The sequence below is a fragment of the Cynara cardunculus genome (genome assembly GCF_001531365.2).
Source record: "Cynara cardunculus var. scolymus isolate 2C chromosome LG 3, CcrdV1, whole genome shotgun sequence".
NCBI classification, from domain to species: Eukaryota; Viridiplantae; Streptophyta; class Magnoliopsida; order Asterales; family Asteraceae; genus Cynara; species Cynara cardunculus.
The window spans coordinates 3,702,088-3,764,630 of record NC_037530.1 but is presented as its reverse complement, the minus strand read 5'-3'; the positions used below and the strand labels follow the sequence as shown (position 1 = coordinate 3,764,630).

Here is a 62,543-nt window from a genome sequence, read left to right as displayed (position 1 = left end):
TTAAACTTAAATTAAATTATAATAAATCTTTTTAAAGAAATTACATAAAAAAACGAGAACTTTTAAATAGTTGATTTGATATTAACATTGATATATTTTTTATAAATTTTTTTATGATATCTACAAATTTATATTTTATTCGAAAATAAAATCATTATTGTTTTCTTAAAAACACATAAAATCGTATTATAACATCGACAAAGACAAATAATAAAATAGAACATTAAAATCGAGATGTGTCTTGCTGCATTACGCAAGTACTCTTCTAGTGTATATATATATGTGTGTGTGTGTATGTGTATGTGTATCACAATTAATTTTAGAGCAAATTACACTTTTGGTCCATGTAATTGTCTAAAGACTAATTTGTCTTTCCTGCTAACTGATGGTGTTAACTTCAGGGATCATGAGTGTTATGAAATTAAAAAGTTAAAAACCATCAGTATAGAAATTTGTTTTAAGAACCAAATCGAAAATTTAAGCATACCACGGGAATGCCTGTATAGTTCACTCAAAATAATATGTTTAATACATATGTAAATCAATAAATTAAAAAACCCGTAAAAAATTAGAAATCATATTTTATCATTTTTTGGTAAAAAATGATAATTACATTCCGTAATCATCGTTCAATAACGGTTTATAACTTGACTTTATAACAAATCAACTAATTTTTTACATTCAACTATTTATTTGCTATAATAAACAATTATAGTATTTGAATATTTTTTTATTATTATTCTGAATATCCGATCCATTATGCGAGCGGACTAATCCCAATGTGACCACCTGTTTTGTAGGTAGTCCGAAGTCATCGCATTTGAACCTTCGTATCCACAAGGACATTTTTTTTATTTATCTTTGGATTCAAACCTGAGACCTCTAGACATTTTTAACCTTTAGAACTCAAGTTTAAACCAATCGGACACCACCCTTCTAATTGTATTTAAATATTTTTGTCAGTCAAAAGTGGGGGTGAATCACTTTGCCTTTATAAGTCATAAATTGCGCATCTTAAGGAAGGTGTTTTTGTAGTAATTATCAAACAAATTGAATGTTGATTGACGTTAAAGCAAAGTTGTGGTAGGGAATACCTTTCCAATCAACTTTTAATCATCACAAATTAGACCTATAATTCATATGCCAAAACCTATTAATTTTTATCTGTTCGGTATTACCACGTAAATGATAAATATATAACGTCCATTAATTATTATATTAGAGTTATGATTTGATGATGTGAGATGATAACATTACATGTTAGAGTGTCATATAATCTAGACACTTTATATCTGATTTTTGTGTATATTGAAACTTTCATTTTTTTTCTATTAACCTGGATATCCAACCCGTTATACGAGCCGGCTAATCCCAAGGCGACCACCCGCTTCGTGGGTAGCCCAGAGTCACCGCATTTGAACATCCGTGACCACAAAGGGATTTCTATTCCTTATTGGATTCGAATCTGAGACCTCCAGATACTTTTGATCTTTGGAGTCCAAGCTCAAACCAATTAGTCTAGCCCAAGCTCGAACCTGGGACCTCCTTTAGGAACTTTCATCTTTCTAAACTAGTCTAGCATATCCAGGGGTCTGACACATTCAATCGAGTCTCTGTTTAAGAGAGCGTATTGGAATTCTATATCGTTTAGATGCAGTTTAATCATCTATTTATATAGTTCTTCTAAATAGAGAACAAAAAAGATTAGGGGTGTGTATCAAGATTCAAGGGGCAAGAAATGAAAATGATGATGAAAAATGTGGTTTGTCGCCGTCGCCCCCGGAATCAATAAGAAAACGAGTGCGAATCCTTCGAATCCTTCTATCGAAACTTCATAACAGATGATGGATAAACCTGTATACATAATATAGAAGAATAATTGTGAATCGATTCCATGTTGAAGAAAGAATCGAATATTCATTGATCAGAGATTTTCTGCAATTAGGGCTACTGAACGATAGCGGCTTAAAGCTAAGAGCAGCATCTCAAGCCAATTTAGCTCTTAATACATGATCATTCAAGTCAGGTTTTTTGTTTTGATGTTAATATAATGGGTCCATCACCCCAAACCCATTAATATTCATACGCGGACTGAATTAGGAGGGGGAGGGGGTGGAAATTTTATTTCTGCTCAATCCTCTTTTCCATACGTCGCTCCATCTCTCGATGTTGAACGAAACATCTTTTGTATTTTCAAGTCAGATGGAACTTATTTATATTAAAAATATTATATAAAACAATTTTTCATTGATTATATTAATTTAACCAAACAACATCAATCCCAGATTCAAATCCAAGGAGGAATAAAAACCCCTTGTGGCCATGGAGGTTCAATGCGGTGACTCTGGGCTATCTGCAAAGCAGGTGGTCCCCCTGTAATTAGTCGACTCGCATAGCGGATTGTCTCTTACATTTTCCATTTTCATTTTCATTGTGATTTTCATAAAATGAAACAAAATTCCCCAAACAATTAAGATATATTTTGTAGACAAAATATTTTGCACATAATGATGCATGGTATATATTGTCTACATGTTTTGTCCCCTTTTAAGTAGATTTGTTTTCTTTTTATCATGATAAATGTATTTTTTTTAAATAAAGAGATAAATTTTTATCATAGAACGAAAACATATATATCGTACGGATGGAATCGAAAATACGACTACAAGAAAGGAAAGAAAACGAAAACAACAATGGCTTGGAAGTATACACATGTAAATCTCGATTTCCATGCTTGTAAGAATTAATTTAGGGGTTGTTTGTTTAACTTTAATTAGTTCTATTAAGAGGCAGCCTCTGAATCGTTAAGAGGTGAATCTTGTTTGCCAGAACAAAAGTCTGCCTCTTAATGGTTCTAAAACCTTCTGAATGATTTTGTATCACGAGTCTCCCTTAACCATTCAACGCCCTAATTTCTTTGCAAACAATTACCAAACAATTATATTTCATTTGGCACTATATCATGTGAATCTTTTAATCATTCTGCACCAAATCATTCAATAACTATCAAATAGCCCCTTAATTTACAAAGAAAGGAATTCGAACCCATAATCTTAAAGGATGTTTGGTTCAAAGAATTCCATAATTCTATTTGACCAAATTTGATTCCCATGTGTGATTAAAGTGAACGTGAACCTTGGAAGAAATCTTTTGGATCCAAATAATTCCTAAAAGTAGAGTAACATCAATCATCAATGTTGAAACTTTATACAACAAAAAGTCAAACGTTTCTTTTTCAGATAAATCTAAAATAAAAATGATTAAAAATAAACAGACTTGAGATCATTTGACATTAAGTTGTTTTCATGAGACTTGTAAGACCACATAAATAAAAGTAAACTTTCACCGAAAAAATGTTTTTGCGGTAAAAGTTTGATGTTTGTTAAACCTTCACAATGTTTTGCTATGAAATTTCAATGTTATTTGTTGGTCTCAATGTGACTAAAACTTACCGGAACCCAACCCTATTTTTAAAATGAAAAGATTAACAACTGTCCTTTTAATCGTTCAAAATGCACCAAAAACACCCTCAAGTTTTGGTATAATATATATAAGAAGCCATTAATTATAACAGACTTTGTTCCCTTCCCATGACATTTGTAACGATATGTAAATACAATAAACAAATAAAAAACTGGTGATGGAAAAATTGAAAGACAAGAGGCCACTGAAATTGGGATGTTTCACAGGAATGCTGTTTCTTCAGTTGAGCTTTCCAATCTCCATCTTCTTCCTGATAGCTTTTTGACCATGATATATAAACGAATCTAGTATTCCTGAAACCGTGAAAACACCTGCATCCATCGTCATAACAAATTATAACTACCAATTGATCAAACTCAGTATTTGTGAGAATATATGGAACCCCCGTATTTACTCTCCAAAAGAGCCTTTAAGGAGAAAAAAGAGGTTTCAAACATATATATATATATATAATATATATATATATATATATATATATATATATATATATATATACATGTGTGTGTGTGTGTATATATATAAATAGGGTTGAGTTCACATGAGACCAAGGGTTTTTCGTGAGACCCGTAAGACCAATTTATATTCATTGATCAACTTTATAAACTAATAATCTAATGGTCTAGATGTGCACGGTGGCAATTTTGTGATTATTGAGAAGTCTCGTGGCAATTTTGTGATTATGAATGTTCAGATTGTAGATCTAATCCAAGGGTTGAAAATTGGTCTTACGGGTCACATGATCCCAAGTCTGTATATATATACATGTATAGGAGAATTGGTCCAAAAGAGGCTAGACAAACACTTATGGTCCCATAGTGTCAAGAGGGGGCAAGACGAATAAAGATTACCCGAGAGTGTCAAGTCCTTAGAGTGGTAGACTTTTGGCTTTGATACAATGCGAGAATACGTGGGACCTCCAAATTTCTCTCCAAAAGAGCTATGAAGGAGAGAATATAGGTTCCAATATATACCGAGGAGAATTGGAACAAGTCTAACCGATGTGGGACTCTTAACAATATTAAATTCTGATATCTTAATTCTCACTTATACTTTTACCATACATATACATGCAAAAGAATGAATTTTTTTACCTCCAACAATAGCGCAGACATTAGTCAGAAAGTGAAAAAATGAAACATGCTCCTCTCTGAAAGTAACCTGCACAAGAATTCTTGGAATTTAGAATAATTCCTGTAGAAAATTATAAATTAAAAAAGAGAAAGGCTGAATCAGACCTTGATAGGTGAAAGTTCATAAAAGAAGAAAACTCCAGGAAGGGTCTGAAGCCGGCCAACTTCTGCACCTTTGAAATGTTCGGTTACTGAGAACTGCATGCGTAGGATTTATAAAAAACGGACCTTGTGTGTTATTTAAGTATAAAAGCAAAAAGAGCAGTTAAATATATGTGATTATTAATAGATGATGAAACCTGGTTTGATTGAATTCTGTGTTCGCTAACATCAGTATAAACGGTTGGTACAACCTGACAGACGAAAGATTTCTGTTATTCCACAGAAACGATAAAAAGCTAACATGGATTCTAATACAGGGTTTCATTTGTTTATACCATTTTGGGAAATTAACGTAAATAGCCGTGTTGACCAATTAAATTCACTCCTAGTCAACTCTCTCCCATTTTTACCAATTTATCAACACCTCTGCAAGTGCCCTTGCCACAACTTGCGGAGGGCTATTTAAGAAAAAAGCAAGTTGCAAATATACATTCACACGTATAGAAACAATAAAATTCAAGGTATCCTTTGGTGAAGGGCACTTGCGGATAGTATACATTCACACCTGTATTTTCTCAATATATTTATGGTACGTGGTTTGCGGAGGGGGAACTGGTGGAAGAGACGAGATTTCTAAGGGATGTTTTGCAATGAGATGTCATGTCGATGTCAACAGGTGTGTAAGGCTACGGTCTCTGAAAGCACATGTGTAACCTTATGCCAGTTACAAAAGCATAAAGCTACAGCTTCTATAACACAGTTGACATAGGAAGCATCCAAACATGTTATATGTTCATAAATCATAAAATCAATTTATAAATTTATTGAGGTCAAGGAGCTATGATCTCGAGTTTGAGCCTGTAAACAAGTAACGAGCTTGAGCTTTGAAACTGTGTGAAAGTTATTTGAGCTCGAACAACCTGCAACTCGACTCGACTCGACTCAGCTCGTTAACACCCATATTTTTGACCATATAGCCTAGGGTGAAATCTTGTATGATGAGAAGGGTCTTTATGACCATGTAGCCAGTGGTGAAATATTGTATAGGTGATAAGTATTTTATAGCCATCTAGATAAAGAAGGAATGTCTCATGGTGACAAGGGTCTTTGACACCAAAATAAGTAAGCTAAATGTCCTCATCTCATGGTCCAACTATGCTGCTCTATAACTAGAACGCTTCTGTAATCCGACAAACTTGGTTGCTAACTCTCTCCAAACATGTTCTAGCCCCTAAAGACATATAGAGATACTACACTTCAAATTCACAGATAAAAAATCAAATAAATATCTCCAACTTATCTTAATTGTGTTCTCCTACAAATCAGTGTTGATCAAAGTTCCAAGGGAATATTATTTTAGTGCTTAGGTAGAAAATGTGCAAAACCAATAGATGGTAACGAAGGATGCAAAATACGTAAACAACGAAAATATATGAAGTGTCATGCGTTGAGCATTTACCTTGAGAAAATACTGATACATCCCACTTGGGGTTTGCTGTGTCCATCGTACACTACAAATCAACATAATTGAAATGAACGAGGACACATCAACATGGAAGGTGTTTCTAAGAAGACTTGAAAAAAGCACAATTAGCAAATATGGACCAGAAAATGAGAACAGTCACATACCCGTCAAGGGGATTCACCACACCCGGAAAATAGTCTCCATATGCTAACCTGTTAATTCTATGACTTACCTGTGCTAAAAAGAAGTCATTTATTATTACAGGATCATCAGTGACCAGGTGCATGGCAGCTTATGAGTGGAAAACATAAATATATTCGCTATCTGTAACAACAAAATAAAAATCATGATTATATCTTACATTAAAACTCTCTTTCTGAAAAGCAAGCAGATCATGAACATGCATATTTGCTTGTTGAAAGCTTTTCCCTGGTGCAAAATGAAAATTTCCAGCCACCTTATTAACATCCAAGAATCCATATATATTACATCCTTCACCTTCTTCATCTTTAATCCTTTGTAGAAATCCTTCCCTTTTGCACTGGCAGAACAATGGAAAGCAAGAGAGCATTCAGTTCTAGGAAAAACAATACACATTACACACGACTAGAAATGAGAGAAACCAACTTTTAAGAAAGAAAATGACTCTCATCCACGAAAAAAGGTATCCATATGTTCTAGGAAAAGGTTGTGGTGGAACCAAATAGGGGAAATTGATGCAATGCTGTTTGAGATAGTTTGGTTATTCTCGAAAATAGGCCTTTCAATGAACCAGTTAGAATAGGAGTGTGTTAGAAGAGGTCAGGAAAGGCCAGATTATCATGGAGGAAGGAAGTAATAAGGGAATTATCGGATGAATGAGATCTCGGAGTTGGCCTGGCATAAGAAATAGGATGTTGTGGCGAAAAACTCGTTTATCACAAGATACACCAAAGTACCATGTATGAAATGATGTATAAACCCACAACCTCCGTCAACGGAATACGAATAGGATCCCAATGTGTTCAGAACCCCCAAACGAAGATAATAACAACACTACCACAATATAACACATGTAATGTAAAGCAAATAAATGACACAATAGTTTAACGTGGTTTCACTATAAGTGTGGTAGTGTATATCCCAGGGAGAGACAGATGTTTGTATATTGATAACAATTTGAGGATTACGATGAGAGCTCTTATCTTACGAAGATACCACCAAATGCTCTCCAAAAATCGTCTATGTTTTTAACAAGAAGGTAAGATATGAAGTGAACAAAATTTGACCTATAAATCATATTAGATCGGCCGATCCCCATAGGCAACTTGTACGTGACTTCACAAGTCGCGTACATGTTGCCAGGTTCTTCCATATCACAGTAAACGAGTAGCATGCATGCTGCACGGTCCAAACTACACAACTTCCATGCAACTTCCCAGTTTTGTGCAAATCTCTTTCACTGTTCCATAGCTATCCCAACTTATGCACGAGTTCATCACGACTTCCCAAATAGCCTAGAAGTAGCCCATGCCTGATGTGGAAAAATGTTTATCAAGTCTCCTAGACCTAAGAGGGGTTCCATTCTTTAAAATTTATGTGGGTTTCATTGTTAGTGTATCTCACCTACTTTGAGATAAAAGGATTTCTCAAAAAGAGGGGGGGGGGGGGTTGGTAATTTAAATCAATAGACTAGAACAACAAAAACTCCTCCATATGCACAGTACATTGGTACACCTCCGTTGAGGTTCACGTACAAAAGAAGAAACAAATGAGTTGGGTTTTGTTATTCTAGTGGGTGCTGTTTAGAATAAGGCCAAGGGGCTGTTTTGGGTTTTTACTTTTTCAATAATGAGCGGGAATCCCTTTTGTTGGGTGGGGATGAGCTTTCTATTGGGAATTCTGTTTTTCGTGTCAATTGTGATTTGACCTTTGCTCTGGGAGAGACCATGGCCTCTCGAATGCCATTGGAGTGATTTTGCTTTCATTCCTTTAATTCAATTCCATCAGTTCGTATTAGTGTACACCAAATTGGTATCAAAGCATCAACGATTCTGAGATGGCCACCCGTAGTGTGGCGACAAGGGTGGAGGATCTGGAGAGCAGCGTCAGATCAATAGAAAGGGGGATGCAGACGATTATCGAGCAACCGATCGCTTATTTCAGCCAAGCTTTGAGACCTCGAGCCAAGCAAAAGTCCGTTTACGAAAAGGAATCGATGGCGATTGTATTCACCGTTCAAAAGTGGAGACGTACTTGCTCGGTAGACACTTAACCGTTTGTAGTGATCAGCGAAGTCTCCGATTCTTGTTGGAACAATGAGTAGTCAAACTAGAGTATCAGAAATGGGTTAGTAAACTTTTGGGTTACGATTTTTCAATAGCGTATAAACCGGGTAGTGCTAATCAGGCAGCTGATGCTCTGTCTCGAAAGAAAGGGGTGGTCGAGTGTTCAAGCATGGGTGGCCCTCAATGGAGACAATGGGATATCTTGAAACAAGAGATTGACGAGGATGATCTTTTAAAAAGAAATCAAATCTGATTTGTTAATTGATGCAACTGCCCATAAGGGATTCGAACTTACGCAAGATTTATTGCTATACAAAGGGCGATTGGTTCTACCGAGAAAATCAAAGTTGATCCCACTGTTGTTTGAGGAATTCCATAGCTCACCGATAGGCGGTCATGGTGGAGAGGATCGCATTTATCAACGTATCGCGACTGAAGTTTTCTGGGTGGGAATGAGGAAAGACATTGTTGACTCGGTAAAGAAATGCGAGGTTTGTCAAAGGAACAAGAACGTCAGTGGGTCTCCAGCGGGTTTGTTACAACCATTGGCTCTTCCTACTATGGTATAGGAAGAGATATCGATGGATTTCATCGAAGGGCTACCACGGTCTGAAGGAACGAGTATGATTCTGGTAGTGGTCGATCATTTTAGTAGATATGCCCATTTCATCGGTCTCAAATATCCTTTCAACACTAAATCGGTAGCCGACGTTTTTGTTAAAGAGATCATTTGACTACATGGTATTCCACAATCCATAGTTTTTGATCGAGATAAAGTATTTCTCAGTGGGTTTTGGAGAGAGCTTTTTAAGTTGTAAGGTTCTAAGCTGAATTACAACACTGCTTATTATCCACAGTCCGAAGTGGTCAACAAATGCTTGGAACAATACTTACGGTGTTAGGTCTCAGACAGACCAAAACAGTGGAGTCAGTGGTTAGCATGGGCCGAATTGTCCTATAATACATCCCTAAAATGTTCCCCTTTTAAAGTGCTTTATGGAAGGGACCCTCCTCCGTTATTACATTATTGATCAGCAGCTTTGAACTTACAATCAATGGAATAAGAACTGATGACCAGGGATGAGATTTGGGATGAAGTTAGAATGCATCTCTTGACAACCCAATGTAGAATGAAACAACAAAAAGATTTACAACACAAAGAAATTGAGTTTGCTGTGGGAGATTGGGTTTTTCTAAAATTGTGCCCTTATCGTCAAAAGTCGTTGATTAAGGGGAATAACCCAAAGCTGTTAGCAAGATTTTAAGGCCCTTACAGAATCTCGGAGAAGATAGGCTAGGTGGCCTACAGATTAGTACTACCGGATGGAGTAAAAATCCACCCAGTTTTTCACGTATCGCAACTGAGCCAAGCTATAGGAGGTTGCGTGTCTGTTAAAGACATTCCCTCGCAAATTTCGGATGACCTGGTGTTACAAGCAGAACCGGAGGACTTGATGGATGTGCGTTTAGTGCCAAATGGGGATCCAGGGAAATTGGAAGTCTTAGTAAAATGGAAGGGTTTATCAGATTTTGAATCTTCTTGGGAACTATTTGACCCCCGCTACATCGGTTTCCTGATAAGCACCTTGAGGACAAGGTGCTTTCTTTGGGGGGAAGTATTGGTACACCTCCATTAAGGTTTAAGTACAAAAGAAGAAACAAATAAGTTGGGTTTTTTATTCTAGTGGGTGCTGTTTAGAATAAGGCCCAGGGGCTGTTTTGGGTTTTTACTTTTTCAATAATGAGCGGGAATCCCTTTTGTTAGGTGGGGTGCGCTTTCTGTTCGACATTCTGTTTTTCGTGTCAATTGTGATCTCACATTTGCTCTGGGAGAGACCATGGCCTCTCGAATGCCATTGGAGTGATTTTGCTTTCATTCCTTTAATTCAATTCCATTAGTTCGTATTAGTGTACACCGGCTAGCTACAATAATGAGCCATGCCAAAGATTGATAGGATCATAGGAACCACCCATTTCTCTCCAAATCAGTTGTTTGAGCATTCAATCAAAAGTTATGTTCAAACCATTAAGAGTCACCCCATCCTCTACTCAGATTTCACAATGTTATAGTTCCAATATTTTTATCAAGACCACACTAAGTTATCTTCTATCTTTAACATGGTTAAGATACTTCTTACTTGATGACCAAATAAATTATAGACCGCACTAGGTTACCTTCTATCTTTAACATGGTTAAGATACTTCAATTATAACGATTCCTACCGAACTAAGCACTAGATGAATAGAAGAAAACCAACTAAGATAACTTAATTGATATCTTTTGTTGCCAACCTTGTGGTCTTTGTAAAAATCATCAGATATTTATTTTTGAAATTTAGACCAAGGGGCAGAATACTAGGCCAACCATACATTATTACATTGACAAAAAGGAATCATGACACGCATGCTGCACTCCAGATGAACCTTCATGAGCTTTGAGTTAAGGTGGACGTTGAAAATTGTAGGCAATATTCAAACTTACAAGGCTAATACCATGATTCTGCTTTTCAGAATCACCTCATTATGGTTGAAAGATCATAATATTAATGCAGTTGGAGATGACATAGAAGAAGAACTTCAAGGAGAGTTTCACAAGTACTAGGAGTAGACAGTTCCTTACAGCTATACTCACAATTCTGTGTGCTATTATACTTCATTACACATCACTTAAATATTTTATGCTTGGCTTCACATCAACATCAGGCAACAAACTGTCAAACAAGTAGGTAAAGAAAGAAAGGGGTTATCTCTAGCTGCTCTACAATGCTGATTTAGACCATATGAAAACATAGGCACACATGCATGCATGAGAGAGAGAGAGATGACCTGATCTATCGAATCTGGATCTGACATTGACCAACCTTTCTTCTTATATGCTTCCCGAACATCTTCACAGGAGTTGCAACATTCCTCGTCTGACTACAAAAATCAGGCATAATTGGCAGAGTTTATGCATAACAATTGGTTAATAGCCACTTATTTTCTTCTAGCACACAATTTGATGGAAACAACATAATCAAATAAAGATGATAAGAACTCAATGACTGATTGGCTGTTTATTTACACAAAAAACCATCAACTAGTAAACAGATTGGAATGACTGATTGGTTGTTTATTTAGTATTTACACAAATAAAAAAACAATTCCTGTCAAGGCAAGATCAAGTAAATACTTGATCTCACAGAAGTTTAGTTCTGAACCTCTTATTTCTCTTGTTTGGAAGTTAAAAGTATTGCATATCTCCATTGATGAAGTTTATTGTGTTAAAGGAACCACAATGCTGAATCTGTGAAGTAGATATATAATTATCTTTTACTAACGCTTCTGATAAGCATATGCAATTTGACTGTCTTTGGCTTTGCATGTAAATATATCGGTCCCCCTAAATGTATATTCAAGTAATTAGAATATCTTGCGTTGGGTTTATAAAAAAATCTTGCCTTGGGTTGTTTGTGACATTCATGTAGATAACTTGTATGTGCTTAGATTAATAGATAGCTATGTTTCAAGGATACAAGCGCAAGGTCTGCGATACAAGTCTGTGCATAAATACCGGGATTCGTCAATCCTAAGCACTCAAGGATTCAGGGGTGCATAAATGCATGTGTATACAAGTCCAAGTCAAACTAATTGGAGAAAGAAAATAATTCATAATTCTTGCATTAAATATATAAAGTGAAACTCAAACTTGAGCTTGAGTCTTGTGTTGTTTCACTTGTTTGTACTTCCACTTAAGTCTTCACATAATAGAATAATCGATTAAGAACAAAGATTTGTTGTGTCGCCCTTCCTCTTAATTCTCTTTTAGATGTGTAGTTTTATTATATGCTTTTAGCTTGATTTCTAAATCATAATCTGTGAATTTTATCTCTAGTTTTCCGAGAAGACTAAATTTGCTCCTCTTCTGTGCATGCACATTCAATATTCATATCCCCTCATTTGTGGAACGTTCAACGCTGCAGGGGATGTGGCGATGTGCACCCCTGGACCACACAATGCAAGGGTTTCACAAGGGGTATAAGCTCTTAGATTGTTAGTTACTACTTGAGAATGAATCAGAAGTCTAAAGAGGTTTCAATTGAGGTTTTGATCTCCGCTGTTCACATGCAGGCCATCATTCTTTATCTTGGATGAACCAAGTTTCTAACACTATTTGTCACATTGAGAGAAACCAATACCAAATACCAGAACATAGTTAGAAAGCATACCGCTTCTGCACCATAACATGAACCACAGTATGTCTCGTTGTGTTCAAGCTTGCCACCATGTCTTTGCAAAGGCGTATCAAGCTGTTCCTCTCAATCAACAACAAAGTATGACAGGACCGTAAGATAAATACGGTACAATTTATCTTATATTCTATGATATTCTGTAAATGAACAACTATTACAGTGATAAAAACAATCGACTTTCTGGGCATATGGAATCTGATGATTAAAAAAACCTGAACGATTGATGCTTAAGGACAAGATTGTCACCAACCTTGGGAGCTCCAATACGATCTCGTCTTGATTCTATGACATTACCATTAAAGTCCATTCGCTTTTTATAAATATCATGTTTCTGCAAGTATGCATGAGATAATAAGTCACTACACGAAGAACAGACAGATGGCACAATGGTATAAAATTTGATCTGTTGTGCATCAATACATTCTAGAACTTCTATATCTACAGTTACATAACATTTCAATGAGCATTATTACTACCGTGTTTGTGGTTTGATACTTTGATTTAAAGTAAATAGCCATAAAAAATATGTCAATACACATAACTTAACCAACACAGCACGGTCTAACATACTAAAGTATATACATATATGCACACACTGACGTATCCTTGTGAAGTTAAATCAACCAAATGCAATAGAGCAGAACTCAGACCTTCACACTTGTTGTGAGACCCAACAAACTCAATTGTTTTACACTAGAGTTTAACTTTATATATGTACATATATATGTGATGTCTCATGGTTGACAATGTTATTCCTTAAAATCAAACAAAATCAAAAAAGTACATTTCTAAATGGAATAAAATAGTGCCGGGGACTAGTAGTCACGAGGGGGTACATTCAGCAATTAGTCACATACAGTTAAAGGACTTATGCAGATATATAAACACAAGATAACTCACTTTGTTTTAAGACAAAATGATAGAACAAGGATAATCTATTCCCTAATATTACTAAAATAAAGTGAAGTTGCACATAAGCCAAACAATTAAACATAGAGAATCCACTTCCTCGTAATATTGAAGTAAAATGAACCACATAATTTACTAATAGATTTTTGTTATTTGTGTTTAATCTTTTGCTTAGTGTGTGGTGGTGGATGGAGTGGGGATGGTTGTCTGCATGGCCAATGTTTGCACTTTAAGTGGAAGATACAAACTCAGACGCATACACTTGGTGCATATTTGAGTACCAATTACATAAACCTCATAAAGATCCATGTAAAAAGTTTCAAGATTGTATAGTTTAATGGTAAAGTTTGATTACACAAACATATAGAATAGAAGGATGCTGTCAAAGGAAAGAGGAAAGCAAAAAGGGATGACCGAAAAAGTAACTGATAGAACAACAATCTCCCTGAATACATACAATATCAAGATGTTGCTCCCCACTGATATCCATAGCATCAAGACTGAGTATTGAACATGGAAGTGCTGGAAAAATGATGTCGAACTGCATTTTCAGATAAAAATAGAGGGAATCATGATTAGTACAAAAATTATAAATGAACCGATTCTAGAAGTTGAAATACCATATAACCATAATTGAGAAGCTATACAGAAAAGAAAATGCAACAACATTGATTCGTAGTCGTTCTCCTCTCGAGGTATCTACTATTAGCTTTGTTTCAGTTACAGAATGAAGATATAATCCTGCAAGCGAGCAGAAGTACATAAGATATTGAATGTCAAACAAGTTGGTACTAGATTAGTAGCAGCATGCGTTTCAGATAGATACTTCAGAGAAACAGAGTGGAATGCAGAAAAAAAAGACAGCAATATTTAGTCTCATTAGTCTAAAGGAGCAAACACGGCTAAACTGCCAATGGATATATACCAAGTATTTAGCATTACCATATGAAAAAGCTTATGCCTTTAACATTTGAGTTCAAAGGTCTGATAAAACTGATCAGAAGTGATTCCATCAATTGAAAATAATCTTTCACTTGCCGACGAATAGCTTCCCCATGTTCACACACGAAAGTTTCATAAACTTGTGAATCCACACAACAGAGATAGAACCCGTTCTTATAATAATCTGCCCCGCTTCCTATCATTACATAAAAAACAAATATGTTCTAGGTTGTATGTTTACGCACACTAGTTAAGCATTCCTTTTGAATATCATCAGACAAGTCAGCAGATATGATACAATTGTTGGAGTAGGTTACTAATTAACATATAGTAAAGGATTCCAGGCAACCAAAGGCACACACATTTAATGAGAATGTTGCAATGGTTGTGGACTAATTAAGCTATTAAGTATCAATTCACAATTGCTACATCTTATGAATCAAACTCTCAATATATGAATGAACAGATCAAACTCGAAATCAAGTATAGACCCGCATACATCACTGCATTTCCACTTGACACCTATCATAATGACATAAATGGCTTGTCTCTCCATGACCTTCTCTTGAATTCTCAAAATTTCTGTAGCTCCATCCCACAGAGGCAGAGAACCCATCGCTAAAGCAATGAGATGCTTAAATGGGATTTTTTTAGTTCCAATAAATCATGAGCAGTTCAATCAGGAGATGTTTCGGCTTATAGTCCTCCTAATGTAATTTCGATTACTGATGGACAAATACTACTTGATGCATTCTTAAGCAAGCCTCTAATGACCATGTTAAACAACTTGGATCCATTCCTTTGGCACACAACACTTTTTCTTGGTGCTTGGGTGCAACATACATACAAAAAATTAGTCACGATATTTTTAGTTCTTCATGGACACTTTTTGGGATCTTCTGGGCTTATCAATATGAGAACTAGTTGAAGTCAATCTCCATCTTTCAGTTTGATATAGGAACAAGCAGTTCCCCTCATTCTTGGAAAATAAATCCATTTTTAAAGTTCAATTTAGTACTTTTGAATGCAAAATGGGATGGGTTTTGTTGAGACTGTGATAATAACATCATTTTATTTGTAGTATATGTGAAAAAGCTCAATGATGTTGACATATTTGTTCTCTTAGAGACCAAACTGTACATCAATTTTGAGTTAACCGACAACTCAAAATGCGCCTTCTTTTTTCCAAATCCGTCGAAGCAACTTTATAATAATCAGAAATACACTTTAAAAACCTAACTTTTTAATACAGTATCAATCATGTGTATCACACTATCAGTCATAAATCAGATAATAACACAACATTACTAAACACAATAACATACACACCCCTGTCATTTGAGAGAGAAAGAACTCACTGAGCTCGGAGAAGAAGAGCATAAGCATGAAGATGGAAGATACAAGGGTGATGACACCCCCGGAGATCGTTCTACTGTAGAAATCCTCATTGACCTTAGGATATGCATCCAAATTCCGCATCTTGTTCATTATATTTTCCATATTCTGAAATCTATAGAAAAATCCACTATCCCAAAAAACACGTCAATCAATTTCCCGAATTATGATTTCAACTTTCAAATTGAATTGAACAAACTCAAGATGCAAAGTACGCTGTCGGTCGGTCTCCAGTACAAGTTTTTCACTTATTATTTGAATTCAATTCACTAATCTTACAGATTACAAAAATATACTCTTTTGTAAATTGAATCCTTCGATTCTGATTTGAAAATTTGGAATCGCCGGTGAACGGAGTCGTCAGATCTTCCCACTAGCGGGAATCGGGATCAACCACGAACGACCTGTGAGGTTACAAAGCAACATCATGAGACTGGGCTTGATTTATAAAATAATAAGCCCAATTTTGTGGGCTTAAAAACCCGTATACTAGCGGGTGTGCAGGGGATGTTTACTTGTAATATAGTTTAATTTAATGGACTTAATGGTCTAGACAGTATATTTGTTCGGTTATACAAGAGCGTTTTTCACGGCTTAATTGTTAAGCTAAAATGGTATATGGAATAAGTCAAGACCCCATTAGTTAAATGACATTAAGGGGCCGTTTACTAAACGTTTATCCGGGTAAGCGCTTATCAAGTAACATTACCTCATCGGATGAATATAGTAAGGATCAAGAATCTTACCTGATAAGAGCAAGACAAGGATCAAAAGTCTTACCCGGTAAGTGAGGACGACGACTCTTACCACGATAAGCGCTTACCGGGTAAATTGTTGTATACTATGTCGTTTTGTTTGACTAAAATCTTACCCGGTAAGTACATAATAGTGTTAAATTTTACCGGTATGCACTTACCGGATAAATGTTTGATAAACGACCCCTTATTCACTTCAGAGAATGTTCCAGAAAACCTATCAGGAGAAAAAAACGATGTATAAAATCTGGCTAAACTCAATAACATTAAGATAACTTGTTATTGATGTTTACACCTTGTCTGGCCTATTAAACATTATTAGAAGGGTACTCGCGCAATACAGTGAGATACATTTTCATTATAATATTTCGTTTTATATTTTTGGATCTATCGATGTTATAATGCGACTCTATGTTGTTTTCAAAAAAAAAATCTTTTTATTTTTTAATGAAATATAAATATGAAGATATTATAAAATTTTGATAAAAATAAACGACATTAATATTAAATTAACTATTTAAAAGTTTTCGTTTTTGTGTAATTTCTTTAATCAAATTTTTGTTCTAATTTAATTGAAGTTTAAAAACGAACTAATTTATTTTTAGTTTAATAAAACAATATTTTAAGATAATAATTAAGTATTATGTTATAACTTAATGATTATTTTAATTATATTTTAAATTTTTATATTTAAAATAATGTTTATCATGTACTTGATTATGTTTACTAGCAGTTATTCAAACATGAAGTTTTAATAAGATGTACTCATGCACATTCTACTTGTAATCTTGAATTTTAAGTAATATGCATCAATAAACAATACCATATATGCATAAAAATTTGTTTTTAAGAGTTTTTGTCAAATACTTTATGATATAATATAGATATCTTAAAAAAATATTTAACAAATGAACTAATTTAGAGCATCTCTGTATAAAAACCTTTTTTCTTATTTTTTATTGTCACCTCATTTTCAATTCATCAAATTAAAAAACTTACATAAAAGTTCATAACGATAGTTCTTGTATAAGAACCTTCTTTTTGTAGGTACCATGTATTTTTCAACATCAATAATTATTAATATAAAATCAATAAAATATAATTAAAAAAATTGTCTTTTCACCCAAATTTTTATATCAAAAATCAATGTTCTTGTACAAAAACTTTAAAAGGTGGTGAGGTTTTTTTTACGAGACTCTCACAATAATAGTTCCTACAAGACCCCTCATTTTTTGCCAGTATTCCAAAAAGCTCGTCACAATAGCCGTCATGGCGCGATGTGACTCAAGACTTGTGTCTCATGTCATGTTATGCCTAAGGCATGTTATGGCGTAATGCACGATTTTTGTTACACAATATTTGATTTTACTTATATTTTTTGTTTTATTTGTTAGTTTTTAAATATATAACTTAATTTAAATTATTTAAATATATAACTTAATTTAAATTACTTGGTATTATTGATTCATTGAGTACATCTTCAATTTACGAGAATGCGAGAACACCTTTTAATTATAGACAATCACATGTGATACTATTAATTTTATCACAAATGATACACATGTAATACTAAATTAGAGACGCAGACGATCTTCAATGCGATCTTGGTTGCGGGCCAACTCGCCCTTACACCACTAATCTCCCTCATATATATATTATCAAATGTGATAAATGTGTATTTGATATGATACTATAATCTATCAAGACCATCACATGTGATGCTAAATTATATATAGATGCAGACAACCTTTGGCGTGACCTAAGTCGTAGAACACGCCGTCCGCACATCACAGTCCTCTCACGCGTATCATCACACGTGATAAAAATGTTCTCACGTTTTCATCAAACGGAGATGTTCTCGTTTGAACCTCCACCTATATATATATATAATTTTATATTGACATAAAGATTTGCCGCCATAAATCAAGCCTTAAAAATGTCGCGACCTCGTCGTGACTTCTAAGACTTGAGGCTTGACGCTATTTAAAACCTTGTTTATACCCTAATATAGAGTATAAACAATGCAATCTAGTTTGGATCTTAGATTGACCAGAAAAATAATGCCTAATAATAGGCTTAAATTCTTGGGAAAAAATATACGATCCCACTCTATGTGCTCAACCTCCCAAATTGTTGATCCCAAAGAAACTCTCCTTGCCCCACCATCACGTTCCACCATTATTGCCCCTACCACCACCACCATCCACCATTGCTCATGGAGGAGAGGGGCCCTCCCTCCACTTCCATTCAAGTCTCCGGCGACTATCCCAACCACCACTTCCATCAAAATCTCCAAGACGTCCGTCCGGGGACTTACGTTGTCCAAGTCCCAAAAGACAGAATTTACAGAACCCCACCACCGGAAAATGCCTTGATCGCCGAACGCCACCGTAATGCTCCTTCTAAGAAACCATCTGGGTTTCCTCTTAAGTGTGTCTTGATCTCCATCATCATCTTTGTGCTCTTCTTGGGCCTCATTGGTGGGATCATTTTAGCTGTGATCAAGAAAGACGACCCTCGGTTTCGGGTCAAACGTGTTCGGGTGACCACGAAAGGCAAAACCCGACAACAGAAACACGAGTTCGATATCACATTGGCATCAAGAAACCCTAATGCTTACACCATCATTGCCTTTGATGATCATGGGAAAACTTCTTTATCTTTTAAAGATAAGAAATTTGCAAATGGGAACTTTCCATCATCCCAACAAGACCCTAAAAACTCCAAGGATGTCAAGTTAACCCTAACGAGTTCCTCAAAAACGAAGTTACCTACAGAAATTCAAAAAAGCATGAATGAAACAGTAAAATCCAAAAAACATGTAGATATATTACTCGAGTTTAGGGTTCCGGTGAAAATGAAGGTCGGGACATTGGAAATGAAGAGCAAGACGATTTCGATGTTGTGCCATTTCAAGGTAAATACGTTGGCCAAGAATTCAAGAGTGTTATCTCAAGATTGTGATTATTCCACAAGAGTTAATTAACTAATCTAGGTAACCAATTAACCCGCCAGCCATGGCTGCAGCCACTTGATGGTGGTTCGGTGGCCATTGCTGCAGTCACTTGATGGTGCTCGATCGACGCATGGCCATGGTTGCAGTCACTTGATGGTGGTTCGATGGTGGTACTTTTGCCCTCGAGATTTTTCATTACTTTTGAAGTTGCTAGGGTTTACAACTTTCTTCTTTATCTTTATTATGCTTTTTGTTTATTAGCATAAGAAAAAACTGTTTGATTATTAGTTTCTAATTAGATGTATATGATTGTTCGAATATTAATGCCTTACAGTTGGAATAATGTTCAATATCTTGAATTTTGAATTAGGTTTCGGTACGAATTTAATTAAAATCGTGTATTCTTGTAAATAGTAAAAAGGTAAACTTTCAACCATAAAGTGGTGTCTGATTGGTTTGAGCTTGACTCCAAAGGTCAAAAGTACCAAGAGGTCTCAGGTTTAAATCCAATAAGAAATAAAACTCCTCTTGTTGTCACAGAGGTTCAAATGCGGTGACTCCGGACTATCTGCAAAACAGATGATCGTTCTGGGATTAGTCGGCTCATATAGCAGGTTGGATATCCAGGTTAATAAAAATAATAATTCAGTATTGTTGTATTATTAATCAAATGATGAGTGTACACTTACCTCAATGAACAAAGCATGTTGTTATTCTTTCAAAATCCTAATACAATGTACTAATGATTTGTTAATTGCTATATCTTGACATGGGTTTGCATTACATTTCCAAGATCACCCAAATCTATGATTCTATAAATAGAAACTTCTCCTTTTTTCTTTCTAGAAAAAGTTGTAGATTTGGATGGTATTAATCTATTTTTGTTCATTTAACTTTTAAAAGCATCTTGAATTACATAAAAATATATATTACTGACAAAAAGGTTCATGAAAATGTGTAGATACATTGTACCTATATAATGTCTTGTAGACTATTGAAACAGTTATACAATCGGAGCTAGATACAGATGATTGAATCGCACGTAAAAAAAGAAAATACCGAAAAGGGTAAGATTGGGGATCATAAAGTGCTTGTTTTTATAGACATGATTAGAGACAACTTGTCTGTTGACTATCTGATCATGTTCTTAATTACTTTTACTTAAGTAAAAGTTGAATTAACGAGGAATTTATGATGTTAAAAGTTTTTACAGTGTTTGTGAATATACAATATAACCGATTAGCTCAAGGACAAAAAAAATTAAAGAAGGTATATAAGGGGCCGTTTACGAAACACTTACTCACGTAAGCACTTACCAAGTCACATTACCTCACCGGATGAATATGGTAAGAACTAAGAATCTTACCCGGTAAGAGCGAGACAAGGACCATTAGTCTTACCTGGTAAGTGAGGGGACTACTCTTAAAAAGCCTAAAAACGTTCTATAAATCTATTGTAACACACTTGGATAGAAAGTTTTATAATTTATTTCTATCACTACAACAAAATCGGGTTTATAGAACACTCTCAAATTCTAAGTGTCCTAATAGACTTCTTTATAGGACTTAGTTTATAAAACCAAAAAAATAAAGTGTCCTATCTAAAAGTGTTGCAATAAGTTCATATGACGTTTTTTGACGTCGTTATAAGTTTTTTATGACGCTTTTAATATAAAGTGTCTCATCAATTTTATAAGACACTATTTGAAAATTTGTCCTATAAAAACAAGTGTCCTATAAAAAAAATGAGTTTATAGGACATTTTCTCAAAAGTGTCCTATAAAGTTGCTAATGCGACACTTTGTATTAAAAATGTTCTAAAAAACTTGTTAAGACGCCCAAAAGCGTCATATAAACTTATTACAACACCTTTAGATAGGACATTTTATATTTTGGTCCTTAAATTAAGTCTTATAAAGAGGTCTATTGAGACACTTAGAGATTGGAGGTGGGAATAAACTCAATTTTGTTGTAGTGTATATATAAACTTAAGCCCTATACAGTATGCTTATTAAGACGCTTAAACATTTTAAGCATCCTATAAACTCAAATTTGTTGTAAAGACATGTAGAAGTGATAAGAGTACTCTTGCTCGATCGATAAGGTTTTAGGTAGGAGATTTCCATTTAACCAATTTTATGATTTAAAACCGAGCTATTACTTAACATGTCCCTGATCAATCAATCACTTAATTAATTTTGGTGCTTAATTAGAAGATTACAAAAGTTGATTGAAACGTTTGAAAAAACCAAATGATGTTTTGATGATGTTGATATATGGTCAAAATTGATAATTCAGACAAGTAGTAGAGTGGGGATAAGCTATCTATAGCTTTACAGGGTGTTCAGCTAAGCATCTCCAAGCATTCATAGGTTGAAGTTGAACCATATATATATATATATATATATATATATATATATATATATATATATATATATATATATATATAGGTTGCAAATGAAATCTTTATTTTTATACTGATTTATCAATCTATATACAATATTATAAAATATTTGATAAAAACTTTTAAAAACCATTTTTTATACATGAAATATTGTTTATTGATGCATATTACTTAAAATTCAAGATTACAAGTAAATAATGCGTAAGTACAAGTTATTAAAACGTCATGCATACTTGAATTTGTATAATTAACTACAGATAAACATAATCAAATACTGGATAAATATTTCATTTTAAATATAAAAAATCTAAAATATAATTAGGATAATCATTATCTTCTAACAGAATATTTGATTATTATTTTTATAAAAATTATATTATTAAATAAAAAATAAATTACTTTCTTATTAAACATAAATTAAATTATAATTATAAAAAAAAGTTGAATTAAAGAAATTGCACAACAAAACAAGATTTTTTAAATAGTTAATTTGATACTAATATCGATATGTTTTTAAAAAAAATTAAGATATCTTCAAATTTATATTTAATTCAAAAATAAAAACATTATCGTTTTTCTCAAAACCACATAAAACCATATTATAACATTGACAGGAGGACAGGATAAAACGAAATATTAAAATCGAGACGTATCTCGCTGCATTGCACGAATACCCTTCTAGCATATATAAATTGAAATACTAATTGTTTGATTGGCTATTAACATATCTTCAAAATAAAAATCAAATACCCTAAAAATTACATATCTTTCGAATTCCAAGATTTCTTTAAGAAAATCATATTATAGGACGACTAAAGTGTTTAAGTCTTCTAATAAAGCGTCTTACATGACCTAAGTTTATAGAATAAAAAATAAAGTGTCATATATATCAAAAAAAAAAGTTACAATAAGCTTAGGACGCTTTTGAATGTCGTAACTAGAACTTGTTTTTAAAATAAAATGTCGTATTAACTATTTAACTGAATACTATTTGAAAAGACGTCCCATAAAAAGATGGGATTATAAGACACTTCAAAAAAACTGTCCTATAATTAAAATAACTAATATAACACTTCATTTTAAAAAAAAAAGCCTACAAAACTTATTAAAACGCCAAAAAAACCATAAAGATTGAAAGAAGTCTAACTTTTAAAGCAAAGATATGAAGTGGGCAGAGGGACCTATCAACCATGCTCTCAATTGTCTTCCCTTCCCTTCCCTTCCCTTCCCTTCATAATTACTTGTGGCCACTTTCTCTAATCACACATTTATGCTACTTTCAAACCTTTAATTAATGTTCATATTCATTATAGAAGACAAATTTACCCTAAATTGCCTCACCATTTATGTTTTTCTTTTTTATTAACCTGAATATCCAACCCGTTATGCGAGCCGACTAATCAGATAGCAACCATTTGCTTTGTAGATAGCATTGAGTCACCGCATTTGAACCTTCGTGGCCACAAGAGGATTTTTATTCTTTCTTGGATTTGAATCTGGGATCTCCAGATAATTTTGACCTTTGGAGCCAAGCTCAAACCAATCAGGCATCACCCTTGTGTTTATCACCATTTATGTCGTATCCAAGAAAAATAACCATGGTAGGCCCCGGTGCATAAAGAAAGTTCTTGTTACATTTTCTACGCTAGGTTCAATAAAAGAAATTGAATCAAACAGATTCAAATATTCTATAATTAGATGATGTATTTTGAACGAAAATCAAAATCAACTTAGTGGAGAAAGTGTGGTTATTAATTATATATATATATATATATATATATATATAAATATATAAATTTAATATGTTGGTTTTAGCAACAACTTTTGTCGTCGCTAAAGTCAATTTATCATTACAACGGTTTTAAAGACGACATGTCGTTGCAATAGTTTCTTACTGAAACATATCATCGTTAAAACTCATTTTTCTAGTACGTTTTAGTTTCTTGTTCTTTTATTTGGTTATTGTATGTTTTCGCATAAATGTGACTCTATGGGATTGTTTGACATTTGATGAATGGTTTGGTACAAAATGATTAAGAGGCTTTCATGATATAGTGTAAAATGAAATATAATTGTTTACAATGAAATCAGAGCGCTTAATGGTTAAGGAAGACTCATGATACAGAATCATTCAGAGGGTTTTTGAACCATTAAAAGGCATACTTTTTTTCCCCAAACAAGATTCACCTCTTAATGATTTAGATATTGCATCTTAATGAAACTATCAAAAGGTAAACAAACAATATCAATATCAATATCAATATCAATATCATGTATCTATCGAGAAATGGTGGCCAGGTTGATAGCATCATTAGATCATAAAACAAAGGTCGTGGCCATCATTACACCTTTCCCCTTTTATCTAACTTTCTTTCCTTTTTCCCCTTTGTGCTATTGTTTAAAGCTTTGAGTTGGCCAAAGATAATACAAAATAAAAGTTGAAGGGGTGAGATATAAAGCAGTACACTTGTGAAGTGTGAAAACCCCATTCCAAGATATATCCAAAGCCATTCTTTTACTCAAGTAAAAAGTGCTTATTGATTCAGCAAAGTAAAGATTGTATTTCTGAACAAAATAATGAGATGAGATGATAGCCAAAAGGGCCGGTGGTTGCTTCATTTATTAAATGGTTTCTTTAGCATCCCTTTTTCTTTTACAAATAGCCTCTCAAACCACTTGCATAATATCGACCATCAACCAACAAGAAGCTGGTGTAAATTAAAGCAAAGAAATACACAAGTTTTAGAGAGAGATGAGTAGAAGAGAAGGAAAAGGACCTCCTTCAAGGGATCTTTTGGTATGTTTTCCGACAAGAGCACATCTTACATTGATGCCAAAGGCGGTTTCTAGTCCCCGGAGACACCACCAGAACCACCTTAGAAAGTCCATGAGAGGTGGCGGAGGAGGCCATGCAAGTCCATATCTAAAGCAGATGAGTTCTGAAAACTTGTCTGAACCGACTTCTCCTAAAGTAACGTGTGCTGGGCAGATCAAGGTGAGACCAAGGGCAGGAGCGTGCAAGAATTGGCAGACGGTTATGGAAGAGATAGAAAGGCTTCATATTAATAGAAAGACGAAAAAGCCTAATTGGGTGGAGGCATTAGGGTTCAAGAAAGAAGTCATGCAGTTCTTGGCTTGCTTAAGGAGGATTAAGTTCGATTTTCGTTGTATGAGGTCGTTTTCGCATGTAGATGTCACTTCAGACGATGAAGAAGGCGATAACGATAAAGAAATCGATCAAAATCAAGATATTCAAGATCACTATGACCATGAAGAAGTTTCATCACGAACTGTGTTCTCGAAATGGTTTATGGTGCTACAAGAGAATAATCAAGATTGTGGGGTGTTTTCAAAAGACGAAAAAAGTTTGACATCGGAAGAAACTGATCAAGATCCTCGTCCATGTCTGCCGCCTGCGAATGCGCTTCTGCTCATGCGCTGTCGTTCTGCTCCTGCTAAAAGCTGGATGGAAGAGAAACAAGAAGAAGAAGAACAAGAAAAAGAGGATGATGATGATGATGGTCATGATGAGAAAGTTGAAGAAGAAGAACATGCCGATGATGATGATGGTGATGATGATGAGAAGATGGAAAAGAAAGAGAAGAAAAGGAAGAGTTTGATGGAATTGATGAAGATCAATGATCAAAGTGATTTCTACAAATTATCGAGTGATGTTGTTAAGGAAACATGGGTGATTGGTGGAATTCAGAAAGATCCATTCTCAAGAAGTAGAAGTTGGAAAAGATGATGGATGGATGCATCAAACCCTTAATTGTTTCTTAATTACTTTTCTATTTCTTGATTATAACTTTGTAAGTATTTTGTTGATAACCTACCAAAAACAATGTTGTATCAAGTTTACAAGAAATTAATAATTGTTTTGATGGTTAATTAATCCTTGTATTATATAATTAATTTAATCATATATATATATATATATATAGAGAGAGAGAGAGAGAGAGAGGAGGGAGGTGAGTTATTATGCAACCCTTTATATTTGTACAATCAACACAATTCAATCTCAACCGTTCATTTAATTTGATGAATATGTGATTTCATAGAAGTTTTGATTGTTTTCTAATATAAAGTATTGATCATAATTAATGAACCTTATTCATTTTTCATAAATATCTAAATCATAATAAATGAACTCTTATCATTTACATAAATATTTCAATTTATTGGGTTTTATTGGTTGTACAAATGTGATAGGTTGCATTTGAAACAAACTATATATATACAACTATGTCTATTTGTACAACTAATGCAACTCAATCAATTGAGATATTTATAAAAATGATGATAGTTCATTTATTATAATTGAAATATTTATGGAAGATGACTAAAGTTTATTAATTATGATCAATAATTTATATTAGGAAACAATCAAAACTTTTATGAAATCACATATTTATCAAACTAAATGGATGGTTGAGATTGAATTTATTGGTTGTACAAATATAAAAAGTTGTATAATAACTCACATCTCTCTCTCTCTCTCTCTATATATATATATATATAGAGAGAGAGAGAGAGGTTGGTTATTATACAACCTATGACATTTGTGCAACCAATACAACTCAATCTCAACCGTCCATTTTATTTTATTAATACGTGATTTCATAGAAGTTTTGATTGTTTCCTAATATAAAGTATTGATCATAATTAATGAATCATATTCATCTTCCATAAATATTCAAATCATAATATAAATGAACACTTATCATTTCCATAAATATCTCAATTTATTGGGTTGCATTGGTTGTACAAATAAACAGATTGTATTTGAAACAAACCATATATATATAAACATGAGTTATAGTTATCTTGAATTGTTAAGAGGTACAACCAATTAAGAATATTGTATAAGTTTTTAAAGCTTACACTCTCATATTATCTTCCATCAAATGATTTTCAATTTCAAAATTATATTTCATACTCTTATAATTAATGATTTGATTTACTTTGCATCTATTAACTTTTCATATTTCATTTTATACATTTATCATATTAACATAAATAATCGTATATGAAATCTAATGAATTTAAAAAGTACGTTTCTTTTCTTAAAAAATTATACCATTATAATCGTCTCGTTAATACTCTCAAATTGAACTCAATATTGAATATTTTTTGATTTAGTAATACTAATAAATATTATGAATACCTACGAATTATTTGTATTATATCCATACATTTTTATTTTACACCTTTATAACTTAAAAAGTATAATCATATACTAACTAAAATACATTAAAAAGTTGTGTTTTCTTTATTTATTACACATTACAATTATTAATTGTTCATAATTGGTTATAAATCTTGAATTGTTAAGAAGTACAGTCAATTAAAGATATTGTACATGCTCTTAGAGCTTATAACCTTTCATGATCTTCCATCAAATTATTTTCAATTTTAAAATTACATTTTATATACCCTTATAATTAGTGATTTTATTTTACTTTATATTCCTTATTTTTTTCATTTTTACACACTTATCATATTAACATAAATAATCGCATATGAATTAAAATGCATTTAGAAAATGTGTTTATTTTTTACAAATTATATCATTATAATCGTCTCGCTAATACCTTCAAATTGAACCTAATATTGATTTTTTATTTATTTAATAATACTATTACATACCATGAATATCTACGAATTAATTTGTTTTATTCATACATTTTCATTTTTCATTTTACACCTTTATCGTATTAAAAATGTATAATCATATATCTATACTATATCATTAGCAAGGATATCAATTAATTGTTGAAATTAACCACAAGGGTGGTGCCTGATTGGTTTGAGTTTGGCTCCAAAGGTCAAAAGTATCAGGAGGTCACAAGTTCAAATCCAAGAAGGAATAAAAATCCCCTTGTGGCCATGGAGGTTCAAATGCGGTGACTCCAGGCTATCTACAAAGTAGGTGGTCGCCCTGGGATTAGTCGGCTCACATAGCGGGTTGAATATCCCCGGTTAATAAAAAAAATTAATTGTTGAATTTTAAAAGGTACAAAGTTTCAAGTATCATATACAACTTGTTAAGCTTGGTTAAACCTTAACAACCCCCCCCCCCTGAATCTCTCCCACCCTTGAATACCTCCTAAACCCACGACCGCATCCCAAAAGCTGCTCGTAGACCCCATGTCCCTTCCCTCAATTGTCTCCCTCCAATCACCCTCCTCCAAAACCGCAAACCTCCCTAATTTCTCTCCATAACCATCTCAACAAGAAATGGAGTGCTCTCTCTCTCTCTCTCTCTCTCTCCTAATACTGGTTCATTTTGCTTCTTTAAGGTTTCGTTTCTTTCGATCTTCAACTGCATGTCTGCTTCTTAAATCTTAACACCAAGGACTTGTAGGGTCAAGTTACTTTCTTGTATCTATTAACTTTTCTTGGTTTCTGTACTAAAAGCTTGCATGCATTCTTACACATTAATTTTGATATATAGTCATTAATTACCCTCCAGGCAAACATGCAACCCTGATAGCCATAGATACTCTCTTGGTTACCTATTTCAAACTCCTGGTGTAAAGGAAACAAACAAGTCTGAAATGGATCACTGCATGAACAATATTGGTCAATGGCAACCGATACAGATAAGAAGAAACCTGAAAACAAGTTTCCAGATCTGGTTGATGTGCACTAAGATTTGGTATTAACAGGGCGTGCACTAAAGGTACTAGGACCGTGAGGTGACGCCTAGTAGGTGGTATGCACTAAAGGTATTGAGGACTTAAGATGACGCTTTATATAGTGTGCATCAAAGTCGATAATATGATCAGGTGCAGTTAGATAACGTTGATACATGACCTGCTTTTGTGTTGTTTTTGGATATAGAGTTTATCCATGTTTTCATGTGACATTTTGAGTATGAAGTGTTATACATGATTTATGGTTTTAGGGTATTAAACATTATTCATATTTTTGGTTTTTGTTGGATAATAAAGTTTAATCCACATTTTGGTTGTTTTGGATAATAGAGTTTTATCTACGTTTTCAATATTTGGGTATTTGACTTTATTCACCTTTCGAGCGAGTATTGAATTTTGAGTACTTATTTGAATGGGTGTTCAGATTTATGGTTTTCATCACAAAAATGATGGTTTTGGCAAAGACGTTGTTTTCATATTTTAATACACTTTATTTTGGAAATTATGATTTAAACAGCATCTTTTCAATTTTATCGTTTTATATTAAAATAAAAACGGCTTGAACTCAATAGGCGTCAAGTTAACTCTTTTTATCAGCGCCTTGAGAAATGGTACTACCGACACCGTAATGAGTGGAGTGCTAGTTAGAGTCACATGAAGGATTTAACCATTTTAGGACGTCTTCCGTGTTTTGGGGATACCGAATATTGTTGGGTTTTAGAAACATCCGACCCTAACCTAGACTACATGTGAGGCTTGGTTGATTATTTGTTGATGTTAAATCTAACCAATTACGACGCTTAAAAACTTTAAGCGCAGTATGAACTCAATTTTGCTGTAGTATGTGCAATCGTACCTCCCAACTCACATTATGTTTAAGTCACGATTACGCCAAAATGATTAATACCAACATATTAATCTATTGTTTGTCGAACAACGATAATATATGATTAATTACAATTACAGATGTTATATCATAACTTTTACATGCATGTAGACTCATAATTATGAAGTAACGTTTCAATAAATTGTCCTCCAAATTTCAACGATTTTAGCAAACCACAATGTTTCGATTTTCAAATTCTCATAAAGAATACTCAAAGAATATCAATTATTGAATGATTGATGGTGATTTTACAAAAACACGCTTTTCTAACAAACCAGACAATAAGAATCTTGTTTTACGTAAAACAAACATGATTGATTGCAATTTTATGAGGTAAACTTACAAGAAGTTAGTAATTTAATCGAATTTTTGTCGGAGTAAATCCAAAATAACATACAACTCTTACTGCATAAAACACAAGTTGTTATAAAAATATTACTTTGAAATAGAAAAAGTTAGAATTTCTTAAACAATAATTAAGTGTAATTAACCTAAACTTTTAATCATGAATTTGGCATGCAAAAAGCTAGTATTAAATTATCCTTGACAATTAATATGCAAAGGCACAATGCAATTTTATAATGATGGAGCAAACAATAAAGGAAGGGTGTATGGTGCTAGTAATAATGGCTAATCATTATTAGTTGCTTTTAGTATATTTTTTCATGATGATCTTTATGAATATATATTTTTTATTTAACCTGGGTTAGTGATGACCAAATCGGCTCTGCCCGGCCCGGGACCGGTTAGGGTTTTTGGTAGTTTCGTGGGACCGGGACCTGCCCGGGACTGGCCCGAAAATTCAAATATTTTTATAAATAAATGTATTTTTAAATAATTTTATAATGTATTTTTATAAGACAATGGAATTTTAATTATATTAAAACGCAATTTTAAAGTTTATTTGAGTGATCCAATTGTAAATTTTATAATGTATTAAAAATATATATCATTAGAAAATTTTAAAAAAAAATCTTATTTTTTAATGTCGGGACCAGTTGGGACCGGCGGCCCATAACTGGTTATACCTTGACCAGTCCTATCATTTTCGACCGGAACCGGTTATGGCCGGTTATGAGAAAGCTTGGGACCGATTGGGACCAGCCCGACCTGGCCCGGGATCGGTTTTTGGCCATCACTAACATGGATATCCAACTCGCTATACGAGCCCACTAATTCGAGGACAACCACCTGTTTTGCAGATACTCCGGAGTCACCGCATTTGAACCTCCGTGGTCGCAAGATGATTTTTGTTCTTCCTTGGATTTGAACATGGGACCTCCTAATACTTTTGACCTTTGGAGCCAATCTCAAACCAATCAGACACCACTCTTGTGGTTTTTATGAATATTTTTTAGAATGCATAATATATAAGGGTAAAATAGTCTTTTAGAACAAAATCATTTGCAATGATTAATGAATCGAATTTCAAATAAGTATATGATATTATATACACCGAAAATTCTCACACATCCTCCTTATGTTTTTTTATGTTAAAACCATTGATCTTCATTAAGGTTAGACTATTCGGATAACATGGATGTCACTGTCATGTTGCGCACTTGTGCCGATAACCTCTTGGTTCGAATTTTACTTTACATTTTTATACACCATCAACATTGTGTATATATGTATGCATATGTATATATAGAGGAAAGATCAAATGAAAACATAGTCAAAGTAATAAAACAAGAAACCAACCAAATCGCATATGACGTATGCGACTACGGAACAAGGTCAACTGAAGAGTGAGCGGACGACCTGGCTTGCGAACTCAAGTCGCGGCCAAAGTGGTTTAAAATACATGTGATTTTAGTGTAAAATCACATGTGATTCGACTCTTTTCATGTTCTTTTATTTGATTAATGTTTTCGTATGAACCTGACTTCATACATACATACATACATATATATATGTGTGTGCGCACGTACACGCACATGCATACATATGTAAGATACAAATGTTTTTTATAAGCATGAGTCAACTAACAATCTTAAAACACCAAACCACCCATTTAATTAGCATCATTCAAAATCCTAACATAACTGTATTTGAACGATTTTTAGGCTATGTTTGGTAAACTAATTGATAAGCTAGTTGATAGTTTATAAGTTAGCTGATGGTTGATAAGTTAGTTATTAGCTGATAAGTTTATTGATAAACAAATCATGTTTGACAAAACTAGCTGATAAAAATATAAAATGACCAAAAATGGCATCTTCAAAAATTAATCAATTATAATATTTTCCGAAATATAATTGAAATAAATCTTTAATAATATAATATATTAACTAGTACAAACAAAATGGTGTGTGTGTGTATATATATATATATATATATATATTGATTAAAAGAATTTCAATTTGATTATTATATATAGTATAATATGTAACAATTTGTCCACCAAAATGACATTATATGTACCCATTTGTCTGGTAAGCGCCAACCATGGTAAGAGTCGTCGTCGTCACTTACTGGATAAGACTTTAGGTCATTGCTTTCACTCTTAGTGGATAAAATTATTGGTGATAAATTTTCATCTTGACTTGGTAATACTTACCCGGTTAAATGTTTGGTAAACGAACCTTTAGACGATTTTCAATTATCAGACCCATTTTCTTGTAAGTAATTTTTGTTAGTTATTAAAGATATGATATAAGCTAAATAGACTTATTTTCAAATAAATTAATCGGCTCTAATTCTTTTTTGCTATTATCATGTATTCATGTGAGATGTAAGATGTTCGCCGTAACTAACCATATCCAGTTTTCTAGAGTCTGGGCTTATAGCCCATTTAACCGTATAGAGCCCATAATCGAGCCCATGGGCCATGGGTCATGGGCTCCGGTATAGACAGGCGTCATAGATAACATATCAGTATCACATATGTAGCCATGTAGGACAGAAGGATTAGGTAAAATAAACCGTAATCAAACGAGAAATTTATATATTGTTATAGTTGTAAGAATTTTTATTTTAGGGTTCGGTTGGTTTGTAGGAATGAAATAGATTTAGAGGATTTGGATTTCTAATCCATTATAATCTCATGTTTGGTTTGTAGGATTGTTCGGATTTAAAATCATATGATTTATTTGAAATCCCTCAAACATAGGATTTTAAAATCCCACGACGTTGTTGGGATTTCATGCGATTTCGTAGGATTTGTATATAATAATGTTAAAAAAATTAGTTTTCTAATAATCAATTAATAAAAAGACAATTTAATTATTTATAATTTGTTCATAAAGAATGAAATTCAATTTCATTCCAAATCAAACATAATAAATATTTCAAATTCTTTCAAATCCAAATCCCTCCAATTCCAAATCTTTCCACGAAATCAAAACCTTTTAAAACCATTCCTACAAACCTAACGGACCCTTAAGGTATCGTTTTACATGATTTTTTTTCAATCTAAAACTATTATTTAATGTAATAATGAGCATACAATTGTTTCACAATGTGTGTTGTTTCATATGTATTTGGTTCACAATATTCAATTTTTTTACGTGTAACTTTTGTTTCACAAACAAGCTAAAAAGATTCATATTGTAAAATGAATATATGATAATCGATATTCCCAATTTCAATTTTATATAAAAATTTCTTATGAAACAACATATGATGTACTAGTTTCAAGGTTATCACAATTTCATAGGTTCTTAAAATAAGACGTCCGTAGTTAAACTAAGAACTTATAATATTTCTAAGTATTTCGTAATCATATTGTTTTTGTTTAATTTTAATCAATATAATAAAATACATGATTAAATTTGAGTTAAAAAGGTAAATAAATATATTTTAATTAGGGATGGAAAAAAAACTCGAAACCAATGGTGAAAACCGAAAAACCGAAATTTTCGGGTTGGGTTCGAGGACATTTTATCGGGGACGGGACAAGGATCGGGGACAAATTCGGGGATTTTAACGGGGACCGGGGCGAGGACGGTGATCACCGGCCCTGCCTGGCCCGATATGTATATATACATTAATTTTAATATATATATATATATATATATATATATATATATATAATATCATTAAAAGAAAATAGTAACATTAAAATTTAAAAGACTTTTATCTACTTTACCTAAACTACCCAAATAAAGCTCACGAAAAAATCTAGTTTAGTTCTATATTGTAATCTAATATATTGTCTAAAAGCGTGATTTTAGTTGTATGATGTCTGAATTTCTGTTTAGTTCTATATTGTAATCTAATATATTGTTTGTAATTGGTTCGATTATGTTTGAGACATTTAAACTTACATCTATAAAAAATTGTAATTTACTTTTAATTGTGAAAATTAACATATGATAATTTTTTTCAGATCGGTTTCGGGTTCGGTTATAACCAACGGTAAAAAAATGATTTTTACTCTTAACGGGTTCCCCAACGGGGATCAGGGAAACCGCAAGGACCGACGGGGATCCCCAATAAGATCCCTGACGGGGATCGGGCCGGTTACGGAGACGATATTAGCTATCGGTTTCGGGAACGGGGATACCAATATCCGATCCGAACCCGGCCCGTTGTCATTCCTAAATTTAAATATATACTAATCATATTAATGGTATTCATTATTTACATATATAAACCAAAACAAAGATTCTGCTGTATCTTGAACAGGAACAAGATCTAAAGGCCGGATCTGCGTTAAATCAACCTTTATTATAAATAATAGAATTACATAAAAAAATTAAATTAAAAATAATAATATCGGTATTTAAATAAAAAAAAAAGTAAAATACATATAATTTAAAGAAATCCAAAATTGCCGTCCCAAAATTAATTTATTAATTTTTGTCACACGACACAATTTTTTTTGGCCTGAAAATCTTGTACGGACACAAAAAATATCTAATATAACACTACGTTAGGCTCCGTAAAGTAAAACAAAATTAACAATTACACTTGAAAGCGAACCGGGTTTTGGAAGAAAGAAAAAGTTCGATGCCGGTATGGCACTCCGTCAATATTTCCAAAATTTTCATCCTCTTTTTCTTGTTTTAAACTGCAATCAAAAAACCCCCAAATTTTTCTCTGTTAGCACCGTCAATTAGTTTTACAAATTTTGCATCGGCGACATGTTGCTTCTCCAATTGCATTCGAGCTTCCAAAAGCGCCTGCTTCACCTCTTCGCCCCCTATAGTTTCTTGATCCAATACCTCGTAATCTTGAATTGCAGACTCCCATCTTTCCAACTGCAAAATAAATCAACGATGGATAAAAAGGTTACAAACAATGAATTGGTCCTAAAAGGACGTGAAATGAGTCAAAAATAAGCAAAGCGGTCATTGATTCGACAGTCTAGTGGCCAACCTTTCCAGAGGTCAATGACTAAAAATCTCATCAGATGTCATATACTTCCAAAATAGTCAAAATGAATTATAATTTACCTTGGCGTTGCATTCGGCTCTTCGAAGTCTAGCCTTGCCGTACGAAGGTCTCAAACTAAGAGCTACGGTACAGTCTTCTACCGCTCTCTCGAATTGGCCTAGTTTATAACGACAAGCAGCCCGATTGCATAGCAATACAGAGTTGTATGGTTCGTGCTCTAGTCCTTCGCTATATACATTACAGGCTTCAGAGAATTGTGATCCCTTGAAAATCTTGTTACCCGTGGCTCGAGCTCTTGCCAAAGCTCGGGTTTTCCTTGCTATGACGAAAACCTCCTCGCTTGGATCAATCTCATAAGCACGTAGCACGCCACTCACCGCCTCTTCAAACCTATATCACATTCACATGTGAATTTCATATGATTATTCATCTAGGTACGAAATCTAAGCGGAGATTTCAACTTTTTTTGGAATAAAAATCATGTGTTCCCAAATCCCATGTTTTTTGGGATTTAGGGATCGGTAAATTTTATTTTGCTACTAACCTGCCCGATGCCAAGTAAACTTGTGCTTGGACCGTTAAAAAATTGGCAGTAACCGTTGATCCGAACAATTGAGCGGAAATACCGACGTCCATGACCGGTGCGTTTTGAAATCCGAAATAAGCCTCCTCATGTCGATGGAGATTTAGTAATGCCTCAGCTTGCATAGCATAGACCTTACAACACCAAATCATTGAAAGATATATATATATATATATATATATATATATATATATATAAGTCTGACTTTTAAGATCAAACTGTTACGATAATCAGTTCATAATGAGTAATTAGAACGTACCTGAATAGATGAATCTACACCCAAAGAAAAAGCAAATTGGCTTTCTTTTAGTAATTTTTTCCAATCCTTGATTTTTCGAGCCCCCAAACATGTAACGAGTTGTGCTTTGGCTGCTTGTACCTTACCAAAATCGAGTCGTTCGGCTTTCTCACCCGAACACTTATAATGACATAGAGCTTTCTCTGCTTCCCCGAACCTAAAACACACGATTTATCAACAATACTGAATTAAACCAAATTACTAAATTGTAGAGTATAAATTATCTACGCGAAAACATGATTACTGGTATAATGTACAAGTCATCAATGTAAAAGCATGACAACTTTGTAAATTATATCGGTAATCATGTTCTACATCGGTGACTTGTACTAAAATGCCATACAAGTCACCACTGCAAAAAAAAACGATACCTAAGATAGAGAGATGCGAGACGGTAATGGGCCCGATGATACGAAGGATCGATACGAATTGCGATTTTGCAATCTAGAATTGCATCAACCAATTTTCCTAAACCTATCAATGCAGCACTTCTGTTACTATAATAAGAAGCGATTGTCGAATCCATCCTGATTGCTTCGGTATACAATGCGATCGCCTCATCGAACCGACCCTGTTTGTATTTATCGTTACCGAGGTTTTTAAACGCCTCGGGGTCCCATTTTTTCGGCAAGTTTCCGTAGATGTTTCCTAGTTTCCCATACGTTTGTGTCTTTTCGGGTTTTTTCTTCATTAGATTGCCCAAATGGCCAGGAACCATGACATGGTTCGACGAGGCTCGATACGTCGAGCCATTCGGGTTCGGTTTTCCACGAACCGAGATTCGGAGACTCAATTCGCTTGACGTAAAACTGGGCTCTTTTCGAAGCTGTTTCGTGTATGATATATTGGTTACTTGTGAAACACTGTATAATGCACTTTTGGAGATGGAGTCATACGGTGGTTTAACTGGTTTACTTCTCACGGTGGCCGGTTTTTTCACGGCGGTGGGTGGTCTAGTTTTAAGTTGTGGTTGTGGAGGAGGGTTTTTGGCAACTGGTTTTGAGAAGCCTGTGTATACTATCTCTCCGGCGCCGGCGGTGGTGGTGCGGCTGTGGGTTCGTTGAGGTTTCTTTGAAGTATGGTTGCCGGAAAATTGGGTTCGACGGTGCTCTTTAGAGGCTTCAAGTCGCGGCACCGGTGGTGTTTTCCGGGGACGGTTGCCGAAAATAGCCCCAATGAAGCCGCAACCGTTGTCTTTTCCGGCTATGTGTTTTGGCGTTTCGGCCATTTTTCTTCAGCTTCTTGAGAAAGGAAGGAATTTGTCCCCAATATTGAAGAAATGGAGAAGGCATTTATATAAAAGAAATAGATGTGCTTAAATGGTTTGTACGCTATGCATAAAAAGTTGTACGGTCTATATTTTAGGAAACTTTTTTAAATTTTATTGTTTAATATCGATATTATCGAGATGCATTTGAGTTTCTATGCTTAATGAGGCTTTATATATCAAGAATGTACTTAATGTCATTTATCTTTTGCAAAATATGTTTAATTTTTGAATGACAAAAATAACCTTCGGGCCGTTTACCAAACACTTACCTGGGTAAGCGCTTACCAAGTCACATTATCTCACCGGATGAATATGGTAAAGAATAAGAATCTTACCCGGTAAGAACGAGACAAGGATCATGAGTTTTACCTGGTTAGTGAGGGCGACGACTCTTACCATGGTAAGCGCTTACCGGGTGAATTGTTGCATACAATGCCGTTTTGATGGACTAAAATCTTACCCGATAAGTAATAATAGTGTTAGATTTTATGATAAGTACTTGTCAGGTAAATATTTGATAAACGACCCCTTAGATATGAGACCATCAACTTTCCATTCATCTCCTTTCTATCTCCATTGAAGAATCCCCATTTTCTGGATTGCTATAATAAGTTAATAACATGATAATTTGCTACAATACGATGAAGAGATAATAACGAAATAAAGTTTGATGCAGGAACACCATCAGCATTCAAAAACCAAATCAAGAATCCATAGCCGATGATGGTTTCATCGAGCAACAATCGAACTCCATTGAGAATCCATCAACTAGCCCGTCTAGAATACTGAAAATTCATCGAACTATAATTGTTCTTTTAGGGACAGGCTTGAACTTCCAACCTACGACTTTTAATAACTTTTGAAGTCTGAAGTTTTATTTTACTTTTGATTTGTAAGAGGTGGTGCTAATCTATGAAATCTAAATCAATAAGACTGTTTGTTTTTGTAAACTTATAGATGTTTGAATTTGTTTAAATTGTCTATTTTATCCATTAAAAATTATAATGTTGAATTTACAAATAAAATTTGTACAATTTCACATATTTGTTCATTATCATTACGAAATTACATGTAAATTATATAATTAGCATTCATTTAAACGAAAATGTGTCATTAATGTATTTAACACATCTAAATCTTATTAAAATACATCAATTGAGAGACGTGAGGATTGATTGAGAGAAATGGTCGATTAAGTTTAATCGACTGAGAAACATCATTGTTGAGGGTGTGAAGAACTATAAGAGGCAAATAAGGGGTTGGTTTACCTCTTACCAGATAACACATAAGTACCTCAGAAAAATTGGAAAAAAAAAAAACAAATAATCTGATTGATCTTACCTCTTAACGAATCAGACATCATAGACTAATAAGAGTTTTTTTATAAAAAAAACAAATAAGGTCTAAGGAGCCGTATACCTAAACACTTATCTGATAAGTACTTACCGGTAAACTTCAACACTATCGCTTACTTACCTTGCAATATTTTATTCATTAAAACGCATCGTATGCAACAATTTATCCCGGTAAACGCTAACCATGGTAAGAGTACTCGTATTCACTTACTGGGTAATACTTGAGATTCTTGTCTTCGCTCTTACTGGGTAAAATTTCTTAGTTCTTACCATATTATTTCGGTAAAGTAAAATGACTTGATAAACGAGACCTAAGTTTAAATTTATTATATTTAGGATAACGGTAGCATTAAACATATATTTTGATATAAGAAAATATTAGAAACTCAAATTTCCTTTTATCAACTTGGAATTGTTGTTATCCATATACTATATATTATCTTGACTGATTATATATAATAACAAAAAGTTTGGCCATTAGCAAAAGTGCAAACATAATTATTACTTCAATTAATTAATAAATCCTCCCCATCCAATCACATAGATTACACACCAAAATTATATTATTAAAATAAACCGTCTTTCGTTAAAAATACATTACATAATTAATTGTAACGTAAATATCAATCATACTATTGATCTTTACCGTTCATCTATTCTAATATATATATATATATAGGGGAGTGATCAAATGTAAACCACTCAATTTATACAAACCGTGCAAATTTCATTCAACCAATCATAATTTTTCATTTTGTTTATTTTTTTGTAATTATAAAAGGTGATTAATCATTTTTATTGTGGAGGGTGTTAATCATAGATATTATCATCTTTATTATTTTAATTTAATAAAAATACATGAAACAGTTTCATTAATTTTAAAGAAATACATGAAACAGTTTTATTAAGTATTATATGAAACAATTTCACAACCATATATGAAACAAATTTATCAAAAAAAATATTATATGAAACAATTTCATGAAAAAATTTCATAAGATTAAACAATGAAATCGACGGATGAAGGTAGTTTACAAGGTTTACACAAATGAGGGCGGTTTTCATTTGATCACTCATCTCTCTACATATATATATATATATATATATATATATATATATATATAGAGAGAGAGAGAGAGAGAGACTTAGGATCATGTGAGACTAACTTGTTTTCGTAAGACTCGTGAGACCACTTTTTTACACTTAAAATTTCATAGCAAAACGCTGTGAAGGTTCGAATTCTTTTTATCTTCAGAGCGTTTTGCTGTGAAGTTTCAAGTGTAAAAAAAGTGATTTCTCGAGTCTTACAAAAACAAGTTGGTCTCACGTGAACCCAACCCTATATATATATATATCACAACGTTTTGCTATGAAGTTTCAAGTGTAAAAAAAATGGTCTCACGAGTCTCACGAAAAGAAGTTGGTCTCACGTGAACCCAACCTATATATAGGGTTGGGTTCACGTGAGACCAATGGTTTTTCATGAGATTCGTAAGACCAATTTATGTTCATTGATCAACTTTATAAGCTAATGATTTAATGGTCTAAAGTTGCACGGTGACAATTTTGTGATTATTGAGAAGTCTTGGGCAGTTTTATGATTATGAATGTTCAAATTATAGATCTAATTCAAGGGTTAAGAATTGGTTTTACAGGTCTCACGAAAAACCTTTAATCTCACATGATCTCAAATTTGTATATGTATGTATATTTATAAACTAGTTGTGTACCCGCACAATGCGGCGGGAGCCATGAATTTTAACGATTTTGAAGTTCCTCACTGGTTTTATAAGATAAGATTTAACAATGATATAGGTGACACTTGGTCTTTACATATTAATACAATTTGAATAAATAAGAGTTATGGTTCGAATTACAGACTATCGATGAAAAAAATTGTATGACAGTTTAAAATCCAACATATTTAAACGACTCCACAAATGTGTTCGATTTACACCAAGAGCAAAGAACCAAAAAACTTGAGTTTTAAGATAAACACTCAAAACCAATACAGAAAACTACAAATTTGACAGATCATAAGCCATGAAAAGACCAAAAAAGATGGGTTTTAGAATGAAATTTCAACTGATTACCTTCTCTCTTGTCCAGAAACTCAAAAAAACCCAAGAACATATTAATTCAGAACATATTATACAGTGCAATTTGGACAGCCTAACCCCAAAATATATGGTATATATATAAATAAATAACTATAAAAGTATAAATCGTAAATATTAAAAATATTTTTTTTACAGTATATATAATATATAATTATATAATTAAGTAAAAAACTATCCAATATTGGACTCATTTTAAATGTATTAACGAGACGATTATAATGGTGTAACTTGTTAAAAATGTATTTTTTTAAACATGTTTTAATTGATATACGATTATGTATGTTAATTTGATAAAAGTTTAAAATGAAACATTTAAAAGTAAAGGACGTAAAGTAAATTAATTAACTAATTATAGGGGTATAAAGTATAAATTTAAAATTATAATTTAAAAAAAATCCGTGTGAGAAAGTGAGTGTATGTGAGGAGAGGAGGGGTGAAAAGGTGAAAAAATGACATAAGAATAGTATAAAGGGTATCTTGGTCATTTAGAATTTTAAAACTTTTGTTAAATTTACTTAATATATGGATATCCTTAAATAAAACATACGAGTGAAAATAGAATATCTATACTACTTTATAAAGCAAATTTAAGAAAAGTATTAAAAACAACATTAAATGCATAAGGTACTACATTTTGATGCATAAAGTCTTAAAGTCTTAAAAACAACTTTTGTTACACTTTATGCTACTAACTTATGTAGTAGTCTTCAAATCTTTTAATTACAATTTTTAAAGCATTATGTACAACTTATCCTAAGCAAGGGTTTAATGCTTCAACTTCCAAGGTGGTATGTTTCCAAAGGGTTTTGATATCAGTCACGGTTCTCCCTCTATTACATTGATTTTCAGTCCCTCTCTAATCCTCTTGATCATGCCCCTTCCCAAGACTATCTCAAACACTCAGACACGCTCATGTCGATCTCCTCCATGACGATTCATGGACTATCTTAGAGACGCTCTCTTCGCTTCTCCCAAAGTGACGATTCACAAAATTGATTTCTCCAAGACGTCGATTCAACCGATTCAAGAATCAAGACCATATATCAAGGTCCTTCCATGCTTCTTTCGGCCATCCTAGACTCCATACGATTAGGGTTTTTAATTCAATGACTCCATCATTATTGTAAATAGTTAGTGTTGGTCCCGTAAAGGTCTACAAGAATAGAACAGTTTGTAGAAGGAGGGGATGAATACAAACACAGTATTTTCAAATTTAAAATATATATTGATAGAGAAGATCAATACATATTTTACAAGACTGTTTGCGGAAAGATAAGGTAAAGAAAACATATCTAAACAATCTTTGGATACACACAGATATTTAGCAATTACAAGAAAAGAGATTGCTAAAAGGAAGATCTTTTACTTAAGCTAGAAGATGCTTGAAATAAGAATAGGATAGCAGAGAGATGCGTGCACTCTGCATGGAGAAGAAACACTTCTATTTATACCCAATGCATTAAATGAACATTTAATGCAATATGGTAGGTTTAGAGTGCGTGTCAAGCCTTAAGAGGAAGGCTTGTCCTTTGCTACAGTGAATAGTACAAAAGCACTATTTTTGAGCAGACATCCTTGCCTAAAGTTGGTGGATAAAGAGTCGACTAATCGGCTCCGTACCGTACTAACTTTTGCAAGGGTATGGGTTTGTCCTTTGTGTGCATAAGGACAAGACAACAACAATCGCGCTAAGCAAGCTTCCTTTGATCGTTGAATGCTGGAATGACGTGGATGTCTCATCATCATTCATTGAAACTAGAGCAGTCTTCACACATATGTAGTCAGGCTTGTAATCACTGAATACCGCTTCAGATCACGTACTTGCCAGTCTCTAATCTTCAGATTCAGTCTTCGACGTTCGCTGAAGGTTCTTTGGTGTGAGTGTTGTCTTCTTGAAGTATTGCCGTCTCTGATGAATTTACAATGCAAGTTCTTCAACGATCACTGAACATACTCAGTGATGATCGCTGGAACTGAAAATACAGAAACACAAATACAACGTGGAAGGAAAAAGGGATTATCATCAAATTACTGAGAGATAGGATCAACAGTTAGTTTTTATTTTCATCCTTCCCTTCTTCAAAATGTTACGTTTTAGGGTTTGAATCCCCCTATTTCACCACCAAAATGTTTTATGTTTGTAACATGCTTAAGGTTTAGTCCGCCTTTCCCATCGCTTTCCAGGTTTGATCTTCTTTCTTCTAACAGATTTTTTATCCAATGATCATTTATATTTGCCTTTCCAATTTGTGTTTTTTCCCCCAATAATATGGTTGTCTTGATTTTCGTTGTGTTTGTATTCTTTTTTGGCATTCAGTGCTTTTATTTGTATATTTTGATAATCGATTTATTGATTACACATGTTTCWCCATCTCTTTCRAGTTTTTGTCTTTGATGATCGATTTTCGAGGTAATATCTAATACTCAAGTTTTTGTATTTGATAGGTTGAGGTGATTAGTCGAGTCTGAGGTATGTAACATGCTTCCTCAACTCTGCTTTATTTACCCATACGTATGCCTTGTTTAAAGAGACCTAGAAGAGAATATCAATCTCCACCAGCTCAGTCTTAAAGAACAGAATATCAATCTTCACCAGCTCAGTCTTAAAGAAGAGAATATCAATCTTCAACTCTGCTTAACATTCTAGACAACACCATTGGTTGCTACTTAAATTCATATGTTATGATATCATCTGCTCCAGTTCTTTTGGTTTATTAGAACATGAATCATATAGTTTCTAATGTGGAGCATTATGGAGCTTTTAAGTATGGTTAGATGATGATGACTCATTCTCCACCAAACAATTTACGATATTTTTAATATTGATTTTAGTGGTTTTCATTTTCTATAGAACTTATTTTTGAATTTTGAAGTTTTGATTTTGATTTTTGATACTGATGATGATAATCTTAAGGCTTGAGGTTAATACTGTTAAATAGGTAAACCAATGCGGTTACAATCACTACACCATCAAGACATTTTGTAAACTATCAAAATCAAACACACCAATACATCATCTCCTTTTGCAGTCCATATAATACTAGCCAAGAATCAGACCAAGTAGGTGATTTCCCTAGAGCCTGGAGGAATTTGACCTAATACCTGATGATTTCGTAATATATTTCCAAGTCGTGAAAGCTCAATCTTTCATGTCAATGTGAGGATTTGTGGTAGCTAGGAAGCTCTGCGTTCTGTTATAACTGACAGGATTCAGTATTCTTCTTTGTGCTCCTATATAGCCTCACAGAAAGGCCCCCTCATTGGAAGCTTTCAACAAGACCTAATAAGTGATTTCCATCTCCATTTCGATTTTTCAGCAAAATATCATAATGTGTTTGAGAAGTGATTTTGATTTCTTCAACTGTTTCATATGCTACTAACAATTATAAGATCACTGGATCTCCTTCACCTACGGTAACCTCACTTGACTTTTTCATGTTTTTAAACTTCATTTCACCCATTTTGGTTTCTCTTGTCTCAACTGCATCTTTTCGTTACAGGCTTGATTAGTGAGCTTTAAAATCTATGCTCTTTACGTGCCACTAAACTTGTAGCCAAACTGTGTCACGAAAAACAAATGACGTGAGATCTTTCAGTTAATAAATGGCCGATGGTGACCTGAAAAACTCCCATCTTTTAATTTCACTAAATTCTTTCATGTACTGGAAATTGGTATTTTATCCTCCTAGAGCTCAAAATATTGCCTCAAGGAACCATGCCTACTTGGTCAATTTTACGTTGGACCACATCACAGCTGAAAGTGGTATTCAACAAATTAGGAGCATAAGCTGTAGGTCCTTATCCAAGACTCTAACTTCTTAATTGGAAGACTCCTTGGAACAGAAAGTGCCTTCTAAAACCAACATCTTGCAGAAATCTGTTTTTTTATGAATAATTGTAAAAACCAATATTTTGGATGGGATGTATATTTGAATCTAATTTATGTACAAATGTAGTATGCTTTATTACATCTTGAAGGAATTCGGTATCTCAAAATTAAATAAATCTTAGGGGCTGTTTATCAAATGTTTATTCGGGTAAGTAAATACAAAGTCACATTACTTTACCGGATGAACATAGTAAGAACCAAAAATCTTACCCGGTAAGTGAGGGCGATGACTCATTGACTCTTAGTCTCTTACCACGGTAAGTGCTTACTGGGTAAATTGTTGCATACGATACCGTTTTAGTGGACTAGAATCTCACGCGGTAAATAAACAACAGTGTTACATTTTACCGGGTAAGTGTTTGATAAACGGCCCCTTAATGAACTTTTTATATCCCGTCGCATTGCGCGGGTATACAACTAGTTAATATTAAAGGATAAGGCCCCACACGGCCACAGGTATTCTAATCAACACTAATCATGATTAGCAATGTAATTTGAGTGGGAAACACCAATATTTGTTGAAAAAGTCCAAATCAAATTTTCCATAATCACTTTTATTAACGTGTCCACAACCACAATTTTAAATTGTTATTTTTCTAAATGCAAATTTATATAGAAAACATAGATATTTTTGAAGTTAATAAAAGGTGTTTTCATCTTTCAAAACAATTGTATTTTTTTATTTAAACTATATTGTAAGACTGTTAAACTATGATTTTAATAATTATAAAAGGAAATAATCAGTAATATTGAATTATTGTCGGTTCTATTTGCTGCAGATATCTAATAAACAATGTGTTCAAAAGCCAGGGTGACTTCAAACACCGACGTTAATAATAACATTAAATCAGATAGATTAGCATATATAAAAAATGTGGTATAAAGTATATGAAAATGAAAATTTCATCGAAAAGGCACATATTTTTATTGAACTGTTATTATATGAAACATATTTTCGATCGACTTGTTTGTAGTCTGAAATCTTTTTATCTAACATTATATGTTTGAATTATTTTTGAAAAATTCAAAAAAAAATTATTAACTTGAATATCCAACCCGCTATGCGAGCCGATTAATCTCAGAGCGACCACCTGCTTTGTAGGTAGCTCGGAGTCACCGCATTTGAACCTCCGTTGCCACAAAAGGGATTTTTGTTCTTTATTAGATTTAAACATGGAACCTCCAGACACTTTTGACCCTTATGGTTGGAAATTTCAAATTTATACTGTAGGATTATGAGTTATAAGGCTGACATATTCAATTATAAGTTGTGGCTACGGAGGTTCAGATGCGTGATTCCGGGCTATTCCCAAAATGGGTGGTCGTTATGGGATTAATCGGATTGCATAACAGATTTGATATCTAGATTAATAAAATACATTTATATTTTATTTTATTTAAATTCGAATAAAATTCAATAAAAATATCTGAAAATTCCAAATTAATGATATAAACATTTTTTCTTCAATTAATAGCAAAAGGTTCCAGGTGTCTCCTTTGCAGGCGCTGTACTTCTACATTTGACTCATTTATTTTGAATTTCAATCATTTTAATATTTAAAATGTGACATCAATTTTAAATTTTTATAACAAAATCAATACAAAATGCTTTTTTTATTTTGGGTTATTTTTAAAAACCAAAATAGAAGTCAATTTTTTTTATATATTTATCAAATTGTCTATTAAATGCCAACACTAATGAGTTGGGTTCTGATGAAAAGAAAGTTATGATAATAATTGTAATCTTAATTAAATGTCAACACTAATGAGATGTACTGAATCAATTCTTTTCTAGAACACAATTCATGGTCAGGTAAGAGATTAAAAATGATCAAAAGTTCAGATATATATTCTTACGCTTTTCAATATTACTTCATTTCTCACACGATCTTTCGCCTTGATCAGATTGAATCTAATACAGATCAATTCTTAAATTTATCTCTGTTATTAGGTTATTAATACTTGTAGTCACAATAATCAACTAGGAACATTCGTATAGATACAATTATGATTACTGAAGATGAAAACAATTTAAAATAGCAAATAAAAATACTGGTAAAAAATTGGTTATTTAAGGGGTATTTGGGATTGTTTATTTAAAACAACTTATGTTTTTTTTTTTTTTTTAAATGCTTATTAACTTATGTGGTATCAAACTGAAGTTAAATAAAACAGGGTTAAAATTTTAAACTGGTAATAAACAATTTTTCATAAGTCAGAAAAGATTAACTTATCAAAAACAGCTTATTACCGGTTTGACACCGATATAAGCATTTTTTTCTTATCCAAACACCATAAAACAGCTTATCACTAATGTCAGACTGAAATAAATTAAAAAACAACTTTTATAAGCAATCTCAAACACTCCCTAAAATTAAATATTAATTCACATGGATATTTAAGCAATTAATTATCAAGTTTTGATCTTGATTTTTCTTAAACATAAATGAATTAAAAAAACTAAAAATAGTTTTTATTTAATTTATAATTTAATATTGAAATTTGTTTTGACATAATAATACTCAAATTTCGTATCATTTGGTAACACCAATAAATCCGGTTGGTGCCGGCATTGCAACTCACTTTTAAAACCGGGTCTTTGGTCTATCGGACACCACAAAAACCAGACCTGGACGGCAGGCAAAACACATTTTCTTTTTCTTTTTTATTTATTTTAAATTAATTAAATTAAACACATTTTCTTTTTCTATTTAATTTTAATTTTAATTTTAATTTTACTACCCACCCAATTAATGCACTACCGTCACTATCTTATATTCCTATGGTCCCTTGTCAATAATGTTTGGTTTAAAATACTTATTATTCGATTTAAAAAACATAATTTAATTAAAAAACATATCAACCAAAATATCTGAAGTGCCATAATAATTGGTGTATTATATGTGTGTCGATATTGGATATGAATCGAACTATCTCAATATTTAACGCCCACATCGAATACGGACCGAATTATATTAACCCACATCGAATATGGACCGAACTGTCTTATAATGTTTTGAACCCGTTAATATGGACCGCAATTGACTATATTAATCTTTCTTAACGACTATTGGTTAAGATTTTGAATAATATTGGTTGTTTTTTCAAATAATTTTTACAATTTACAATGTTATTTCAATTTATTATTTTAATAATGATTTATACTATATTATAAAACATTTGACAAAAACTTTTAAAAACTATTTTTTATACATAAAGTACTGTTTATTAATATATGTTACTTAAAATTCAAGATTACAAGTAGATTGTGCATAAGTACAACTTATTAAAGCTCCATGTATGAATTCATGTAACTAACTGCAGATAAACATAATCAAATACAGGATAAACATCTCATTTTAAATATAAAAAATCTAGTTCTAATAGAATACTTAATTATTATCTTTATAAAATGTTATATTATTAAACCAAAAATAAATTATTTCATTATTAAAYTTAAATTAAATTATAATAAAAAATAAATTAAAGAAATTACATAAAAATAGAACTTTTAAATACTTGATTTGATATTAGTATTGATATTTTTTTTTTCAAATTTTTATGATATTTTCAAATTTATATTTTATTCAAAAATAAGATCATTGTTGATTTCTTAAAAACATATAAAATCGAATTATAACAACGACATACACAAAGAATAAAATATAACATTAAAATCGAGATGTATTTCGCTACATTGCACGAGTACCCTTCTAGTTATTATAAATATAGTCATGGTAGTATTTAGAGTAAGTTACAAATTTGCGCCATGTGGTTTGTCAAAAATAACATTTTTTGAATTTACAGTTCCAGTTATCGTGGTTTGTAAAAACGTGAAGATTTGGTCCCTTCATCTAACAACCATTGAAAAATCCTGATAAATGAGAGGTATTTTTGTTTTTTTCAAGAGTTTTTTGTCATTTACCTAATCAAAAACCGTAGGGACCAAGTCATAAAATCGATCTTGATTGGATAAAAGACAAAAAAAATCAATAAAAAGACAAAAATGCCCCTTCTTGAAAGAAATGTTTTAAAAGTCGTTAGATTCAGTGATCAAATCTGGACATTTTTGTAAAACATGATAATCATCTTATAATTTCGAAACTGTAGAGATAAAAAATGTTATTTTTTAACAAACCACATGACCAAATTTGCAATTTAGGGGTTGTTTACCTAAATGCTTACCCGGTAAGCGCTTACCTTTAGAAGTCAACACTATACAAGGTAAAATTGTAGTATATCAAAAAGGTATCGTGTACAACAATATATATGGTAAGCGCTTACCCGAGTAAAAGTCGTCACTCTCGCTTACCGGATAAGACTCTCTATCCTTATCATCGCTCTTACCAGGTAAGATTCTTGAGTTTTGTCATGTCCGCTCAATGAGGAAAATTGTCAGGTAAACACCTACTGAGTAAGCGTTTAGTAAACAGCCTCTTACTCCAGTATTTATTTTTATTATAACATAACTTTTGACAAATAAATAAATAAATGTTGTAATCGTTTTTGTCGATTGATTGATTTTTGGTATATGCCGACAAAATATGTTTTGTTGTTATTTTAATAAAAGAGATGGATACCAATCAACGGACCCGGCCGGATAAACCACGAGATCCGACTTTTGACCAACTAAAGGTCAAACTTTGCAACCATGTTGTGGCCCAATGTCCCAACCTATTATATAGTTTCTGTATTTTAAGTAAATACCTGCGTAATATAGCGAGATAAATCTCGATTTTAATGTTTAGTATTTATTTTTTTCTTTATCGATATAATGCAATTTTATGTGGTTTTGAGAAAAAGATAATGTATTTATTTTTGAATGAAATATAAATTTGAAGATAACATAAAAATTTTAAAAAATAAAATAAATCGATATTAGTATCAAATTAACTATCTAATAGTTCTTTTTTTTTATGTAATTTTCTTTAATTTAATTTTTTATTACAATTTAATTTAGATTTAATAACAAAGTAAGTTATTTTTAATTTAACAATATAATTTTTTATAAAGATAAAAAGTAGACATTATGTTAGAAATTAATCATTATCTTAATTATATTTTAGACATTCTATATTTAAAATGAATGTTTATCATGTATTTGATTATATTTATTTGCAGTTAGTTACACGAATTTAAAAATGGAGCTTTAATAAGTTGTACTTACGCAAAATTATTTGTAATCTTGAATTTTAAGTAATATGCATCAATAAAGGGTACTTAATGCATAAAAATGGTTTTTAAGAGTTTTTATCAAATCTCTTATAATATAGTATAAATATTGATAAATAATTTATATAGAAATATTAAAATGCAGATATGATTAATACCAGAGTGATTAAATATTTTATAGCTATATTTAATAAATTAATTACTTATTAAAAGGTGAGAATAGAGATTGTTGGAAATAGACAAGATGCAAATGGAGGGTAAAAGTGGAACAAATGTGTAGAATGAGCAAAGTGTATGCAGCAATTGCGTTATACGCAAAGGCCTCATTAGACTTTTTGCCATGTGATCCAATTATTTTTTTATTTTATTTTCTGGTTTTCTTTCAAAAAAGATTTTAAATTATTTGGGTTTTATAGAATAAATTAATTTATATAATTTTAATTATTTTTGTTTAATAAAAGGAATAATTAATCAGTATTCTATTAATAACACCTTGGGATGAAAAAGAATTAATTGGGTATTACTTTAATTTGGAAATCATTAGTTATAAATTCCAAAACAATAAGGATTAGGAGGATACGCAGAGAAAGAGCTCTTGGTTTCGTTGAAAGACACAAGTTATGATGAAAAGGGTAAGAAATGATCCCTACCTTGGATCAATCATAATTATAAATCAACACTAATAAGATGCATTAGATCAACTCCCTTTTAAAACACAATTCATGGGTGAACATGACATTAAAAGTTATCAAGAGTGGAGATTTTTTCTTACGTTTTTCACCTTTACTTTTTTTCTCAAACGATCATTCGCTTATATGTATATGTGTAGTCGTAGGTTCATTTGAGAAGTGGTAAGTATTTGAGAAGTAGATAAATGATCATAGCCTTTCATCTGGTCAAGATTTGCGGCTTTGATTTTGAAGCACGAGGTAGTTCCTCGCATGATATGTGGAAAATAGAGGGGTAGTTTTATAATTTTTACAAATATGCGATAAAACAAGTGCATATGTGAACCCATGTGATTCACATATGTACTATATGTTCATATGTGAGTCTATCAAATTCACATATGAACGATTTAACTGATTCACATATGTACTATGGGTTCACATTTACACTTGCATTGCCGCCTATTTATAGAAGTTACGAAAGTACCCATCTATTTTTCGCTTAACTAGTCAAAGCCGAAAATATTGATCACTCAAATTGCAATTCTTGACCAATCTTGACCGTATGAAAGGTTGAGATCACTTATGTACTTCTTAAATACTTAACACTTCTCAAATTAACCTTTTCCTGTATATGGACATTCAAATACAACTCATCTAGATCATACAAACAATGCAACCTACCTATCCACCATCTATTTTTTTTATTTCCTTTTTTGATTTTTTTAGCTACAGATAATTACAACTGATCAAAATGGTAACCGCTAATGATCAAATGGACGCTCCTGATTTGGTTATAACTATCGTAGGAATGTAAAAGATTGCATAATAACTCATATATATATATATATATATATATATATATATATATATATATATATATATATATATATATATTGAAGTAACAACTTCAGAATAATAGCCCAATAAGCTCAACCTTTTGAAATATGTAGCCCACTTTGCATAATTATGTGCAGCCCATCCCAGTAACAACTTCAGAATAATAGCCCATCTCTATTATTTACATGTTGTTTACAAAAATAGACAATAAAAGGCCCACCCAGAAACAAGACTAAAATTAGGGGTGAGCATACGCGGGTACCCGTCCTTTTTGACATGAACCGAAACCGGCGGTTCTTGAGATATTGGAACCGGAACCGGTTAACGCCGTTCTTAAATTTTTGGAACCAGAACCGGAACTCCGGGTACCCGCTTCCTAAAATATTAAAATTTTGTTATTTAGAAATAAAAAATAAAACATTTCCAAAACACTAAATAAATAAGCAAGAATACAAATTATACAGAATAATGGTTACAAATATTGTTTAACGATTACAAACCATAATAGACTAACAGAAAATGTTCAAAGTTTAGCAATTACATATTATAATGGTAAATGTTTATAGTTTAACGATTACATACTATGAATCCAAGTGAACACACAATTTGAAAAAATATGAATCATTTTATATGAAGAATTTAGATGAAGAATGAAGATGACGGCGTACTTTCAAGATGTAAACCTAATATAATTTTGGTATTAAAAAATAATAATTATTTTTTATTGAAAAATACCGGGTACTCGGCGGGTAACGGTTCCGAAAAATTTAGAACCGGAGCTGGAACCATTCTCAATCGGTTCCGTATTTTAGGAACCGGAACCACTCATATCGGTTCCGGTTCCATAGCCGGGTACCCGGTTCCGCTGCTCACCCCTAGCTAAAATCGATAGTAGCAACAATAGCATGGTTTTTGACACCATAATGCCATATTACGAACTTAACAAGTACTTTTTGCAAATAGAATCGGTAGCCCATTCGAATGCTCGATATTTCCACCTTACTTATACAAACCTTAATTATAGCACCTGTAAGAGAGATCTCATCATAGATATAAAACCCTGAATGCAAACGGACGACATCCCATTTTATCTGAATACAACTCCATAGCTGATATCTATCCCATGTCGACAAGTTCAAAACAACAACATAAAAACCATTAGAATAAAAGCCGTTATTGTAAGAATTAATCATTTAGTAGCTCCTGCTTCATCATACCATCGAAAAGATGAGTTCCAACCTTTTGATTACCTCTTTCTGTAACCCCCAATCCATCTTTGTAACCCATCATACATGACGTTCATAACCTACGACATGTTTATGATGATACCGTTCGACAGTTTGACTAGCTGATATGGGGGTCCATTATGCTTAAGTCTTGCACTTTAATACTAGCGCTAATCACGTAATGAGATTACACATGCGTTATTAGAAATATGATTTAATCCCACCTCCATGACAAAAGCAATGGCTTTCGGTCCTTTGATAAGTTGTCATTGAGGAAATGCGTACATGCTCAAGCAGATGATATACCATATCGACTGTATGTTTTTTTATTCAATTTACACAGATCAATGAAACTAAGAATGGGCTTAACGGGAACGAGACAAAGTATGTCTCGTGTCGTGTTTAAATCATCGCATAAAAGACCGTGATATGTTCATACACTAAACTGATGGTGTAAAGTAATTGTTGGATTGAATCATTTAATCCTTATCATTTTGATAACGATGACGTGTTATACCATATGTCACATATATAATTATAATTATGAATTATTGTTATTAAAAACAACATGATAAGCTCATACTGGGTTTCAATTAAAGAACCCATTGAATAAAGAGAACAAAACAAATAAAAGGTTTCACCAGAAAATGAGGGGTGATCACAGGTATTTGTGAGAAGTGTATAAATTTTTGAAAACGGGTCTGAAAATGTACAAAAATACAATTGCCGCTCGTGGTGTTTAGGTCAGGGGTACAGTTTGTTATGAAAAACAAAAGTGAAGGACTACCGATGCACTTATTTCATTTGAGGGACTCGGTTTTGAATTTGGGAAAACCGTAGGTACCAAGAATGTAATTTCAATTAAAAGATGGTTATTAGAAAAATCAATTTAAAATTAGAAAAAAATGTCGTCTTCAATAAAAACAAATAAACGAGGAACTTGTTTTAATTAAATATAAATGTGGTTGACCTAATTTCATTTAATTTAATTTCTATTCGTTTAATATATTATAAATCTATATATTATTAAATAAATACACAAAACTATGGATTAAAATAAGAAGATTTAGGCATAATATTAAATCAATAGCCGAAGCTTCCATTCTTCTTAAGCAAGAGAATTCAAATTCTTTTTTCTAAATTTAATTGTTTTAAATTACAAGATAATTATTATGGTTTATAATAAATGATTAAATTTGGTTCCTACCTATAATTGTCGTTAGAAATCGTTAAATTATAGGTATTTTAGTATTTTTTTCACTTATATCTCATTTTTCTTTAATAAACAAATAAATATGTAAATTACAGGGCATGGAAATGTAACTTACTCTAATATACCTATATATATATATATATATATATATATATAGAGAGAGAGAGAGAGAGAGAGAGAGAAAGTTCGTTTCAAATGCAACCCACCACATTTGTACAACCAATTCAACCTATTAAATTGAAATGTTTATGGAAATGATGAGAGTTCATTTATTATGATTTAAATATTTATGAAAGATGAATAGAGTTCATTAATTATGATCAATACTTTATATTAAGAAACAATCAAAACTTTTATGAAATCACATATTCATCAAATTAAATGAACGGTTGAGATTGAGTTGTATTGGTTGTACAAATGTAAAAAGTTGTATAATAACTCATCTCTCTCTCTCTCTCTCTCTCTCTCTATATATATATATATATATATATATATAATCAACTTATTTTAAAAGAAATAAAAATCTAAAAAAATTAAAATACCTTAACTTAACCAGAACCAAATTCGACTGTTTTTACAAACTATGATAACTATATTATATTTTTGAAACTGTAGAGAAAAAAAATTATAACCAACAAACTATATGAACGAAATTTATAGTTAATTTTTTTTATTTATTAATTTAACAGGTAAAGATATGAATTATTTTTTATAATGAATTATTCACATAAATTGAATAGGTTAAAAAAATAAAGTGATTTGAAATGCACCACCTCCTTATTGACTTCCTCTCACATGAGAAATAGTATTTTGTAGTAATTTAAGTGTAAATTAATGAGGGAAGTCCTTTTAAAAACTATATTATCTCATCTTGTAATTTTTTTTATTAACTTGGATATCCAACTCGCTATGTGAGCTGACTACTTTCAGGACGACTACCTGTTTTGCAGATGGCCTGGAGTCACCGTATTTGAACCTCCGTGGCCACAAAGTGATTTTTATTCCTCATTGGATTTGAACGTGGGACCTCCAGGTACTTTTGATGTTTATTGGGTTTGGGTTTCAGTAAAAATAAGAGTTATGGTGAGGATGTATGAATGCAATTTTCATACATATTCAACTATCTTTGTTTATCACTATGACCAAAAGTTTTAACAAAATTCATACATTTGAAATTGATTAAATGTATATAAAAGTTCGTGAAAATGACTAAAAATTGAAGATAAATTTGATAATAAAGATAGATGAATGTAGTTGAATCTAATTGAAAGTAAATGAGTGTAGTTGAATCTAATTGAAGGTAGATAAATGTAGTTGAAGGTACTGAAAATAGTTGAAAAAAATTAAGTTCGATTAAAAAGGTCACTCATCCAGAATCTCAAAAGTTTCTCATTGTTCTTATAACTTTTTTCTCACATAATTTCTCATATAATTTCTCATATATATATATATACACATAGAGAGAGAGAGAGAGAGAGATGTGGGTTATTATACAACCCCTTACATATGTACAACAATACAACTCAATCTAAACCGTCCATTTATTTTGATGAATATGTAATTTCATAGAAGTTTTGATTGTTTCCTAATATAAAGTATTGATCGTAATTAATGAACCTTATTAATCTTTCATAAATATTTAAATTATAATAAATGAACTCTTATCATTTATATAAATATTTTAATTTATTGTGTTGCATTAGTTGTACAAATGTGATGTGTTGCATTTTGAAACAAACTCTCTCTCTCTCTCTCTCTCTCTCTCTCTCTATATATATATATATATATATATATATATCTATACTATCTTATAAAGCATTTGGTTAAAACTCTTAAACCCTTCCCATATCCGAATTCGTGTAACTAACTGCAGATAAACACAATCAAATACAAGATAAACATCTTATTTTAAATATAATCTATATCTATACTATATAATAAAGCATTTGATAAAAACTCTTAAAAATCATTTTTTATGCATGAAGTACAATACATTGACGCATATTACTTAAAATTCAAGATTACAAGTAAATTATGCATAAGTACAACTTATTAAAACTTCATGTTTGAATTCGTGTAACTAACTCTGGATAAACATAATCAAATAAAGGATAAACATTTCATTTTAAAATATAAAAAATTTAAAATATAATTAGGATAATTATTGAGTTATAACAAAATAATTAATTATTATTTTTATAAAAATATATATTATTAAACCAAATANATTAAAAAATTACACAAATAATAAGAATTTTAAATAGTTAATTTGATACTAATATCGATATATTTTTGTCAAAATTTTAAGATATTTTCAAATTTATATTTTATTCAAAAATAAAAACATCATCGCCTTTTCAAAATCATATAAGACCATACTATAACATTGACCGAAATAAAGAATAAAATGAAATATTAAAATCAAGATATACCTCGCTGCATTGTGCGAGTACCTTTCTAGTATATATATGTGTGTGTGTGTGTGTTTGTGTGTTGTGGTGGGGGGTTCAAATAAAAAAAAGACAATAATGTTGAAAGCGTAATAATAAATTATTCGTATATGAATCATTGGTAAACCTAATTTTTTTTTTAATTTAAAGATGCATAAGTGAACCTATGTTGCATTTTCTTCCTTTTTCCGGTTATTCATATACTAAGATTCATACGTGAATTTGTGTTTTCTTTTACTAATAATTTACAAATAAATCATTTATCTTTCTCGTTCTTAACTTTTTTGTTTTTCTTATTTTAACCATCTTCTGTATACACACACACATATATATATATATATATATATATATATATATATATATATGCATATGTGTTCATCCGTTATACCGTCAAGTTTTATTGGAAGGTTTGCTTATGAATTTTGAGTATACTACATCATCGAGTAAGAACTACAAAAGTCCAACTAAGGTTTAAAGAAAAGTTCCTTGATGGATGAGCCTTTAAGAGTCCGATTTAATAATAGAGCAATCTCAATTATCACCCACGTACAATCACTAGGCTTAATGATCCCGTTGAAATAGGCATTGGAGCTGTACTATGTTAAAAAAATATATATTATTAAATGATTTGATGTCAACTATTAAAAGATTGAACAATTAAACTAAAGAGCAATTAGGTCCACTTGGACTTAATGCACAAGGGCCGAAACCAAGACCGAGCGAGTATAATTTTTAAAATGTACAGATTGATAGATGAAAAATGTATAAAACAATAACGACTGCAGATGAATTAAGCCATAGTGTGGGCTCAAAAAAGTTAAGCCGTATAATTTAAGGGGCAATAATTACAAGTGCCTTTCAACAATTGTTTTGGTATTAATATCAGTTTTTTTTACATAAATATGATAAAAGAAAGAGCAAATTACACTTTTAGTCTTTGTGGTTGATACCCATTTGTAACTCTCATCCCCGTTTTAAACTAATTGTACTTTTGGTTATTGTGGTTGATATTTTGCTTCACTTTTGGTCCTCTGACTTACCGGCGTTAAAAGAGTCTTTAACTCAAGGAGTCAAGGGCATTTTTGTCTTTCTATTATTTTGTTGTATTTTTTCCTATTTCCTATTATTAGATTATATATATATGGGCTCATTCAAGAGAGAATTGATTAGTTTGTGGTAACTATGAGATCTAATCTCAACTACAAATCATGGATAAATTAGAAAATTAATAATTATGGTAGTTTGAGTTAAAATTATAATTAGAGAGTATTTTAGGTATTTTTAAAAAACTCATTTCTCCTCTCTCATATCTCAGACCTCCAATCTCCGGCCTCCGATGAACAAAAATCCGGCAGGTACCAAGTAATCACAAAGATACACACTGTGATACCCATTGTGATATACTGTGATACCATTTGAGTACCATTGTATATCACAATATATCAATCTTCGGGTTACAAATTTGACCTCAATATATCAATTCTTGATTTGGATTTGCATTCTAAACCTTAAAATGAACTGAACCAGAGCTTGATATGAACAAATTCACTTTAGTCGATTGTTTATGATGACATTGTTGCTTGAAATCTCCTCCTCAAATCCCACAAGTTATTAGTTTTGAAATATGGAATACAATCGTTTAAAATGATATTGTATTTACACATATGATTGAAGCATTATAAATGGTTGTGGATTTAGTCTCACATCTTGCAATTGCGTGCTTCGGGTTTCTAAACCCGAGATTTCCATTCATGAAATCTCTAAAAATCATCATTTTTTGGGTTATTACAATTTAACAGAATCGAACTGATGGTCTGACTTTTTTGACCGAAGAAGATGATGGATGCATGAGGTCGGAGTTACTGCGACGACAGTGGTTGGGAGAGGAGGAACAAGAAGGATTTTGTGTCTATATTAATATTGTATATAACTCTAAAATAAGGTAAAAGACCAAAATACCCTTCAGTTAACATACTTTTTTAATGGCAGCTAGTTAAGAGGACTAAAAGTGAATAATTCAAAAGAGGGGCTAGAGTTGTCAATGAGTGACAATCACATGGGTCAAAAGTGTAATTTACTTTAAAAATAAATGATCAATAATTAAAGAAAATATAAAAAACACGACTATGTTACAATTTGTGGTTCATGATGGTTGACTACGGTTGATGGCGATGGTGTCACAATGTGCCACCGTATGACCACCTACGGCCCTACTCTCTTTATCACCTTGTAAAAAACGTTACAATTGAACTAAATTTTTTAAACAACTCTTCGATTTATATATCGTTAATAACGTTTTTTGTATTTCTGATATAATTTATTTAATTCAAATACATCGACACATAATATTCATAAACCCAAATAATTCGAACAAATTTACAAACCAGTTTTTATAGGTTATTTCAGATATAGCACACACGTGTAAATACACAATTTTATACAGTTTTTTTTTTAATATGTCAAACATTTACGACTGTTTTATGTGTAAGAAAAACAACATGATCAAGAATGTTTTACATATGAAACAACATTATACAAGCACCTGATTTATTGAGAGGTGGTTTATTATACAAACCAATATATTTTTACAAACCAATTTCAACCGTCCGTTAAGTCTAATAATTACGTGGTTTCATAAATGTCTTGATTGTTTGTTAATATAAAACGTTGATCATAATTAATGAACTTTAATCATATTTCATAGATATTCAGATCATAATAAATGGAACTTTATCGTTTCCATAAATATTGATGTGCATGGTTCTTGTGATAAAAAAACACAAATGAAATTTAACCATGCAATTAAAAAATTAATTACTGGTATATTTCATTTGTTTTGAAAAGAATTAGATTAAAGCAATATGATCAGGAAAAAATATATCATATTTTAGCATTCTAAACCGTTATAATTGACGCATAATTTATACTATATTATAAAACATTTGATAAAAACTCTCAAAAATCATTTTTTATGCATTAAGTATTGTTTATTGATGCATATTACTTAAAATTCAAGATTACAAATAAATTTTGCGTATGTACAACTTATTAAAACTTCATGTTCATAAAACTAACTGCAAATAAACATAATAAAAAACTAGATAAATATCTCATTTTAAATATAATAAATCTATAATATATTTATTAAAAACATTTAATTTTAATAAAATACTAATTATCATCTTTATAAAAAATCATATTATTAAAAAAATGACTTTATTATTGAATCTAAATCAACTTACAATAAAAAATCAAATAAAGAAATTATACAAAAAAAATTAAAGAACTTTTCAAAATTTTATAATACATTTAAATTTATATTTTATTCAAAAAATAAAAATATTATAATTTTTTCAGTACCATATAAAATGGTATTATAACATCGAAAAAGAGAGAATAAAATACAACATTAAAATCGAGATGTATTTTATAGAATTACATGAATACTTTTTTTAGTTTTCAAATAATAAATACTATTAATATATACACATTTTTTAATTAATAAAATTAGGATAGATTAGAAAAAGAAAATCATGGAGTTTTGATTTGTAAATGGTGAGAACCATTTAGAAATGTAGGATAAAATCCTCTCTTTCTAGCTTTCCCTTTCCCTTCTTTCTTCTTTCTTTCATTTCTTAATTTTCTTTCCATCCACCTTACAACCACCGCCACCGCCACCACCCACCACCGTCTCTTTATTTGCTTCCGGTTTGGATCTGTATATATGGACTCTAGCAACAGTGGCAGTTTCCAATCTTCAAGTGGTGGCGCCGGTGGTGGTGGTGCTGATAATGAAGAATATGATTCAAGAACTCAGTCCATCTCTTCCTTCTTGAATCCTTCCACCCACTTCAACCCTAATCTCAACCACCTTCTCCGACCACCGCCATCATCTTCTCACCACCACCATCACCATCCAACCACCGATCATACTGCCTTATTTGATCCTTCTACGACGCCATCTTTTCCACACTCTTCAAACCCAAACCGGAACTCGAACCCACTCCACGATCTCGATTCCGTTTGGACCAGAGACATACGACCGGACCCGAACCTTGCAGACTTCGGTTCAACCCGAACCCAGACCACCTTCGACACCTACCCTATTAACCCTACTAACTCATCAAGAATGGATACGAATACAAAAACGGGTCGTGGATCGGATCAGCATCATCATCAGGTAGGAGCAACGATAAAGAATCCGAAGAAACGTACACGAGCTTCACGGCGGGCACCAACCACCGTTCTCACTACCGACACCACTAACTTCCGGCAAATGGTTCAAGAATTCACCGGCATCCCCACGGCACCTTTCACCGCCGCATCCTCCCCGTTTTCTCGTCGTCTAGACCTTTTCGGTCGTGCCGGCGACGGTGGAACGGCGTCGCTTTATCCTCTCCGGCCGTCGGCTCAGAAAATTCAACAACAGCAGCCATCATTTTTGAATTCTATGGCCAATATCATAGAGTCTGGTACTAGCAATAATATTACTAACGCCACCACTTCAAGTAATTACGAGTTACCCCCTTCTGATATACATGAATTCCAAAAACAACCCTCAACTTTGTTAGATTTACAAAACCCAATGTTATCATTCCAATCTCTTTTACAAACCACACTTCCTCAGCAATCCAGCCATTTGAGTGGGTTTCCAAGTTCTTCCAAGAGATGGAGAGGCCAAGATGAAAAGGTAGATAGTTTTGAGGGGGTAATTGGTAATACTCAAAACATTGGTGGCTCAAAGTTAAATTCTGGTTTAGAGAATGTTGTGGTTTCATCAAGAAGTGGTGGTGATCAAGCTCAAGGTAACGAAGATTCATGGATTTGCCCTTCTAATTAATTATTTAATTAGGAATATTTTTTTATTATGTAATAGTTGTATTAATTATCTTTATACACAAAATTATAATGTGTTAAGTTTATCGCTAGTGCCTTCTAAATCTTTTTACTACATATGCATATACATACAAGGTTGGGTTCACGTGAGACCCAGGGTTTTTCGTGAGACCCGTAAGACCAATTTATGTTCATTGATCAACTTTATAAGTTAATGATCTTATGTTCTAAAGTTGTAAGGTGACAATTTTGTGATTATTGAGAAGTTTCGTGACAATTTTGTGATTATGAATGTTCAGATTGTAGATCTATAAGAGTTAGAGAATTTGTCTTATGGGTCTCGCGAAAAACCTTTGGTCTCACATGATCCCAAGTCTATACAAATACACACACATATATATATATATATATACACATATATATATATATATACACATATACATATACTTACTCGGGGGTTATTTGTTTACCTTTTAATAGTTTCATTAAGGGACAATCTCTGCATCATTAAGAGGTGAATCTTGTTTGGCAAAAAAAAAAGATATGTCTGATGGTTTTAGAACCTTCTGAATGATTTTGTATCTTGGGTCTCACTTAATCATTCAGTGTCCTAATTTTATTGTAAACAGCTATCAAACAATTATATTTCATTTTGCATTATATCATGAGTCTCTTACAGCTTCTACACATACATATACATGTATGTATATGACACACACACACACACATATATATATATATACACATATATGTGTGTGTGTGTGTGTAGAATGTGCGTATAACTCATTAAGACGTTTCTAGTTGTAGACTGTTTACGTGTTTTTTGGGTGACATATATATGTGTGTGTGTATGTAAAATGTGTGTATAACTCATTAACACGTTAAGAGTTATAGACTGTTTTCGTATTTTTTTAGATGACTTTTGATGAGAATGAATGTTGATTTTGGTTTTCATCGTAATTAGGGACCATTTAACAAATGCTTACCGATAAAATTCAACACTATACCTTATTGACCGGGTAAGATTTTAGTCCATAAAAACGGCATTGTATGCCACAGTTCACCAGGTAAGCGCTAACCATGGTAAGAGTCGTCGTCCTCACTTACCGGGTAAGACTCTTGGTCTTTACCTTCGCTCTTACCGGGTAAGACTTTTGTCCCTTGCCATATTCATCTGGTAAGGTAATGTAACTTGGTAACCGCTTACCCACGTAAGCATTTGGTAAACGGTTCCTAAATCAAATAGAATCCATAATAATTTTGGTTACATAAACTCTAAAATGATTGTATTCTCTCATTTTCTTTTAATTAATTTAAAAACAATTTAGGAGTGTAATAAAAGGATATATATAATCCTTTTATTCCAACAATTTAAATAATAAACTCAAAAATTCTGATTTATAAAAAAAAACAATAAACTCAAATTTCCCGAATATAATGGGTCAAATTGTGGATACACTCGTTAATATAAAAAAACAACAAAGATATCACTTTTAATATATATTTTTCCCTTTGGCAACTTACTCGAGAATCTTTAGCTTTTATTATCATGTATACAGAATAACAGCGTTGGTTTTTTTTATAAGAATTAAGTTTATCTATGTTATATTATAAAGTATTTAACAAAAAAATTTAAAAACTATTTTTTATGTATGGAGTACTGTATATTGATGCATATTACTTAAAATTCAAGATTACA

The 62,543-nt window shown here is 32.2% G+C and overlaps 5 protein-coding genes across 5 annotated transcripts; 3 read left to right on the top strand and 2 right to left on the bottom strand.

The window, feature by feature from the left end:
- Positions 1-3,513: 3,513 nt before the first annotated feature.
- Positions 3,514-16,262, bottom strand: LOC112510552 (endoplasmic reticulum-Golgi intermediate compartment protein 3-like). Its single transcript, XM_025116014.1, has 14 exons — positions 16,141-16,262; positions 15,889-16,055; positions 14,256-14,329; positions 14,046-14,129; positions 12,930-13,010; positions 12,656-12,736; positions 11,274-11,366; positions 6,542-6,721; positions 6,345-6,412; positions 6,175-6,226; positions 4,913-4,966; positions 4,719-4,811; positions 4,575-4,641; positions 3,514-3,794 (listed from the first exon to the last, which is right to left on the bottom strand). The coding sequence occupies exons 2-14, from the start codon at positions 16,028-16,030 to the stop codon at positions 3,703-3,705; spliced, it is 1,161 nt and encodes a 386-aa protein (XP_024971782.1). The 5' UTR covers positions 16,031-16,055; positions 16,141-16,262; the 3' UTR covers positions 3,514-3,702.
- Positions 16,263-18,895: 2,633 nt separating this feature from the next.
- On the top strand, positions 18,896-19,749 carry LOC112508629 (NDR1/HIN1-like protein 13). The gene is made up of 2 exons (XM_025113300.1): positions 18,896-19,597; positions 19,696-19,749. Exons 1-2 carry the CDS (start codon positions 18,896-18,898, stop codon positions 19,747-19,749), a joined length of 756 nt encoding a protein of 251 aa, XP_024969068.1.
- A 4,883-nt stretch (positions 19,750-24,632) lies between these two features.
- Positions 24,633-25,924, top strand: LOC112510509. The gene has a single exon (XM_025115952.1). The coding sequence runs from the start codon at positions 24,792-24,794 to the stop codon at positions 25,785-25,787; it is 996 nt and encodes a 331-aa protein (XP_024971720.1). The 5' UTR covers positions 24,633-24,791; the 3' UTR covers positions 25,788-25,924.
- An 8,554-nt stretch (positions 25,925-34,478) lies between these two features.
- Positions 34,479-37,066, bottom strand: LOC112510508 (inactive TPR repeat-containing thioredoxin TTL3-like). Its single transcript, XM_025115951.1, has 5 exons — positions 36,177-37,066; positions 35,767-35,962; positions 35,469-35,641; positions 34,984-35,314; positions 34,479-34,788 (listed from the first exon to the last, which is right to left on the bottom strand). The coding sequence occupies exons 1-5, from the start codon at positions 37,031-37,033 to the stop codon at positions 34,594-34,596; spliced, it is 1,752 nt and encodes a 583-aa protein (XP_024971719.1). The 5' UTR covers positions 37,034-37,066; the 3' UTR covers positions 34,479-34,593.
- A 22,520-nt stretch (positions 37,067-59,586) lies between these two features.
- Positions 59,587-60,865, top strand: LOC112510320. Its single transcript, XM_025115705.1, has one exon. It carries the CDS (start codon positions 59,733-59,735, stop codon positions 60,846-60,848), a length of 1,116 nt encoding a protein of 371 aa, XP_024971473.1. The 5' UTR covers positions 59,587-59,732; the 3' UTR covers positions 60,849-60,865.
- The last annotated feature ends 1,678 nt before the right edge of the window (positions 60,866-62,543 follow it).

Excerpts from the sequence above, each read along its gene's own strand:
- LOC112510508 (XM_025115951.1), bottom strand. The coding sequence starts at position 37,033 with ATGGCCGAAACGCCAAAACACATAGCCGGAAAAGACAACGGTTGCGGC. Across the intron at positions 35,963-36,176 it reads CTCGCATCTCTCTATCTTAG|GTTCGGGGAAGCAGAGAAAG; the intron begins GTATCGTTTTTT and ends CGTGTGTTTTAG. Across the intron at positions 35,642-35,766 it reads GTGTAGATTCATCTATTCAG|GTCTATGCTATGCAAGCTGA; the intron begins GTACGTTCTAAT and ends TGGTGTTGTAAG.
- LOC112510320 (XM_025115705.1), top strand. The coding sequence starts at position 59,733 with ATGGACTCTAGCAACAGTGGCAGTTTCCAATCTTCAAGTGGTGGCGCC.
- LOC112510552 (XM_025116014.1), bottom strand. The coding sequence starts at position 16,030 with ATGGAAAATATAATGAACAAGATGCGGAATTTGGATGCATATCCTAAG. Across the intron at positions 13,011-14,045 it reads GGGAGCAACATCTTGATATT|AAACATGATATTTATAAAAA; the intron begins GTATGTATTCAG and ends GCATACTTGCAG. Across the intron at positions 3,795-4,574 it reads TGTCTGCGCTATTGTTGGAG|GTGTTTTCACGGTTTCAGGA; the intron begins GTAAAAAAATTC and ends CGATGGATGCAG.
- LOC112510509 (XM_025115952.1), top strand. The coding sequence starts at position 24,792 with ATGAGTAGAAGAGAAGGAAAAGGACCTCCTTCAAGGGATCTTTTGGTA.
- LOC112508629 (XM_025113300.1), top strand. The coding sequence starts at position 18,896 with ATGGAGGAGAGGGGCCCTCCCTCCACTTCCATTCAAGTCTCCGGCGAC. Across the intron at positions 19,598-19,695 it reads CGATGTTGTGCCATTTCAAG|CCATGGCTGCAGCCACTTGA; the intron begins GTAAATACGTTG and ends TTAACCCGCCAG.